The sequence below is a fragment of the Homarus americanus genome, unplaced genomic scaffold (assembly GCF_018991925.1).
Source record: "Homarus americanus isolate GMGI-L3 unplaced genomic scaffold, GMGI_Hamer_2.0 scaffold30858, whole genome shotgun sequence".
NCBI lineage: Eukaryota > Metazoa > Arthropoda > Malacostraca > Decapoda > Nephropidae > Homarus > Homarus americanus.
The window spans coordinates 3,318,721-3,390,809 of NW_024737697.1; the positions used below are offsets into that span (position 1 = coordinate 3,318,721).

Sequence of the window (72,089 nt, forward strand, 5' to 3'; positions counted from 1 at the left end):
CATTCCCGTGGCCAGTGTCAAGCAACAGCAATTCCACCATTATAAAATGTTGATATTGCAAAAAAAAAATATAATATTGATGAAAATGTTGATAATATTGCCAAAAATATTGATAAAATTTGTATTTTTTATAATATTGCCAAAAATTTTAATATTGCAAAAAAATGTTGATAATATTGATGAAAATAGTTAAGATGTTATGTGAATAATATGAAATGTTCCGGGGATTTAAAACCGAAAAATGTTGTATGTTTGCGTGACATAGTTTAGCCCCAAGAATGTTGTGGGCGAGAGTTTTATGTCGCTCAGAGCCATTAAGACTGATGACTTTAATCTTTCAACACCATAAATCTTGTTTTAAGCTTAACTCAAACTAAATAAATCTGACCAAAAAACAAACTATGTGATGGTGAACACATTATGATATTGATGTTTAAGAACTGAAGAAGACTGAAAAATTTAATTATCGTCTGTCAGAATTAATTACTGCCCGTAAACACATGCCTGGAGGACGATGGACACACACACACACACACACACACACACAGCCTTCCAATTAAAAAAGAGGTAATATTCTCATTAATTTTTACTCAACACAGTAAACAGCGGCCGCATACACCTGGCTCGCGCTGGTGACGTCAAGTGAAGGTTCGTAAAGGAAATTCAATAGAAGTGAGAAAAAAGGAGAACTGTTGATTGAAGCGGCGTGGTAGTGATTGAGAGAGAGAGAGAGAGAGATAATATTGACTTCTGGTTGTGAAGTAAGGAGCCCTAACATATATACAACATCACGCTGGTCCTCTGGTGATAGTCGAGATAGACGAGATGATCAGAATTCCCCGCAGGTAAACAAATTGCCTGAAGAAAAAATCAGGCAAGAATTTTAAGAATATTTACTGTGGTGCTGCCCAGCAGGAGGTGTCACCCAGCAGGAGATGCCGCCAGCAGGAGGAATCACCTGCAGGAGTCACCCAGCAGGAGGAGTCGCCCAGCAGGAGGTGCCGTCCAGCAGGAGTCGCCCAGCAGGAGGAGTCACCAGCAGGAGGTGTAACCCAGCAGGAGGAGTCGCCCAGCAGGAGGTCGACCAGCAGGAGATGCCGCCCAGGGAGTCGCCCAGCAGGAGGTCGCCCAGCAGGAGATGCCGCCCAGCAGGAGGAGTCACCCAGCAGGAGGTGCCGCCCAGCAGGAGATGCTGCCCAGCAGGAGGAGTCACCCAGCAGGAGGTGCCGCCCAGCAGGAAGTGCCACCCAGCAGGAGGAGTCGCCCAGCAGGAGATGCCGCCCAGCAGGAGGTCACCCAGCAGGAGGTGCCGCCCAGCAGGAAGTGCCACCCAGCAGGAGGAGTCACCCAGCAGGAGGTGCCGCCCAGCAGGAGGTGCCGCCCAGCAGGAAGTGCCACCAGCAGGAGGAGTCGCCCAGCAGGAGGTGTCCCACATAGTGTGTCTCACTCTCAGCTGCTTCACTCTCTAGGGTGTGAGTTTAATCAAATCACTGTAGGTTATTTTTATCACAACAGAGAGGGTTGCCCAAGGGAGAGTTAAAGTAACGATGGATTTATTGAACCTTCCTCCTGCTACAGAGTTAATAAAGATGTTGCGCAGAGAAATTCCATTAAACGGAAAAACTTAATTTACTATTTTGTTGTTTTATACAATTCAGCTTCACCCATCACTCTACTCAGCTCCAGCACGGTGATTCTGGCGGCACTCTCATGCCCATCGTCAACTAGTTACTTTCACGAGCTCAATAACGGCAATGAACCTCGTTAAGCAGCTTACAAACGAGCAAAGTTCTGAAACTGTGTTACAGCTCCGACGACAGGTACCGGGATGTCAGGTGTACCAACGGATCCAAATCACCCAATGTTTACTTAATGCCAGACGTTCATTGTGAAGTACCCAACACATGCTCCCCGCTGCCTTGTGCCTCTCATATAAACTACACTTAATAATAAAGATATAATATTTCCTATCCTGTAGTAACTTGCTCCACCTCGTTAGTGATATTCGTTACCATCTCAGGGTCGAGTGAGTCACAATGTAAATATTTACATGTCTTTGTTGAGAGATTTAGGCGTCGGGAAAAACACAACACGATGCAATTATGTAAATGTCAGAATTTATCTATAAACTCACACACACACACACACACACACACACACACACACACACACACACACACACACACACACACACACACACACACACACACACACACACACACACACACACACACACACATAATCACTCTTACATTCAGTAAAACACAAAAGAGAAGTGAAAAAAACTTGTTTAATCCATATCTCAAAACGGAATGAGTGTCTAGTGTACCGTAGTGTTAATACTCTAAAAGCATTTCCGGTACACTTAAAGTCCAGATGAGGAGACGGGGTGTTGCTGGGGTGGGTACACAAGTATATCCCCAACACCCAGAACACAATATTGGGAATTAAAAGTGTATATTCCCTACAGCATGAGAGTGTATTGGTACTTCCCTATACCTCTCTCAGAAACACTCCCTGGCACTATAACAAAGCTGATTGTTATGGTACAAGAGAATATTACTTTCAATCCACCCGGAACGTTAGCACACAGCCGACCACTTATATTGACAACATTCTACTTACGATTCACCCGTGTATGAAACTATTCTCTCTCTCTCTCTCTCTCTCTCTCTCTCTCTCTCTCTCTCTCTCTCGTTTTATCATCACAAAGAAAACTGGGTAAATGTGGATGTGCAAGAAAACGAAAAAAGTTCAGGATTAAATATATTGTTCGCATGAGAGAGAGAGAGAGAGAGAGAGAGAGAGAGAGAGAGAGAGAGAGAACACGATTATTCTCTTATTAAATCTCAAAATATCTGTCTCCAACCTATACACTCTCCCACAACCAATCTGTTACACACCACTAAGTTTGTTCCTCTCCCTTCCACCATGACAACATCACCAACACACTCACCAGGTCTTCACTTCCCTCACCGCCCCACCGAGTCAACACTCCTCAAAACTCGTGATATCTTGACCCCATTCCTCTGCCTCTGTAAAAATGCTTCTCAGTTATCTGGGACACTGAAACTTATTCGGTCCACAAGTTTTCAACCACGATTCCCTAAATCCCTCTCTCTCTTTCTCTTCTATCTTTCTCTCCTCTCTCTCTCTCTGTCCGTCTCTCTCTTTGTCTGTCTCTCTTCTCTCTCTTTCTCTCCTCTCTCTGAATCTGTCTCTCTTCTCTCTCTATCTGTCTCTCCTTTCTCTCTGTCTGTCTCTCCCCTCTCTCTCTGTCTCTCTCCGTCTCTGTTTCTCTTCTCTCTGTCTGTCTCTCCCCTCTCTCTTTCTCTCTCCGTCTCTGTTTCTCTTCTCTCTGTCTGTCACTCCCCTCTCTCTCTCTGTCTCTGTCTTTCACACACCTTAATGTTGCTCCTCATGCCGCTGGAGTTGATTAAGACGGGTAGTAGAAGTATCTGCGTCTAATTATACACAGAAGATGAATACAGTAGTGGAAATATTGAAGTTAAAGCTACAGTGACCATACCGAGGTAACTCCGAGGGTTAAAGGTCATATATGATGCCTTAACTCGGCACCATCAGCCATAACTCGGAATTTAGATCGAGTGCATTCTTTTGTGTACATCACTCATCCTCACCTGAGATACATCGACAGTGTTTATGATGCTTTAAGGTGTTGTGGTGATTCTCTCAACACACACACACACACACACACACACACACACACACACACACACACACACACACACACACACACATACACACACACACACACACAGTCATCTCTAACCCACATTATCTCGCCTCTATCACACTTAATATAAGTTTGCAGATCAATGAGTTATTACCCTGACAGTATTGCGTTGAAGTTGGTAAATCAGAGTAAGTCGAGGAGATAACTTTGTGGATCAAGCAGGAGTTGAGGACAACTTAGCGAAGTTACAAGTTAGACAATACTGAGAGACTTAGCAAGACTGAAGACATTTGTGAGAAACAAGGAGGTAAAACTTTTGAGCTGAACTTAGTGAACCTGAGGAAAGTTTGCCCCACCACAACACTCACGCTAGGATGTATATGTATATATATATATATATATATATATATATATATATATATATATATATATATATATATATATATATATATAATATATAAAGTGGCAGCATTATCTACACGACAGTATCAATTTCACTCTGAATAATATTTTCAGAGTTTAATCAACTTTTTAATGACATGATTAACTGATGAGTAAGTGAATATGAATGTCTTGTTTCCATTAATTAAATCTGTAATAGCAAGGAAGATAATAATAATAATAATAATAATAATAATAATAATAATAATAATAATAATAATAATAATAATACCTGGTTTATATTTCTCTCCCTCACTCTCTACTCTCCCTCCTTCCCTTTACATCCCTCCATTATAATCTTCCTCAGGGGTCTACTAAGCCAGTGTTTGATCTGGCCTTTACCACTCTACCTAGCTGAGGCCCCTCCAGGTGTGGCCCCTCCTTCCCACCTGAGTACCACGGCAGGATTTACTGTACACCAGCCTCAGTCTTATATGTATAAATACATAAATATATAAATATCTCTGGTTTTTACTTAACTTCCTATAAAAGCCGGATGTCCTCTGGCCTGTTTGAGCCTTGTAGGGGAGAGAGCCAACTGGAGGGGGAGGGGCTGTAGAGTATTGTGGTGGAGCCGGGTTAGGTGGTGTTAGTTGAGGTGGGGTTGGTTGGGGTGCGGTTGAGAGAGGTGGGGTTAAGTGAGATGAAGGTAGGGGGGAGAGGATCTCATACGAATCCTCCACTACGGTAAACCCAAGAGCCATATTTGTCAACCTATTTCAGACTTATTCAAATCATCTGCTTTAAATTCAGTGATATTTTTCTTTATTTCATCGTCGGCTTTTCGTTTCGTCAGTGTCCGTATGAACAGCTACAGTGCGTTACAGATCCCTTAACAAAGAGCCAATAGACAGTATACATTTTAGGCACCTCAACCAATCACGTTATACGGCGACCCTCCATGTTTACATAACAAGGACGTGCTTAAGTATCTACCTCATGGGGAGACTCCATGGCACTCTAAACACGTCAGTTAAGTCACCTCATCATATCACTCTGCCATCATCAGTGTTTCTTTTTTCATTTCACCTTATGGCCCACACAGTCGGGGGCATCACCTTATGGCCCACACAGTCGGGGGCATCACCTTATGGCCCACACAGTCGGGGGCATCACCTTATGGTCCACAGTCGGGGGCATCACCTTATGGCCCACAGTCGGGGGCATCACCCATGGCCCACAGCGGGGCATCACCCATGGCCCACACAGTTAGGGCATCACCCATGGCCCACAGTCGGGGGCATCACCTTATGGCCCACAGCTGGGGGGCATCTATGGCCCACACAGTCGGGGGGGGCACCTTAAGGTCTGCACAGTCGGGGGGCATCACCAATGGGCCCACACAGTCGGGGGCATCACCTTATGGCCCACACACAGTCGGGGGGGCATCACCTTATGGCCCACACAGTCGGGGGCATCACCTTATGGGCCCACAGTCGGGGGGGCACACCTGGCCCACACAGTCGGGGGGGCACACCTGGCGGCCTCACACAGTCGGGGGCATCACCTTATGGCCCACCACAGTTGGGGGTATCACCTTATGGGCCCACACAGTCGGGGGGCATCACCTTATGGCCCACACAGCGGGGGTATCACCTTATGGCCCACACAGTCGGAGGGCATCACCATGGCCCACACAGTCGGGGGGCATCACCTTATGGCCCACACAGTCGGGGGCATCACTTTATGGCCCACACAGTCGGGGGGCATCACCTTATGGCCCACATAGTCGGAGGGCATCACCTTATGGCCCCACAGTCGGAGGCATCACCATATGGCCCACACAGTCGGGGGCATCACCATATGGCCCACACAGTCACCAACACCTGGTAGTCATGTATGGCCATTACTCGCCACCTGACCACGGAAGGATCTCATCTCCTAAAATGCTTGAGTCTGGGGACTGTTGACTAAATGTTCCTCACACCACACATCGTCCCTCCGGCCAGGTGTTGTAGGAGTGGCAACAAGCTGCTGCACCATAACACCCACACTGTACGTTCATGGGGTCACTAGACACGCATTATTTTCACATAGTAACTTAAGAGTAAAGGCTGCACGTACCTAACAGGTGATGGGCGATGCTCCCTCGATGAGCTTTAAACATCACTTACCTGCAATGATAAACAAATACATTACTAACATGGAAGGTTTTCTGGCATTATTTTCACTATAATTACCAGTCACTGTTCACTATAATCACCAGTCACTATAATCACCAGTCACTGTTCACTATAATCACCAGTCACTGTTCACTATAATCACCAGTCACTATAATCACCAGTCACTGTTCACTATAATCACCAGTCACTGTTCACTATAATCACCAGTCACTATAATCACCAGTCACTGTTCACTATAATCACCAGTCACTATAATCACCAGTCACTGTTCACTATAATCACCAGTCACTGTTCACTATAATCACCAGTCACTATAATCACCAGTCACTATAACCAACAGTCACTGTTCACTATAATCACCAGTCACTGTTCACTATAATCACCAGTCACTGTTCACTATAATCACCAGTCACTATAATCACCAGTCACTGCTCACTATAATCCCTATATATAACACTTAAGGTTACAGTGTCAGTGTTATAACATATATCTGGACTGCACTCGAATAAAGTGTTACATCATACAAAGTACTGCAGTGATCTTGACCATTGATTATTTTCTGCTACAAACAACACAGTAGGGGTGAAAGAGTTAACCTGGTGATTGATGATAACAATGATCACCTTAGCTTACCCAGTTGTGTAGTGACGTTGCAGATATACAGTACATAGTGTTATAGTAAACAGTTGCATACATAGATATAGCCAACACTGACACGCCAGGTAGGGTGAGCCTGTGTGTGTGTGTGTGTGTGTGTGTGTGTGTGTGTGTGTGTGTGTGTGTGTGTGTGTGTGTGTCCTCCCCTGTCTCCTTCCCTCTGCCTTCTCTTACCATCTCTTCCCTCATCTTTCCTTCTCCCACGTTACTTCTTAGCCTTTCTCTTCCTTCCTACACATATATACCACAGTCTCTCTCTCTCTCTCTCTCAGCCATAAAACAACAATATACCAACATAAAACCTGATAAAACTTCCTCTGAAACAATAACAATAAAACTCTTCAACACTTTAGAAAATCTTAAGAGTAATTTTTCCGGGAGGTAAAGTTTAGCGGGGAAGTTTAAACTGTGAAGGATGACAAGATGAGGGGCTCCTCTGGTAGTTGTGTGAGGTCACGGGAGGTCATGAGGGCAGGTACACCTACTTCCTATTACTTTTCTGTCAACAGGTGAGGTCAGGAGGACAGACTATTACTTTTCTGTCAACTGGGTAAGGTTCAGGAGGACAGACTATTACTTTTCTGTCAACAGGTGAGGTCAGGAGGACAGACTATTACTTTTCTGTCAACTGGTGAGGTCAGGAGGACAGACTATTACTTTTCTGTCAACTGGTGAGGTCAGGAGGGCAGACTATTACTTTTCTGTCAACTGGTGAGGTCAGGAGGACAGACTATTACTTTTCTGTCAACTGGGTAAGGTCAGGACAGCACCCCATATATTATAAACAATATACTAGAACGGCCTATACAATCACTCAACCATTTCGACATAATATAAACTACACTAGCATCACGCCTTATAAGCACGATGTGTGTGTGTATAGCACCCTTATTATCGTCAAAGGCCCCCTCGGCACCTGTATCCAAGACACAATAATTCTCACGGCATTTTATTTTCTAGACACAAGGAGAGTTTACCCGGAGGACAAATAGTAAGCCTCACCACCAAATGTATCTCAGTTCTCTTCATTCAGAAATAGATCATTTGTTTTCGTGAGTTGCCTCTCCATTATAGAAACAGAATGTCTTTTTAGTCAAGTTTTTCCCATTTTGCCAGAAGTAATATGTCCATTCTCATGTCTTATAGCCGAAAACAAACTAATATCAGAAAGCTGTATGTGAGGATGTTATGTCATTCTTCATATTATCGTTCGTTCTATAGCTACAACGAGAGAGAGAGAGAGAGAGGAGAGAGAGAGAGAGAGAGAGAGACCACCCAGTCTTCCAGGAAAATAACATCTCCCTTGATCCTTCAACAGGTAATAATAGGCAGGAATTCCTTGTGATGGTGGAGGAGGACTAATCAATTTATAGCTGGTGGTGGTGGTGGTGGTGGTGGTGGTGGTGGTGATGTGATGGTGAGGTGGTGGTGGTGGTGGTGGTGGTGGTGGTGGTGGTGGTGGTGGTGGTGGTGGTGGTGGTGGTGGTGGTGGTGGTGGTGGTGGTGGTGGTGGTGCTGGTGGTGGAGATAGCAAACGCTGCCCCTAACTGTTATGATTGGTGACGACGCACTGTTATGACTGGTGACGCACTGTTATGACTGGTGACGCACTGTTGGTGACGCACTGACGGTGACGCTGTTATTACGGTGACGCACTGTTATTACTGGTGACGCCTCTTATAACTGGTGACGCACTGTTATGACTGGTGACGCACTGTTATGACTGGTGACGCACTGTTATTACTGGTGACGCACTTTATGACTGGTGACGCACTCTTATAACTGGTGACGCACTGTTATGACTGGTGACGTGTTATGACTGGTGACGCACTGGTGACTGGTGACGCACTGTTATGACTGGTGACGCACTGTTATGACTGGTGACACTGTTATGACTGGTGACGCACTCTTATGACTGGTGACGCACTGTTATGACTGGTGACGCACTTTATGACTGGTGACGCACTATGACTGGTGACGCACTCTTATGACTGGTGACGCACTCTATGACTGGTGACGCACTCTTATGACTGGTGACGCACTTATGACTGGTGACGCACTGACTAGGACTGGTGACGCACTGTTATGACTGGTGACGCACTCTTATGACTGGTGACGCACTCTTATGACTGGTGACGCACTCTTATGACTGGTGACGCACTCTTATGACTGGTGACGCACTCTTATGACTGGTGACGCACTAAAACTATTTTACTGGGTATAAGTTATGACCATCGACCTCATTAAAACTTTTAATTAAGTCTTATATTGCCGCTAATTACCCAATGACTGGCTCTCCCACCACTACCAGTACTACCACCATTACCACGACTACCACCACCACTACCAGTACTACCACCATTACCACGACTACCACCACCACTACCAGTACTACCACCATTACCACGACTACCACCACCACTACCAGTACTACCACCATTACCACGACTACCACCACCACTACCAGTACTACCACCATTACCAAAACTACCACCACCACTACCAGTAGCTTACTCCCGCCACCAGTATCGCCATCACCATCCCTCTCCGTCACAATCACCACCACTACTACCACCTTTACCACCACCTTCACTACCAGTACACTACCTCCAGCAAAACCACAACCTATACCATCATAACCACCATTAATACCACCACATCACCACCACAACACCACCACATCACCACCACAACACCACCACATCACCACCATCAGTACTATCTCCATCTCCTTTCTACACCAAGCTGAGTTAGTTGACAGATTCGGATTGAAAGAGAGAGAGAGAGAGAGACAGAGAGAGAGAGAGAGAGATTCGTTCTCGTAAATTAATAACAAAACTCTACCTTAACACTAACATCAGGGACACAGGTCATGTATCCACCGCTCATTCATCACGATATATTTTTCCCAACACAAGTTTCTCTCGCGTGTTGACACATTAATCTCTTGAGACAAATACTGGTGTCGGAGATGACGTCTTATTATTTCTTCTTCCACACACACACACACACACACACACACACACACACACACACACACACATGGATGTTACCTACAAACTTCCTCTGCAAATTGAAAATATTCCTGAGGCTGTGAAGAAAACATTGTCACTGTGTATACGTCATGTCTGGGCTGTTCTCGGCTGATATATATTAACATAAACAAATAAATGTGTGACCTGTAGCTTATGGTTGGGGAGGTGAGGGTATGGGCGGAGACAAGCGAATCTATTTTATATTATGTGTGTGTGTGTGTGTGTGTGTGTGTGTGTGTGTGTGTGTGTGTGTGTGTGTGTGTGTGTGTGTGTGTGTGTGTGTGTTTCGCCATCAAACTTGGCCGTGTGCGCTGATGCTCGCTCATGGTGGGGCTTTAATAAGAGGATTTTGTAGTCGAGGACAAAAACAAGTCAGTCGTCCGCCCATCAGTACAGGACATTGGAGGGAGGGCGTCCCCTGATAACTGTTGTGCAGCGTTAAGTGGAAGTTGTTTATGAGGGGTAAATTAAACCTGTGTACAGGAATCAGTGTTGCACATATGTGATGCAAGAGCTAGTATTATGCATGTGATGCAAGAGCTAGTATTATGCATGTGATGCAAGAGCTAGTGTTATGCAAGTGTTGTAAGAGTCCGTTTTGTTACAAGAGCAACATTGTCGTTAGCTTCATACGTGCTAAAATATCAACCCAGTTTCTTCAATGTAAAGTAATAATCATTCACATGACCGCAATCCACAATATTCTTACTGCAGAATGATAATTGGTGAGGAGGTTCCCAGGCACGCTGCAGGCGCTAAGTCGCTTACCTTACATTAAACTTGCCTGAGAAATTTAATACTCGGGATATTGTCGCCTTAAAAGTTTTCCATCTCCTGGGGATCGAGTCTAGAATATTTTTGTAAAGATGTGTGGGAGAGTCGAGGTGGTGCTGGTGACAGTGTACGTACATTTGTGGTGGTTGTCTACCACCACCATCACAGCTACCACCTACACCAACACCACCATCACCACCTACAACACCCTCTGGTACCACCAACCCGTAACCTCCACTACACCACCACCATTATCTTCTACCACCACCACCACCACCGCACCATCTGCAGCTAACATCATCCACCAACAACACCACCTCTTCCTACCACACTACCTATAGCACCTCCCCCTCTAGCACCACATCCTTTGTCTCCTATCCCCCCTAACCCCTCCCTCTGCTGTCAGTACCTCACACTATCCCTCGCTTCATCCCAACACCTCCCTCTCTACACGCTAACACAGAATAAGTCTGCACACACCAGAGTCCACCATTCATAATATTTTTACCTTGAGAGTCGGGTACGTATAGTCTGTGTACAAAATAAACCCGAGTTATGTTTTATCTAGTGTGACTCTACCAAACATCCCAAGTCTTCTATGGGTATCTCCCCCTGTACTGACACTATAACAAAGGTAATAACAAAGAACAGACCAACAACCTCGAATGGTTACTATGTTGTTAATGTGTTATATCGTAAAAAATAATCGTCATAACGCAGGTGCAGTGAGTCGCAGCGCACGATGTAAACACAATTTTGGTGGATTGGTAGGTTAGGTTAGGTTAGGTTCGATTGGATTGTGTTACGTTAAGTTACCTTTGGTGGCTTCGTATCCACTGTCATGTTAAGTGATTCACAGTCATATCCAGCATAACTAGGGTCACGATCACAGCAGATCCTGATAACAATTAAAAACAAGTACACATACACACACACACACACACACACACACACACACACACACATACACACCTGACACTTGCAACTAAACAAACAAACAAACACTCTGAGTATTGGACCCGGCCTGAAGTTACACCACCCTCACCCTCTACCATATTTCAACAGACCCCCAATACACTTTTACACCCTCTCTACACCCTGACTACACCCCACCGCGGCAATAGTGCGAGATTGCATCATTTACTGCAGGTAAATGTATTTCCCCTGACACCAGTATGTTGTTCTTAGTCATGCCACTTCCACCACTGCATCACTGACACCAATAACATCACATAAATTACTTACACCACAGATACCACTAACACTACTACCACCACAAGCAACGCTAGTACCAATGACACCACTATCTACCACTATTAGCATCATATAACACCATTACCAACACTAACACCATTATCACCACTTCCACCAATGACATAATAAAATCACTGATACCACTAACACCACTAACATAATAAAATCATTGACACCACTACCACCACTAACATATTGGTTGTATCGGTGCCATCTTAGTGTGAGCCTCAGTCGGTGAAGAGAACCACTTTATATGTAAATAAGGTTCTTATACCTACAAAACTAATGGTAAGTAAACTCCAAGTGACGTTTTGCAGCTAATATGTCTGTCTCGAGTCTCCCACCCTGAGTTACGGCGAGGGAAAAAAGGTGTTTACTGGATGACTGGTGGAATGTGTTGTTAATATGATGATGATGATGATGATGATGATGATGATGATGATGATGATGACAACAACAACAACAACAATAATAATAACAATAACAATAATAATAATAATAATAATAATAAAAACTCAAACACATGCTATACACACACCATTGTCTCAGAAAAACACCTGTATAGGAATAAATAAAAAATAAAAATATAATTGTACAGTTGACGATAATCACACTCGGTAACATTGAGATTCAGCGACACGTTACTATAAGCTCAGGTGTATATTGTACAGGGCGCCAGGAACCCAGTGGTCGAGGGTCCAGGGCGGCAGACCAAGGAGAGAGGCAATCGTAGTGACGTCCTTAACCCATTGAGTGGTAAAGGGTTTTCTCTGAGCTCAAATAGAATACCCAAGAGCAACATTACTACTAAAAGACTTAAATTTCACCTGAGTTTATGGATGAATTTAGTTTATTCTCTTCATCATTAGGTTCTGTTAAACTATTAATCTTTATATCAATATTTCTCTTTTAGGTCTATATCTCACGTTCTTGTTTATATTATTACTTTTTCTGTGTCACATTATTATTAATATCAAAGTGTAAATATGATGAACGCCTTATAGTTTAAGCTGGAATTTTGGGGGATTCTGGGGAACTCTGGAGGGAACTCTGTAGGATTCTGGGGGGACTCTCTAGGACTTTGTAGGGCTCTGTAGGACTCTGGGGTGGTAAATATCATCAACACGTGGACTGTATTATAAAACTGGATGAGAATTGTTTAATCTGGATACAGTATATATCTGGCTTTAGCTGTGTTCAATGTTTAATGGGAAAAATAAAGCAATAATAAATAATAACATGGCAGAGTAATCCAAGCCTCGCTGATTTATGTCCTGAACCCAATATTCTGTTCATTGTGTGATGACACACACACACACACACACACACACACACACACACACACACACACACACACACACACACACACACACACACACACACACATACATACATACACACACACACACACACACACACACACACACATACACATACACACACACATACATACATACATACATACACACACACACACACACACACACATACATACATACATACATACATACATATTGTAAATACATCAAGTCTGAAAAAGAAAAAAAACACTTACGTTAGGTATGGTTAGGTTAGGTTAGGATCCGGGTTGCAGTTTAGGAATTAAAGGGTTCCTAAGTAGTCATAAGCAGAGGAGGACTTACTGGTCTACTAGCTTACTTCAACGCTAACTGCCGGAGTCATTTGTTTAATGGTGAAGTCACTCAACAAGAGAGTCAGTCAGGCGTGCTGTGTGAGGTGCTTACAGGTGTGTTAATCTCTCTTTGATGTCTAGGTGGAAAACTCTCTCTCTCTCTCTCTCTCTCTCTCTCTCTCTCTCTCTCTCTCTCTCTCTGCATATCAGTATCCAGGCTGACTCTCTCTCCTTATCAGTATCCAGGCTGACTTCTTCTTCTTCTCTCTCTCTTTCTTCTCTGTATCAGTATCCAGGCTCTCTCTCTCTCTCCCCTCTTCCGGTAACATTAGATCGATAAGCAATTATATCATGAATATAGCGGCAGCCTCCTGAGAGAGAAGAAGAAGAAGAGAAAGAAAGTTCACATGACAACTTTGACCGTCGTCATCGCGCCGTTACTTCCTCTTCCTCTCCATCCTCCTCCTCCTCCCTACTCCTCTTACCCTTACCTCCTCTTCCACCTCCTTATTTTACTCTTTTTTATCCTACACCTTCTCATGCTCCTTTTCTCCATCATTCAATCTCCTCCTCCCTCCTCCTCCCTCCCCCTCTCCTCCACCTCCCTATCCCTCTTCCTCTCCTTCACCTCCTATCCATCCCCCCCTCTCCTCCCCTCCCTATCCCTCCTCCTCTCTCCTCCCCTCCTATCCCTCCCCCTCTCCTCCACCTCCTATCCTCCTCTCTCCCTCCACCTCTCCTCCTCCTCCCTCCACCTCCCTCCTCCTCCTCTCCTCCATTAAGTAAGTTCCAGTGTATAATGGTGGAGCACAAAGTTGATGTGTATTAATAAGCATAAATCTCTCTCTCTCTCTCTCTCCTCTCTCTCTCTCTCTCTTTCTTTCACACACACACATAGAAAGATAGATAGACAGATAGAAAGGTATACGAACAACACTCAGAAAATTCTATAATAAAAGTTTTAATTGAACACAACACAACACCTGTACTAATTATCACCTGACCACACCTGTATATTGACATACCAAGCTCATTAGGCTTATTCTTATTAAATGCATAAATTTACCTGAGTTTTTATATTAAGCAGACAAGATCATTAAAGTCATTGGCAGGTCATTAGGTATAAGTAGCTTATCGTTGGCTAATCACAGTAACTATACATAACTCATACTAATTATTTAATGTGATTGTGATTATACTCCTGTGATTATAGTTTGTTGTCTAGAGAAGTGATTATACTCTTGTGATTATAGTTTGTTGTCTAGAGAAGTGATTATACTCCTGTGATTATAGTTTGTTGTCTAGAGAAGTGATTATACTCTTGTGATTATAGTTTGTTGTCTAGAGAAGTGATTATACTCCTGTGATTATAGTTTGTTGTCTAGAGAAGTGATTATACTCCTGTGATTATAGTTTGTTGTCTAGAGAAGTGATTATACTCTTGTGATTATAGTTTGTTGTCTAGAGATGTGATTATACTCTTGTGATTATACCATTTATGATTATACGTCAGCCCCTGTAGTTAAAGGAGACATTCAACTCTTCCTGGTTCATCCACTCACCTCTCTAACTCCCTCTCATCCCACTCCTCCTCCCTCTCTCTCACCCCTCTCCCCCTCTTATTCCCTCTCACTTCCCCACCATGTTAACCTGCCGTACCTCCTCTCCCTCTCTCCTACAAGTATATATCACATGAGTGGGGAGGGAAGAGAGGGAGATATAAAAATACAAAAGAGAGAGATACTAGAGAGACAGAGAGAAAGATACAAAAGAGAGAGATAGAGATAAAGACAAAAACGAAAGATAGATAAGAGAGAGATAGAGATAAAGATAAAAACCCTACAGTAGAGATTAATTAAGGTAGTGTCTCAGGTCAACTTTCACACAGTCAGGTGAGATAATAATTCACTAGACCTTGATATATCCTCTTGACCTCTGACCTTCCTCTTCTCTTCTCTCTCAGTTATTATTCAACAGTAGATAAAATATATCGTAAGTTTCTGCTCACCAAAGTTTTAAGGTTTTCTGAATGATCGGTGTTGATGTTGAGATGAAAGTTGCATGTCAGTGTGTAGATTTGTATATGGTTGAAAGTATATATTTACCTGTGTGTGTGTGTGTGTGTGTGTGTGTGTGTGTGTGTGTGTGTGTGTGTTGTCAACTGTACACACTAAGGGATTAAGAGTAATGTCATAATTATTATATCAAGATTATTCCACATTTTGTATTATTGTTTAGTGAAATAAACGACGATCAGCACCCCACACACCCCACCCCACACACACCCCCCCCACCCCACACACCCCCACACCCCCACCCCCACACACACCCCACATGCTCCACCCCCCATACCCCCACCCCATACACCCCCCCCACCCCACACACCCCACATGCTCATTCCCCACACCCCACCCCATACACACCCCCCACCCCCCTGCACATGCTCACCCCCACACCCCCACCCCCATACACTTCAATTCTCTACACACACTCCCCCACCCCACACACCCCCACACTCCACACACACTCTCCCCCATCCTCAGTAAATAAGCAACAAAAGAGACGTATTGCTTATGGCCGCCAGGATATTAATTTTGTTATGTAAGAGACGAAGGTATTTATTTAGCGATATTTGACATTTCTCTTCTCCCTCCCCTCTCTCCTACGCCCCCCTTATCCAACACTTAATAACACGAGGAGGAGATGAGGCACAAGACGTGACTATGGGGAGGGAATAACGGGAAGAGATGTAAGAGAATTTTTGTAGGATTGGGCGTGGCTCTTAACTTGATTATACAGGAAATCTCTCTCTCTCTCCCTCTCTTTAGTTAAACAGTTGTTTACACGGGGATGACTGACAAGCTTTTAGCCTAATCACATGATAACAGCTTTAAAGGGCAATTTGGATAAAACTATCCTATCTGAAAAACCTTCCGCAAGATTGTTACTATAAATTCTCTCTCTCTCTGTATGTATGTATGTATGTATGTATGTATGTATGTATGTATGTATGTATGTATGTCTCACTCTCTTTCTACAGTATATGTACATATTATTCACAAATAAGTCTAACTATACGTATATTTCGGTATAATATAACACAGTACAGCACAGCAATAAGACTCTTACAGCCATTAAAGCTGAAAGCATTATAATTTATCTCAACAGTGTCAGGTTATGAAAAATAATACTGAAATAAAATCGTACAAAAACAATTAATATTTTTCGGGATAAACTTATTTTTTAGGAAAATTATTCAGAAAAATAGAAAAAAAACATGAAATAGTGCAGAGATCACCTTCAAAACATTATCATGATCTCACCATCTCACTATCGTCATCATCCAACCATCATCACCACCCAGTACCATTCACACACACACACACATACACACACACACATACACACACACACACACACACACACACACACACACCATCAATCACTCTTTGACTCAACTCATTCCCTTACCTCCTCACTCACAGTATCTCACGAATCTCTTACTCATGATATCTCACGAATCTCTCACTTATAATCTTTCTCATTTTCCCTCACTTCCTTCTCAAGACTTTTTAAAGATAGTGTCTCATAACTTCTTCAACTGTAAGTCATCCAGATATCCCATTAGTTCCTCACAGTAACTCACGTCTTCTCTCCCACTTGCTCATTTTTTCCTCTTCCTTTATCATTTCTTCTTTCTACTTCCTCCATCTGTCTATTCTCTTTTCAGTTATACCTGGCTTAGATTTATGTCCCCTCCCCCTTCTCTCTCTCTCTTTCTTCACACACTACATCATCTTTATCAAATTTCTCTCCTCTCTTTCTTTTTTCTCATCTTTTCTCTCTAATTTTCTTTCTCTTCCTCACCTTTCACCTCATTCATCGTTTTTTTAAGTCTCTCTCTCTCTCTCTCTCTCTCTCTCTCTCTCTCTCTCTCTCCTCCACTGTTCTAGATGCCTTTATATTGTGTCTAGGAGTTCTTTCCGCCTGACGTAGCTGCTGCAGAACCTGGCTGTATGGCCCCAGATGCTACTACACCTTAGGGCAGGTTATTGCCATTAAACATAACTTAAAGACTTTACCGAAGCATAATGGTCAGTGTCTAGAGAATGGATGGAAGATAAACTGAACGGATGTGGAATACAGAATGAAAAGTAAACGATCCGGAAGAGGAGACAGGCGATAAAGGGTAAACATAAAAACTAGGGGGTGGGTGAGGGGAGGCGGTAGAGGGGAGCAAATGCAGTTGAAGTTTAGTCATTTTTCAGTAAGTTTAATGGTTAAATAAACACATATTAAGTTCCCCAGAGCGTCTCATTTGTCTTAACTTGATATTGTTTACTTTCTTCAAGGAGGTAAACAATGTGTAGTGGAGAAGATATGGCTATAAGGGGAGGTTAGCAGCAGCAGCAAGAAGAAAATTATATAAGCGGTATAGCAAACACTAGCGAGGTGACGACAGTGAACGTATAGAAAAGATTTACACGAATGATGGAGAGAGAAGGAAAACGGTCACAGGTAAATGAAGATAAAGAAGGAGGCGGGGAGGAAGAAAACTGGATAATATAAGAGCGTCACTCGAGAGCTCAGGTGTTGGCGCGTGGGAACAAGAGATTAAGGTATGGATACAGGTGTAATGAACGGTGGGTGGAGAGGAGGTCAAGGGTGATGACAGGTGAGGTGGGTGAGAAATGGAAGCTTATTAGAATGGTAAAGGTGAAGCCAATGATGGTGGATGAAGGACACACACACACACACACACACACACACACACACACACACACACACGGTGAAGAAAAAATACATTATAATTTTTTCACTATTTATCTGACCCAAATGCGGTATAATGAAAATAAACGCCATGATTTTTCGTTGTTTGTAAGTTTCATATTCTTGAAATGTAATGGAAGAAGAGCTTATAGGAGGAGAATTGAGAGAGAGAGAGAGAGGATACAAAATATTAAAGAATCTGAGAAGTGTTTGTCTACCTCTTCAGCTGTGGAAGTTCCTTTGACAAGAGAAGATATAATGGACTTTAAGAGACGGGGTTGGAGGGGAACGAGTCAGAGAGGAGGAGATGGGTTTTAGTGTGTGGGGTTTGTGAAGTCAAAAGATTTTGCAATGGAATAGTTCTGAAGAAAGGGGGTGGGAGAGAGGAAAGAATTAAGTGATAGAGAATAGATTTGGGAGTAATGGTTGTGGAAGAGAAGACAAAGTTGAATGATTAAATTAAAGAAGAAAAGTTAACTGTTCGTCCACATGATGTAGCAATAGATGGAAGAGTTGAGGCAATATTATTTTATCCTATGTGACCTTTGACCCCACGAAGGGAGAAATATCTTGCTTGACCTTTGACCACATGAAAGAGAAACATATCCTGCATGAACTTTGACCCCACGAAGGGAAATATATCCTGCTTGACCTTTGACCCCATGAAAGAGAAACATATCTTGTATGACCATGAAAGAGAAACATATCCTGTATGACCTTTGACCCCATGAAATAGAAACATATCCTGCATGACCTTTGACCTAACGAAGGAAAACATATCTTGCTTGACCTTTGACCCCATGAAAGAAACATCCTACATGACCTTTGACCCCATAATCTGCATACATCTCTATCATTTAACACAAAAACAAGTTCATATTTCCTCACAGAATCTTCAGGTCTCGACGGAGCAGTAAGTCAAACCACAGTAGGAGTTACATTTAAGGTCAACGTTCAGTAACTACCACAAAGCAGCTTTTACAACCAATGAAACATACAAATTATTCCTCGTTCATCCGCTTACTGTGTCTGTGTTCCATTAATGTTTCCTGCTTCTGAGGGATCTTTGGTGCTTGACTCTCAATAACCCTGGAAGTGGGTCTCCTCCAACACACTCAATACTTACAAGTCTTTGGTACACAAGGAGGAGGGTACAACACGCTACTCCTCTCATCTCAATTCTCTATCTAAATTCTGGTAACTATTCACAGTTGGGAGGATTTGTGGGTACTTCTGAGGCCAACCACCAACCCTTGAGACACTCACTCACCCTACCTCAATCACTCTTTCCCTCACTCACTCACTCACCCTACCTCAATCACTCTTTCACTCACTCACTCACTCCCTCACCGATAAAACTACCTCCTGGCTGCCAGAGCACTAGACGAGCTACAGATAATTATTATTTTATTTTTTATTTTTTTTTATTCGTGAACTCACAGAAAAACAACAACAAAGAAAATGACAAACACGAGCGAAGGATGTCAAGACACGAGCGAAGGATGTCAAGACACGAGCGAAGGAGGTCACGGCTTGAGCCGAGAGGAAGTCAAGACACGAGCAGCGAAGGAGAGTCAAGACACGAGCAGAGGTCAAGACACGAGCGAAGGAGGTCAGGAACACGAGCGAAGGAGGTCCAAGACACGAGCGAAGGAGGTCAGAAGCTACAGCGGAGAGAGTCAAGACACAGTGAGAGGTCAAGACACGAGGGAAGGAGGGTCTCAAGACACGGGGGGAAGGAGGTCAAGACACGAGGCAGAAGGAGATGCGACACGAGGGAAGGGAGGTGTGTCACGACACGAGCGAAGGAGGTCAAGACACGAGGGAAGGAGGTCAAGACACGAGCGAAGGATGTCAAGACACGAGCGAAGGATGTCAAGACACGAGCGAAGGATGTCAAGACACGAGCGAAGGAGGTCAAGACACGAGGGAAGGAGGTCAGAGTTTGATCAGATAAATGGCCACTGACCCCCAGCTGTCCCTCTCTACCACTCACTCGTATTGAAGTTAAGTCACTTATAACTCTGAACCACCTTTGTGTTCCGATCTTTTCTGCTGTTTTCTAGTCTCCTCTGCTGTGATCTTCTGCTTTTTGGTCTCCTCTGCTGTGGTCTGCTGTTTTCTAGTCTGCTCTGATGTGGTCTGCTGTGTTCTGGTCTCCTCTGCTGTGGTCTGTTGTTTCTGGTTTCCTCTCTGCTGTGGTCTGCTGCTTTCTGGTTTCCTCTGCTGTGGTCTGCTGCTTTCTGGTTTCCTCTGCTGTGGTCTGCTGTTTTCTAGTCTGCTCTGCTGTGGTCTGCTGTGTTCTGGTCTCCTCTGCTGTGGTCTGCTGTGTTCTGGTCTGCTCTGCTGTGGTCTGCTGTGTTCTGGTCTCCTCTGCTGTGGTCTGCTGTGTTTTCTACAATAGCATTTTCAGTCGACACATGAAGCATAAGGTGGAGGTGAAGAGGGACTAGGTGACCCTCCTTCAGCCTTCCTCCCTTTCTTACTTCCCTTCACCCTTTCTTTCTCTCTCTTTTCCTCCCTTTGCATTCTCCTTCCCTCCCTTTCACCCTCTCCTTCTATCCCTTTCTTCCCTCCTATAAGGAAAAATAGAGAGAGAGAGTAATACCGTGAGTGAGTGAGTGAGGCGAGGCTCATGAGACAGAGTCAAGTGGCACTCTTAAGACCACCATGCCAAACTAGGCTGAGTGACCCTCGCTTGGTGAAGGGCCAGGCAGGGAGGACGTAAAGGGGAGAGACGAGAGGAGGAGGATGAGGGCGAGGACGAAAGAGGATTAGTGAGGAGGAGGAGGAGAAGAAGAGTGCGCAAACAGATTCAGAGTGGAGGAAGAAAAATTAAGAAATAGAATAATATGAAAGAAACAGGAAAAATACAAGTCGACTATTTGGTTTTGCATTACAAGTAAACACACACACACACACACACACACACACACACACACACATGTATCGCGTGACGCTGTGCTCTCGGTTACCTTGTGTTCATCCACCCGTCCTTCACATATCTCAGGCTGCCCACCATCAACCCAAGACCTCACAACAAACACTATTGGTTATGAACTCAACTGGAGTAGTGTAGATGTACTGTGAGTAGTATTTTATAGCTGGAGGTCTGTATGGCGTCTCTATACCAGGTTTCATCGTCCACTGTTTCATCTCAACGCTGTACAAGTTATTAGCAACATTTATTTCCCTGGTGAATCCGTGAAACACCGCGATGTGTAGTTCTCTTGTGACGTATGAATATTGAGCAGCAGAAAATCTATCAACACCATAACATTCACTGCTTTAATATGAAGGTAATTCAGCTCATGCAAAAGTTGGTGAAAAAGTTACATTAAAAAAATTTCCGTGAAGCGTTGTTGATGACTCAGTATTATGGATGTTCATATGTTGCTGTGAGTAAATGTTTTTCCCCAGAGTATAATTAATGACGATACTTCCTGTTGTTTTATGCAGTGTGGTAATAAAAATGATGAACAGACATTTGTTTCATAATAGTTACATCTACGTAATTTTGGGATGATATTTATTGGCTAATGAACTTCACTTGATTATTATACCTGGGGAAATGGACCAAGTATGTTGATCACTGGGTTATATCCGTTTGTTTGTCTGTCAGCCATTATTGTATTTTAACCCTGGAACTCTCTGAAAACTAGAGTATTTCTTGGCGTCAAAGGCCAAAAGTCGCAGCCATAGGTCAGAGGTCATTAAGCAGCTTTATGATACGACCTCTAATTTAAGATCAAATTCTAAAATTCAGTTGAACTCTTTTTTTTTTCCTGACTGAATATTTTTATTTTTTCCGTGTACCACTTAACATTCACCACTTAACACACACACACACACACACACACACACGCACACACACACACGCACACACACACACACACACACACACACACAGCCGGCGGGTTTACTGTTCATTATCAATACTACCAATTTATCCCAGACTGGCTGCCATTACTCATTATCCTCTACACGTTACATCAGCGACCAGCCAATAAAAACCAAGAGAAATATTTATCTGCAGGTTGTTATACGTTGCCAAGGAACGTAATTACCGACCTCGAAATTGAATCTGTGAGGAATTTAATGCACGTTCCTTTAGGGGTAATTAACTTGATCGGTCAGGTAAAGTGGTGTACCCAGTTAATGAGGACACCAGTGGAGGTGTAAGTTTGTAAGATTCTTTATTTTGGGATTAATCGAAAAACTAATTTGTCGTAATAATAATAATAATAATAATAATAATAATAATAATAATAATAATAATAAAGATTGTTCGTCACGATAAAATAGTTGAAAAAAATATATATATTTTGTCGTGGTAAAAATAGCTTCAGGGAGTTTGTTGTTGAGATAAAGCTCCTAAAAATGGCCGTGTGGTGACTTTAAGGTTTATTGACGTATAATACTGTATATATTATCTGTGTGCTGGAGGAGATTTCAGGTAAGACATTAACGGGTTTGGTAAAAAGGTTTAAAAGATCATATGTTGTAACACCTGGCATTATTTAGTGTGTATTATCTCATATATAACCTGTACTTATAAAGGGTATATCACTTTACAATCTAAACACATTTTTCCCTATAATATTAAACCTCACCTCTCAAAGCATCACTACCTACGCTACTGTCTGTGTATTTCTCCCATTAGGTTATAAAAATTACTATGAAAATCACACACTTAGTAAATACAGTGAAAAAAAATTCGCTTTATGACCTTTAACTTCAAGATATCAATTGAACAAAGATATAAACAACAGCTCACATCTCTCTACGAAGTCTTGCTGAAGGTCAATGATAGAGTAACATTCAGGCCAGGGAGATAGAGACCAAAGGAATGAGAGACGGAGAGAGACAGTGTTAACTCAACAGCCAGACGGAGACACAGGAAAGTCTCTCATGATGCAGTTTATAATAGAATGTGTGAGAATATTAGTGAGTGTGTCGTCTCCTGGCTCCAACCACCCCGTGTAGCTACTGTAGTGATGCCCACCACCCCGTGTAGCTACTGTAGTGATGCCCACCACCCCGTGTAGCTACTGTAGTGATGCCCACCACCCCGTGTAGCTACTGTAGTGATGCCCACCACCCCGTGTAGATACTACCACCACCCCGTGTAGCTACTGTAGTGATGCCCACCACCCCGTGTAGCTACTGTAGTGATGCCCACCACCCCGTGTAGCTACTGTAGTGATGCCCACCACCCCGTGTAGCTACTGTAGTGATGCCCACCACCCCGTGTAGCTACTGTAGTGATGCCCACCACCCCTGTGTAGCTGGCCAGTGATGCCCATCACCCTGTGTAGCCACTGTAGTGAGTTCACCTCACCCCTGTAGAAGCACGAGATGCCCACCACCCCGTGTAGCTACTGCAGTGATGCCCACCACCCCGTGTAGCTACTGTAGTGATGCCCACCACCCCTTGTAGGATACTGGGTAGTGATGCCCACCAATCTCCCGTGTAGCTACTGTAGTGATGCCCACTAACTTCGTGTGTGTGAAGCTGCCTGCAGTGATGCCCACCACCCCGTGTAGCTGCCTTCGTAGTGATGCCCACCACCCCGTGTAGCTACTGTAGTGATGCCCACCACCCCGTGTAGCTACTGTAGCGACAACCATCATCCTTATTCCACAAGTTCTGCCGTCTGTGTGCGAGTCCATTTACCAGCTAGTTCGTCGTGCACCATCTATTCCGCCCTTGTCATTAATTACACGAACCCAGGAAGAAAAATTAATTACCAGCCATTGTTTGTATTGTTGCCATTAACACGTGTGATTAATTATTACCTCCACTACCTTATAAATCACGCTGATTAATGTTTAAATTGGGAGAGAGAGAGAGAGAGAGAGAGAGAGAGAGAGAGAGAGAGAGAGAGAGAGAGAGAGAGAGAGAGAGAGAGAGGGCTGATATAAATCTCCTTCGTAAACATAAACATTATAATTATATGTTATCGTTGTTCAGTACTTCATCTCACAAGACTTAAGAAGTAAATACAAAGTCCCTGTTCATACTCTTACACTCATAATTAAACTAATACGAACATTACGAGGCATGAGCTAGACTGCATAACTCACATTAAATTTGCATGTGAAAATTAATGAATTATTCTGTGGTCGCTTCCAGGAATTTTACATTTTCTTTTTAAAACATTCTGATGACATTTTATTACGTAAGATGAATATGATTATCAGGAAACACCTTCAGCACTCTTAGCATACAGACCTAACCTAGCATGTATACGAGAAATAGTATACATGTAAGTACTTAACACACAGACCTTACCTAGCATGTATACGAGAAATAGTATACATGTAAGTACTTAACACACAGACCTTACCTAGCATGTATACGAGAAATAGTATACATGTAAGTACTTAACACACAGACTTTACCTAGCATGTATACGAGAAATAGTATACTTGTAATTACTTAACACACAGACCTTACCTAGCATGTATACGAGAAATAGTATACATGTAAGTACTTAACACACAGACCTTACCTAGCATGTATACGAGAAATAGTATACATGTAAGTACTTAACACACAGACCTTTCCTAGCATGTATACGAGAAATAGTATACATATAAATACTTAAACAACATATTCAGAGAAAATGGTGGAATAATTCTAAGAACGACCACAACTACAACTGATAATTAACTTAAAATTCTGGTTAGATTAGGTTTAGGTTAGGTTAGGTTTAGGTTAGGTTAGGTTTAGGTTAGGTTAGGTTTAGGTTAGGTTAGGTTTAGTTTAGGTTAGGGAGGCCGCGTAGTCCACAAAAGATCAACAATAACAAAAACAATAACTCGTGTATCAGTAATAGGAGCTGGATCAATATATGAGGTGTCATTTTACAGCAGTAGTTCAGAGATACATAAACAGGAAAACAGACAAACAGAGGGACATAAACAGGAAAACAGACAAACAGAGGGACATAAACAGGAAAACAGACAAACAGAGGGACATAAACAGGAAAACAGACAAACAGACGGACATAAACAGGAAAACAGACAAACAGACGGACATAAATAGGAAGACAGACAAACAGGAAAACAGACAAACAGACAAACACGGAAACAAATCATATATCCCAGTTGCCAGGAAAATATTGAATGATAAACATCATTTCATGTCAACGGGAACACCTTCACGTTAACACTACACAAACTATTAACCTCAACAATGATCCTCCGTTAACTTAATTGTACGAGCAACACCACAAAAGTATATTGGTATCATTCTCTTCAACATTCCTATTAATTAAAAGTTATTAGGTAAAGTGAGGCGAGAGGAGGAATGTTAGGGGAATGTTTGTATTAACTTAAGGTGGATCTGTGATGTGAACTGATGATTATTATTATTATTATTATTATTATTATTATTATTATTATTACTGGTACGTGGAAAATATCTCCTTTACCGGGTATTAATATTACTGACATATTTGGACCCCAGGAACTATATAATATTTCTGAAATAACTAAACCTTAATGGACGAATATTACTGTAATATTTGGACCCCAGGAACTATATAATATTTCTGAAATAACTAAACCTTAATGGACGAATATTACTGTAATATTTGGATCCCAGGAACTATATAATATTTCTGAAATAACTAAACCTTAATGGACGAATATTACTGTATTATTTAGACCCCAGGAACTATATAATATTTCTGAAATAACTAAACCTTAATGGACGAATATTACTGTAATATTTGGATCCTAGGAATTAATATTACTGTAATATCTCAGGTATATAAAGGTGTCCCCAGGAGGTTAATAATTCAGCGTTATCTGCACCTCGAGGTTACCAGCCCCTCACCCCGGGGACTGATTGTGACACGAAGGAAAGTGAAGGAATAGTGAAGAAGGAGAAGGAGAGGAGAGAGACAAAGGAGACAAAAAAGTAGACAAGACAGAGAGACAAAAGGGGCAAAAAAGAAAGTGGCAATAAGAGAGGAGAGAAGAGAGAGAGAGAGAGAGAGAGAGAGAGAGAGAGAGAGAGAGAGAGAGAGAGAGAGAGAGAGAGAGAATGAGTTATACAGTATTTATTTTCAATTAGTGTGTGTTTGTCTCCGGTCCTCGCAACTCTAAATCAATTAAAGCCTTCGGGAAAAATATAGCTAGCACGGTCACCCACTCGTGTGTCTCTCCACTCTGTATATTTTCTCCCCATCAACCAGAGTCAATCCAATGGAGAAATGATCACAAAAGGGAAATAAAATATATATACCAACACGATGAACTACAGTCGGGGGGGGGAACACACAAACAAACACTATTGATTATACTGATGATTCCCGTGGCATGTGGAGTGACCTGGAATGGCATGTATAGTGACCTGGAGTTATATTGACCACCAGGACCAAGGTTATTATTCCACGTATATCAAAGACCTTAACCCACTATAGGTATTGAGTAAACATGGAGTCTGACACAGTGTTGGTCTGTCATGACACATCGACTTCACTATTTTGTTCTCACCTGTACAACTTGGTGACGTGAAGGTTAGGTACCTCAGTTTATTTCTGACATAAACTGTACTCACTGATGAACGAAACATTTCATTCACACTAAAAATGTAAAATAAACCTTCACTACTGACGAGTAGAAGAGTTAAAACATCTGACACGTGTTTGATATACGAAAACAAAACAAAACAAAACTTACGAATGAACTTAAAGAGACTGACAAGAAATGATGGATAATACAAAGGAAAAAATAAAAAAAAGGTAAAAACGATACGAAGGAGAAATATTATAAAACGAGAAGAAATAAGAATAAAACCATGCTAAAGGTACACACACACACACACACACACACACACACACACACACACACACACACACACATAGGAGCTCGAATATCAGTCTGCATCACAACCTGAGGAGTGACTAATGCACACTGGACGTGGGAGAACATGTAGAGAAGGTGAGGAAGGCGGGGGTAGAGAAGGAGAGAGAGAGAGAGAGAGAGAGAGAGAGAGAGAGAGAGAGAAAAAGAGAGAGAGAGAGAGAGAGAGAGAGAGAGAGAGAGAGAGAGAGAGAGAGAGAGAGAGAGAGAGAACAACTGCACCACTACAGTAACCAATATTAACAGTAAACTCTTGCCAGTAAACATTTCATGATAGTGTTTACACCAAGCTGGTCTGAGTATAAGAAGCAAATACATTTTTCCCCAATAAGTTATGATAAATTTGCGTAATTATAAGGGAATATTGAAGCATCGTAGCTATTAAGAGGAATATTTAAGTATCGTAGCTATTAAGAGGAATATTTAAGTATCGTAGCCATAAATAGCAATATTTCAGTCTATCTTGTATTAATATTCCAAGTGTAGTAATGCCGTTATAGGGATATAATAGTCTGTCTAATAATCGAATACCAAGAGAGGAATTTGCTCTCCATCACAACATAAACTCCCCAGAACACTGTGTAATGGCTCCTGGGGGCAGTAAACCAGGGAGAAAGATTGTCCCGGCCACATTTTAAGAGCAGAGGAGAAGGATGAAGGCCATGGAGGATAATAATGAATCCGGGAAGAGAAGGAACACACAAGAAGAATCTGAGAGGTGAGTTGTATAAGAAGATTGCAAGAATAAATAAACGAGATGGATAAGCGTACCTTCAATAAGTGAGTCAGTATGTTATAGGAAGGAACGCCAGGCTTTCTTGGGTGCTTGTGCTGGCATTGTTTGTGTTTTATAGCCCAGGGATAATTCATATAGTGATGGAAAGTTCAAATGTTAAAATAAGAGACTTTAAGGAACTATTACCAATGTTATTTTAGTTCTCTTTTATACACCTGACGTCATTTATTCACACGGCCTCTATGACAGCTCTTCACGTCACACTGCGTCACACTCTCCACCAGACAACAGAACACATCTCTAATATCTTTTGACCGTAGCTGAAGATCAGGTTCCCGTAACAGTACAGACAAGGAGGTACACTGACGCCTCCCACCTTCACCGTCCAGGAACCAAAGGTCTTTTATTTCAACATCTGAGAGTAACTTTTAAACTAATTCTTCCCCCCCTTTTCCAACCCCTTGCCTCTACCTTGGACACTCCCTCCCCCCCCTCCACCCCATCCCCTCCTTGTTTCAACAGGTGAAATTGATTGTGTCTGAGATTTCTGTTTGTTATAATGCTCTCTCTCCAACAACACTTTTGTACCTTTATCTCACCTTTCTAACTCTTTCCTTTGTACCTCCATCTTTAGCTCTCTCTTCGTTCTTCCTCCACCTTTCACCTCACCTCACCAGAGACTGAATGCGAGCCAGTAGATCTTAATTAATTTGTCAGACACTTAAACAATGCGTCCCGACACTGTGATCTACACCAACTATTAATTTCAGCCGTCAAGTACACCAGATCCTGACGCAGTAACCTGTAGTATCTCAACGTTATAATCTAATAGTCTAACATTGTTATTTAATTCTATACGACAGGGCAGATAGAGGTGAAAATTAACCCACATCAACAAATTCACTTCAGAAAGGTAGTCAGCTTTGTGTGTGTGTCTATAGTGTATTGACTGGCGGTGTGTGTGTGTGTGTGTGTGTGTGTGTGTGTGTGTGTGTGTGTGTGTGTGTGTGTGTGTGTGTGTGTGTGTGTGTGTGTGTGTGCCTCATATGTTGCTCATGTTTCTCTCTCAATCAGTCTACCTCTCTCTTTCACCCCACCCACCCACTCCCACCCCACCACCCCACCACCTCACATCCACCTCCCCACCTCCCACCCACTCCCCACCCCCACCACCACTCCACCACTCTACCTTTCACCACCCCACCTCACTCCACCCTCCTACCTCCCACTCACTCTACCTCCCACTCACTCTACCTCCCACTCACTCTACCTCCCACTCACTCTACCTCTCACTCACTCTACCTCTCACTCACTCTACCTCCCACTCACTCTACCTCTCTCTCTCACAGCTGCAACTCTCCCACCACGGTTCATTAAGTCGTTGGGAAAAAGGAATTACGATATCCGATGAAAAATGTGTTACAGAGAAATAAGGGAGAGAATTTTTCCAAAGCTTCTGCGTGTAGCTGTAGGTATATTAGTGAAGTAATTATCTGAATACAACAATTAATTAGCGGAAATATTACAAGTTAATTATCACGCGGGAAAATTTGTGTTGTCATAACGTAACATGGTTCGTCTTCTTCGTGTATATAATGTTGGAGAGAGAGAGAGAGAGAGCGTGATAAGGAACGGTAAACAGTGAGTCGTGCGTGCGGACCAACAATGGTCAGTAAGGAGCAACAAAATTTTCAATTAAAAGTGTCTAAAATTGGCTGTGTTCCAATAATGACAATAGCGTGCGTGAGAGTAGTAAGCCTGAGCCTGTTGTGAGGAGGATGGAGGCTGCGTTTCCTTTCCAATATACAACTGCGGTGAACTTTTGATACTGTTGGCCAGTCTAATAGGTGTTAGACACCGTTAGATTCATTAAGGAGAGGATAACAGAATGAACTAGTGTTTTATTGGTGTGCCCTTAAGTTTTAAATCACCTTCATATACATTTTCTTACAAATATAGACTATCTTTACTATATAAATACGTTAGTTTATCAATTGCCCCCAAATGTCGTTTAATGTCAAAAATACGCCTGACTTAATACCTTGCGTTTCAGCACTTGGGGTCATATCATGATTTTTCCCCAAATTTCATACATATGTACTACTTTATATGCCGATTAAGGATCTGGGTTCACAACTGTACAAAGAACGTGTAATGAGTGTTGGAGAACGTACTGAAACCGTTCGAAACACGTGCCGTAGCTGTTTAAAGGACGTGTCGGAACCGTTCGAAATCCGTACTATAACTCTTCAACATAAGTTCCGGAACTGACTGAAACAAGTACAGTACCGGTGCCTTTCGGGTTATGTGCCTGAAGTGCTAGGTACCCGCACAACAGCTGTCGGAGTTGAGTGTTAAAAGCTGTTCGCAACTCTGAGGAATATTCGAAACCTGTCAAGTTGTTCGAAGTAAGAGTTCAAGAGTCTCGGGATCAAATTCAAGCCCTTGTTACGTACCCTATCAGACCTCTTGCTGGAGAGGGAGAGAGAGAGAGAGAGAGGACTCAGTGAGGAGGAGAATGGAATTTGATTAAGTTCGCATAACAAGTCACTAATAAGACCTTGAAGCTGGCAAGAGGTAGTGGAAGGTGGCCCCGCAGGCAGAGGCAGGTGGCCTCGCAGGCAGAGGCAGGTGGCCGGCAGGCAGAGGCAAGTGGCCCCACAGACAGAGGCAGATGGCCACACCGGCAGACAGAGGTTAGCGAAACCAAGTGGCTAGACTGACAAAAATAGGTAACCACACTCATAAAAGTTGATGGCCACATAGACAGAAGCAAAAGGCCATCAAGGAGCATGTCGTGGCCATGTGTGCAGCAATAAGTTGCCACTAAGGAGTGCATATCGTTGCCGCCAGCAGCAGCAGCGGGCTACAATAACTGGCGCAGAGAAACTCCTTAAGACCTGGCTCCGGTTTTAATGGTATATTAGGTTAGGTTAGATTAGGTTAGGCTAGGTTAGGCTAAGCTAGGTTAGGTTAGGTTGAGGCTTCATAGTGAGGTTTATTAGAGATGAAAAACTCTCTGGTGGGTGTTGGAAAAAATCGAAATAAGTTTCGGAATGAAAAAAAAAAAAACACTCACTATAACACTGTAATGTTGGAACGATAACGAAATTACTGTATACATTATCACTGTTTCCAGGAAGTGCAACATATTTCTTTTTTAATTTCGTTATGTTAATCTCGCATGAAACTGATTACTTCATAATTAATCTTCGATATTATGTTTTTATATTATGTATATTATTTTAATTTAACATACGTCTTATATATCTAGCTTATATTTATAGTTGTCTATAATAAGGTGTCACAGGTACAGCACACACACACACACACACACACACACACACACACACACACACACACACACACACACACACACCCAACCGTGTATACAATAACGTAAATATGTCAGGTTATATTCCCGGGTTAAGAAACTGCCTCAGAAAAGTTTGCAGAATTTACTGTGTTCTAAGCATTGTGCGGTTCTCGCCTCCTGGGACACCGTGTGGTCCATATTATAAGTCTTATATTAATTCCCGGTCAGGGTGCAGGAGGACTGACTGGTTCTATCCCCGTATATGTACAACCTCTTGAATGTTATAAGATATAAGAACATATATTTGTCCTGATAATAATAATAATAGACATAGTTCTCAAATTCTTACCATATAAAAATAATCTGATTTCCACGTAATTTTTTCATCTATTTCTTACCATATTGATTCCAAGCTTAATTTTACATCACGTACAGAGACATGCTATATTATATTCCCCTCATGCTCAACCCTGTGTCCACCCGCCTGCGCTTACCTCAGAGGGGCACACAGGTGACTCTCCCTAACATCCTCCAACATCTACATCCTTCTATTCCTCACTGGGAAAGAACTACACCTGAGCTCCATTAGTTGCCCACACACTCACCGCCTCCACAAGAAGTTGGCTCACCTAAATCTGTATTTTTTCTCTTAATTTATTTACACGCCACAAAATACACTGTTTTTTTGTTTTTAATTCCAAGAACAAAACTAATAATTCCGTGAGGTGTTCCCGTCTGCGTCATAAGGGAAGGTGTTAGCTAAGGACTTGGTCATGACAGTTACCTAGACATATACTGCCCCATTATACCAGTTTTGTCCTCAATATAGACCAAACTAAACTATTTTATTATTGGAATATTGTTTGTGGGAGAACCATTTGTTTCTGGTGTCTGGCGGGCGAGGAAAACTTATTTATATCTGGTAAAGAAGAAGAAGACGAGGATAAAAGTTTGTTATTTTGTATTACTTCCCGTAAATACTGTATTGTTTATCTATAGTGAACGAGTAGGTGAGTTTTACCTTCCTCAATACGGTGTCCTGAGAGGCTTATGTTGATGCTGGAAGGACTGTCTCGCAGGAACAAAAGGTCCTTAATATACTCCCATACAAACAACAACTAATATAAAATATTCAAGACCACAACATTATTTAATTTTGTTCACTATAAAACATAAAAACGTAAATACAAAAAAAAATATCGTAGTAGAGAATTTAAAATAAATATTGAACAAAAATATATATGGAACATTTTGTCGGGAATATAGAAGAATAAAATAATTGTTATACGAATACACAACTATAAATAAACCTTCATATATACGGGTTGCCGGGAAGGATAAAATCAGGTAGAAATAAATCACTTGAGATGGAGAGTGTATGAGAACTATTCTCTAGAGCAGAGACGTTGAGTACAGCACGAGAGAAAGACCATCGTATAACACAATACACTGTAAACATTACTTGTTGTTAATACTGGTAACCTGTTTTTGGAATATAGAGAGTTGGGAAATACAATGTACAATACTCCACTTTGTCCTGCTATTTTTTTTAACATTCCCTTTTTACGCTGTGTGGATTATATATAAAGCACACAAGTTTTAGTTTGACGATGTTACACATGTTTAATACAAAAAATTACGTGAGGGAAATGTAGCAACGTTTTTTTGTTGTTGTTTATGTGTGTGTGTGTGTGTGTATGTGTGTGTGTGTGTGTGTGTGTGTGTGTAAAGCTAACCTAACCTCATGACAATAAACAACACACAGACAACCACCAGTAGTCAATGTCTCTGCTATACTTCACGTCCATTACTCTTTATTAATCGGACACAAAAGAGCGACATCTAAAAACATTACCTTCGTCATTACTTTATCTGTCGGAAACAATTTAGACATTTTATAACTTCTCGTCTGTTGTTTTTTTTATTTGTCGGGAAAAACAGACTTAACATCCCGCTGATATATTTATGTTTCGGTATTCCTAAAAATATTTAGTTTTTTGCCACTTGAGCAGCCATTGTTACTACTTCCTCCCCCGCTACACCTTCCTATGTGCCACTGTTATTGCATAGGTTCCCCTCTTGTTCCCCCCTCCCCTCTTGCCCCCTCCCCTCTCCCCCCTCTTGTACCCCTCCCCCTCTTTTTGTTTCTCTTCACTTCTCTACCATCAGCCCCGCCACCTCTTTCTCTATCTGTTATTTCCCTTAAATCTCGTTAACTGAAGTACACTCGCTCCAAAAAGTATATTAAACGATTTTTTTGTGAAACATTATGACACAAAGGATGAATTTTTTTACAATTCTACCCAGACAACAGAAGTCACGGTGTTCATTTTGAAATTCATCGACACCTTTTTTACACATACTTTTTGGCGCGAGTGTACACATGTTATAAATAAAGTACAAAAAATACACGTATATGTTCTACAAGGGCCAGACGACCACTTAATTTTATTTTTAATTTCATGTTAATTTTATGAAACTTTTATCACGAATTTAATGGGAGTGAGAATACGAGTATTTCAATTAGAGTGGTAAAAGTCAGGATACTGTGGGAAAAGTATAGTTCTCGTTACAACTGTACGTTTTCCAGTGAGAATATTGGAGGGCTGGTGAGAGGCTTGCCAAGGTGTTAAATTGGCAGACTTTATCCTGGTGGCAGCTGTGAGGAAGATCAGCGGGTGAGCCTCCTGGTAGTGAGCGACTCTTGAGGCCAAGGGCACCCTGGCTGGCCACTACTCCACGTACCTCAAATTCCTTCACCTATAACCACAGGGATTATAGGTCTACCTGAAGCTAATAATTAACTTATACTTCGATCTGAATCAACACCTTGACTCACTAACGTTTGAATATTTGTGGATAAAACTTATGATAATATTTTTCTCCAATAATCAGTCTTTCTCTAAATGTTAAAGTGCACCGAATATTTCAGGTATTACGTAAGACAAAACAAATCCAAAATCGCTTTAAATTTTAAAGAATTTGTCAGAGGCGAGAGATCATTAATCTTTAAGAGAGAAATTAAGAGAACGTTGGTCGGTAAACTGGGCTACAGGTTTACCTTATAAAAATTAATAAATAATTTACACTAGCTTATCTATATTGAATAATTTACTCTTACAATTTTACACCCATAATTAAGCTACATATGTACAGTTTTACACAAACAATCTAGACGTTTACTATTTAACAAATGACTAATATACAGAGCCCTTATGTAAGGTTGAACAGACGGGTGAGTTTAGGAGAGCATTAAGCTAAGGTATTACAGAGGACGAAAGTGTTAGTCTTCATTAAGGTGTTTGGTCCACCACACTCACGCCGTCTCTACCACACTTATCTTACTTGGTACTACAGTTTGTTTTAATGATGGATTACGTGTGGAGTCTGTACACCTGTGCTCTCTCTCTCTCTCTGGTGAGGTAAGATATAAGACAATGAATTATAAATAAAAGATTACACTACTGAGTAAACGAGTTATGAGGTTTAGACACAAAAATGAAAACAATATGGCACCACACCTACATCACACCTGCATCACACCTACACCACACCTGCATCACACCTACACCACACTTGCATCACGTCTGAAGATGTAAACACAAAGAAAAGCATGATGGTACTATGACACAATCCTTCGTCAACTACAATAGTGTCACACACACACACACACACACACACACACACACACACATTAACATGCATATCCATATCTACATATGTATACAACATTCGAAAACAAAACCATCTGGGTGAACTATTTCTCTATACTGCCAGTACCTATTAGTTATATATATATATATATATATAATATAAACACATCACCATAAGGACATAATCATCCACTGATATCATCATCTATTGATAATCATTCTAAGGTTATGTATAATAGATATTATGGCAGAAAATTACAAGTAATTTGGCTATGAGTAAATCCCACTACAGAGGGCGCTGCCTGGAGGCGCACAATTACTGTTCACTCCACACTGTGTTCGCTCTTATGTCAACATTATATAAAACTTATGTGGCAATTTGTATGTAAATGTGTCCCGGGCCTTAGATATATTAACCAAGGCTTCGGGGGAATAGAATTATCAATCTTGATGACTATATAATTGACATTTTATATCTAACATTATTGCTCTGGTCGGTCGTGAAGGTTGTAATAACTGTAGATCAAGTATTAGGTTGTTTTTATTAACACTACCAAGGACCAGCGTACTGTACCTCACTGAGACCAACGGACTTATGTAGGATTACACACGAAATTACTCTACTACGACACACACACATAATATACCTGTATGTAATACACCTGTATATATATATATATATATATATATATATATATATATATATATATATATATATATATATATATATATATATATATATATATATATATATATATATATATCCGTGTGTGTGTTGATGTTTGTCGGCAAGTGACGGATCACAACATCATATTCCAACAAAACAATAACATCACTACACAAAGGTCTCCCTGTACCGCCTGCCTCACCATACTGAATTACAGCACCAACCACCCGCTGGGGCCACGGTAAGATATACACCTTTACCTATGCTGTATATATGGCCAGAGGGAGATTGTGGTATCTTAGGGAATATATATGAGAGGTCCAGGAAGCGTCCTTCTAACTGTCTTACCCCCCACAACACCCCCACACACCACCACTACCCCCAACACCACCACCCCCAACACCCCTCACACCTCCACTACCACCCCTCACAACACCCCCACGCCACCACTATCACCCCTAGCAACACCCCCCTCCGCCCTCACGTGTATATAAACTACGTTCCAGGTGTCAGAATCAAACGAAGGTCTGGGATTTACTGGTTTATCCTCCAATAGAATCTTTTGCATTCCCAGAGTTTTAGTTTTGGTCCCAAAATCTGGCCCACGATAAAAAGTTTATTACTTTGACTATTTTTAGCTGAGAGGAGCATCCGTGTACACAAGATGGCGGCAGTTGTGGTGTGATACTGATGACCACCTAAACCACCTAAACCACCACACCACCTAAACCACCACACCACTTAAACCACCTAAACCACCACACCATTTAAACCGCCTAAACCACCACACCACTTAAACCACCACACCACTTAAACCAACTCGCCACCTAAACCACCAAACCACTTAAACCACCTAAGCCACCATACCACTTAAACCACTTAAACGTTGGTTTTTATGTTAACGATGTTGTGCGTAGTAACAGATTAATTACCACGGCATCAACAGTACCCGGAGAGGTCCACTAGGCCTCAGTGTAGGTAATAGTTTATTGTCCTAACTACATGATGGTGTTTAGTGGCCACGTCCAGCCATATTCTGGTAATGGTCATTGTTACGTACGTGAAACTATTATTATTAGTAGTAGTAGTAGTAATACTAGTAGTATCAGTAGGAGCAGCAGAAAATAAAATAATGATAATAATGACAATGAAATAGATTTACTGAAAACAATATTAAAATAATATAATTGGATATTAAAGGGAAAATCACAAACTCTAATAGCAATTAAAAATAAAACATCATCGGCCTGATACAAGTTATGAACGTGTGGTGTTAATGACCTGAGGGTACACCACAACCACAGTGTTGTGTACTGTATAATATTTTATATAAACATTACACTACATTCTGGCTCCCTTGTGTGTACACCGCAGCATATGGACTAACAACTCCATTAACGCGATAATGGCAGTTGTCAGGTCCTCCTATAAGTAAGTTTTGATGATGATAAAATATAACAAGTCATCAGAAAGTCTTGGATAGTGACAACAGTGGATGTAAACACTAAACATCTTATATACGAAACTAATGGTGAAAGTCAATATTTTCTTCTTATGTTTTCCTAACTGTTTAATAGACAAGACTATAAGGTCGGTTTTCTTCCCCTGTAAAAGCTTCGAGGAATAAAACATTAAATAGTTAGCTACATTTCTTCTTCTTCTTCGTGCACACAGCTAAAGGATGTGTTCACAGCCGCAGTACACCAACATCTGTTATTATTTTGTGCCAGGTGTATATATGCGACTTGGTGTTATGTCACTGGCCCTTCAGGTGACAACACTGGCATGTGTGTAGAGTTCGAGTCTTGAGAACAGGTAAAGGAAAAAAAAATGATAATGTTGAACCACTTAGAATGTTGAGTTAGGATTAATGTGAAGATTAGCCAGGTGGACTGGGTGTTAATCCCTCGCACTGAAGGTGTTAAAACCATGAGGTACAAAATAAGCTAGACTCAGGAAAACATTTACTTATTTCCCTTTCGACAGATACATGTTCAGATCAACCCGGAGAAGTCAAGCAAAAATACGTTAAAAGACAGACAGACAGACAGACAGACAGACAGACAGACAGACATATAGAAAGACAGATAACTGAACAGATACACCAATGGTATCTTAATCATGACAGTATCTCTCTCTGGTTTCCTAATTACAGTTTAAATCTAACACAAAAATTTTATATATATTTCATTAACGATAAAAGTTGTAAACTTTAGAGAGAAACTCATTACTCGTTTATGAGGAATCATAAAAAAATGAGAGAATTTCTTTTACTGGCGTCAGCTTTGATACACGCTGTCTATCTGTCTGTCAAGTGTGTGTGTGTGTGTGTGTGTGTGTGTGTGTGTGTGTGTGTGTGTGTGTGTGTGTGTCTGTGTGTATGTGTGTAAGGCTGCCATGCACAAAACACTGTAATAATACTCAGTAGTAACAGTTACACTAGGCACTCTGGCGCTGTTTCATAATTCACTATGCAAATTCCGCTACTGAATATGTATCGCTCGTCTTGTTTACATACCAGTGGTGATTATGTGGATGTTACAGAGACGAAATTTTTACGGGGAACACCAATGTGAAACACCGCTGCCTTTGTTGTTAACTGACTATATTTATATTACGATGGAGACTTTGGCAGTGGTAAATAAACAAAACGCAATCAAAATATCAAGACAAGAAAACAGTTTGAAGTTCCTTGGTCTTGGCATAAGTATTCGGAAATCTGACAAAATTTAACTTATCCTCGTTAAACGTTCAACAGTGTAATAACGGTAGCCACCAAATAGCCAGGTTTAACAGTGATACGTGGTCAGTCAGAATCAATTATGTCAACAGCACTTTTAATACGATTAAACGTTGTTTCAGCCTAAAACAACAATTAACACAACAGCTGGTAATCTCAATTATTTCAGTATTCACTAATTATAATTTTTTTCTGAACATTAGCACACATGATAAGGTTATCCTGGAAAACTAACATTAAATTTACATGTGAAATTGGAAAACCTCTCTCTCAAGTCACCACCACCACCGTAACAGTAACAAAAAACCCTCTTAAAGTTTGTTAATAACACTTGCAGCTGACAGTACCATCACTAAGTAAATTTATAACTCATTACTAACACAAATTATAGCCTTTGCTTAGCTTATAATTTACCTTCGGATATTTCTATAAATCCTTTTGTTATTTCGTGTAAATCTTTAATATACTGTACAGTTTATACATACGTTTCAGGAAGTTTGGTTCAGCTCGAGGGATTCAACAGGAGCCGTGACAAGTATAAGAGCCTCACTTTAGAGACGAATATACCACCTACCTGTATACTACCTCACCTCACCTCACCTCACTTTATCTCACCTCACCTCACCTCATCTAAGCTATTTACTTATGGCTCCGAAATCTATTGTAACATTTTCTTTGCTATTCCAACAAATTATTCCATGGTGGTATTCCAGGAGGGTTAAAGACCATCTCATCTTCCCTGATTTATTGTGAAACTTGGTGTAATATATGAACAGTAAGGATTGATGGTCCTCACTCAAGCCTGTATGATATATATACTGTAGGGACGATCCTATACAGAATAATAACAAAGTGTAATGTACTTACCTAACGTAACCAAACCTAACCTAATAGCCTTACCTGGCCTAACCTAACCTAACCTAGCCTAGCCTGCTCTAACTTAATCTAATCTAACCTAACCTAATCTAACCTAACCTAATCTAACCTAACCTAATCTAAACTAACCTAACATAACCTAACCTAGCCTAGCCTAGCCTGCTCTAACTTAATCTAATCTAACCTAACCTAACCTAATCGAACCTAATCTAACCTAACCTAATCTACTCTAACTTTACATAATTTGGTAGTAAATGACAAGATGAATGGCTACGAGGACAGTTTACTATAGATGAACAACAAGTTATCCCTAATTGGCAAAAAAACCATATCAGTTGCATTTTTGTTTTGGCTTCACCGAACGAAAATCTCTGTATAACGTGACATACAGACATACAATATATTCACACATCCACAAACACATACGTAAAGGGAACAGAAGCCTCTCTATCCCCTTCGGTGGGGAAGTAAAAATAGAAAAACAGAGCAACAACCTAACATTTATCCCCTGACCCTAACTCCTGTTCATCCCAGCACAGAAATAAATGCACAAAGTTTTTAATTTAGAATCGCGGTTAATTGATTTTTATTTGACAATTTTATAATCCCACCCTAGGTCCTATCCCACACTCCTCCCCTTCACACCTTCCCCTCACTTCCTCTCCCTCACTCCCTTTACATCCCTCTCCCTCCCTCCCATGACCCATACCCCACCCCACACACTCAAACACAAACAGGTTGGACAAACAGACACACACACACACACACACACACCCAGGACAGGTGTTCTCCTGATTGGTGTCTCACCCACCGGCAGGTAACTTAACACTTTCACGAGTTAAGAGAAAAAAGACTCGCTCTCTTAACTCTCTCTAGATTAGATTAGATTAGATTAGGTTAGGTTAGGTGAGCGTTACGGTGGTTAATCTTCATACGAAATAAGCTGGGGTGTCTAGTCTTCATGTGATCCAGTATATAAGGTGTGAACAAAGGCCGTGTCCCCCTTAAAAACACTTAGTTTAGTTCATAATATCCCTTACGTAATATCTCCTCCAGAAGAGACCATTAATTTCCTGTTGTAAATCCCCAGAGGTCTTTTTAATTAGCTGTTCTCCTCCCGGCGTCCTGGAAGCCTCCACACTCACTAACATCTCCTGAAGGTGGTGAGGGACGGCATCCAGGAGGAATGAGTCCTTAACGTACATGTGACGGCGGCCCTCTTACCAACACAAAGATCTTCAACAACGGAACAAAAATCCCATAAACTGTAATACTTGAAGTGATCGGTAGTGCCAGAGTGAAGGAGGGTAAACAGTGCCTCCTCAAGCTCAGAAATACAAGTGTCGTTGTCAAAAACTGAATAAATAAAAAAGTTGTGATGGTGTTGTGGCCAGAAGATGGAGCAGTGGGGGCTGTGTTGTGGACATGGTGAAGCAGAGTAACGTGACAAATATCGCCCATCATCACACACACACACACACACACACACACACACACACACACACACACACACACTACATCATGTGTAAATTATGATACACTTAACACCGGATCGAAACTTGTCTCAACCAAACACATATTTTCCTGACCTTTGATCCGTGTGTTGACCTTTGTGGAGCTAATACACAGTGAGCCTCCCCTGACCTGCTCACTCTTGACCTATATGAGGCAGCCTTTATACGTATAACCCGAAGGTCAGACCCACTACAGACAACTTATGATAAAAGTGTAATACATCGACTAACTTAAGATAACTTGATCATCACAGCACCACGACAACAAACACTGTTATCATGAGTAATAAATCTGGGGTGTCCACTTACCGTACATCAAATACTCAACTGTAAATATATGCTAAGTGTCTTATGTGTTAGAGAACCACTTATGTTGTGATGCACTGTGCCGAGGTTTTCTATAACATTACCATACGATAACTGTGTTGGTATCTGATTACTTACTTCAATATTCAGTCATCCTAGTAAAAATAGCAATTGTATATATAACAGCTGTTGGTTATCCCACCCGACTTAGGTTTAGAAAGCGGGATTACAATACGGAATTTGTTAGGCGAGACAGTGAATACCTTTTATGTGTGGCAGGGCAAGAGGGGTGTATACCACTCTTGTTGTTAAGGGTCTCCACCAGGACTATAAGACTGATACTCTGTTTTTTATGGAATATTATCCACAAGTTAACCTAGCCTCGTGCATTTAATCATTTCCTGTTAAAGTAGTACAAAAAACCCCTGTTATTTGTCAATATAGTAATGTACCTGTTTTTCAATTACGAGGTTTTTAATTGGGGAAACACCGTAAAGTCCAAATATTTGTATTGATGAAAAAAAGTTAATTACCTCTAAAAGATACTAGTTATTCACTACATCTTTTTTTAATTACGTAGAAACATTTGTCCACAACCATGAAGTGAAAAACAAATAATCTAATCTTTATATCTGAAACACGACAGGAGGAAGTCCACTTATCTAAATGTTATTACGTGTTTCGTTAATTTTTTTTTTTGTCAACCCAATGTGGTTTTGGTGTTTCACGACAGACAGTGTTCAGGTGTTTACCATAAACCCTATATGACAGCTGATTGTTGTTGACGGCCGTACGATATGTTCTGTAACTCGGCTTAATTTACACACCCCAATTAGAACCACCTGGGAGAACAATTATATAACATGAGAGAATTCAATGATAATTTGAACAAAACCTAAACGAGAAGTACATGCACAAAGTGACGAACAGACCTAGATTCTTCCTTTCATTTCGTTTCTTCTCCTTCACTAGCCTTTCTACCTTCCCTTTCCCCATCTCTTCATGCATTTATTACCATCTCATTCTTCTCTTTCCATCTCCCTCCTCTTTATATTCATCTTCTTATTTACTCGCCAGTATTTATCGGTTTAAAGTTGCAGTACACAGCAATGGCTTCAAGTGTGGCCCAGCAGAAGGCTCCCACAACACTGAAACTCCATTGTAGGTGAGAGACTCGTGGCAAAGTTTTCTCCTCCTAAGTGTTTTAACTTTTGGGTGAGGCGGCTTGGTGATGGGGAAGGTGAGGTGGCTTGGTGAGGTGGCTTGGTGATGAGGGTGAGGTGGCTTGGTGTTGGGGAGGGTGAGGTGGCTTGGTGATGAGGGTGAGGTGGCTTGGTGTGAGGGTGAGGTGGCTTGGTGATGAGGGTGGCTTGAGTGAGGGAGGGTGGCTTGGTGTTGGGTGAGGTGGCTTGGTGTTGGGGAGGTGGTGAGTGAGGAGGGGTGATGAGAAAGAGGAGGAGAAGGGGTGACATGGTGAAGAGGGGAGGAGGAGGAGGGAGGGGTATGGTGAGGAGGAGGGAGAGTGGTTGTGGGAGGTGAGGAGAGAGGAGGAGTAAAAGAAGTTGGTGGTTGTTGAATGAAGAGAGACAGCAGGAAGAAAGGGAGGGAGGGAGGGTGGGTGAAGAAGTGACACACACACACACACACACACACACACACACACACACACACACTCTTCAAGCTATATACGAGATTCCTACCTGTGTTTTATGAAGATTTACGATCCCTCACGTTCACCACCACTGTATATATGGACTCTCTCTCTCTCTCTCTCTCTACGACTAATAAATAAACAATAAAGTACGAAACCATTACTCCATCTTCATTAATTTTTTCCCTCCTCCTCTGACCTTTCTGATGCTCTGTAACAAAACTTCCTTCCCGAGGTCTATCTGTCTTCTCTTCTCTCCCTTCCTTTCTCTCTCACTTCCTCACTTCCTCCCTCCTTGACTCCATTCCTCCGCCTCTTTCCATCTTTAAAAGTTCCGATTTCCTCAGTTCCTTCATTACTCCTGCTTCTCTTCTCTCCCTCCCTTTCTCTCTCACTTCCTCCCTCCCTCTCTCCTTTTCTCTCCCTCCCTCCCTCCATCGTTAAAGTGCTGACTCTGTCTCTCTCTCATCAGTATTCCTCCCTCCCAGTTTCCACTCTCACGGCAACTGACTCTAGTTCATTGATATGGTAACCATGACCCATTCTCCCCATGTTCACCGCCATGACGACCCATCCTCACGCATCTCCGTCAAAATTAGCATCACTGTTCACTATAATCATTACATATAACACTTAAGGTGACTGTTGGATTGTTCTAACATAAGAAAAACATGAGGTCCTTTAGTTAACACATATTCATCAAATCACTGGAGGGATGTGTAATTCATACAGGGTGCTGCACTGATACCTGACCATTGAATGATTTACCACAAGCTACAGTATGGACACTGTAGCTCCTTCACTCCTTTATTTATGTTGCGGGCACATAGTTACTTCGTAAATGGTTAGATACATAGATGCAGTACAGATAACACTGACAGACCCGCGTGGTGAGCCAGTAGTAAGATACAGTACTTCAGCCGCCAGCAGACCTTTTCACATTTGTTGAGTGTGTTACAATGTTCACACTTGCCACGTATATTCTCCAAACAACCTTTTAACTGTATTATATTGAGGTCAAAGGTCAAGGTCACATAACAATGATAAAGGCAGCACAGCCAATACCTGCCTGGAGCAAAGTTTAAGTCATCAGGTGTTGTGGGACTCACCTGGAGGAGGTGGTGGTGGGTGTTCACTTGGTCAGGTCGTGCCGCCGGGAGCTCCTGTCACCAAGGTTCTCCACTCTCATGTAACAACATCTTGCATTAATCTATGATATTCCTCACAATTCATCACAATTTTCTCTCCTTCTCTGCTATTATTACATCATTCGCTTATCCCTATTACCTCTCCTGTAATTATTCTGTTACTATTTATCATTTCTCCTCCCCTCCTATTTTTTTCAGTTACTCGCTTTTACAATTATCTCTTTTCTCTATTACTGTGTTATTCACTACTATCCATCATTATCATCTCTACGCTGCTATTACTCCATAATGGTAGATGAAGGGAAACATAAACTTCAATAAACGGAGGGAATGGGAGAGCAACAGAAAAATACATAAATAAAATACAACATTCATTAAGCAGTATTACTTATCAACTAAAATTACTATAGTCACTTTAATACTTCACTAAAATTCATTATTAGAAAATAATTATCATACAAGTAATTTTTTTTCCGAGATTTTGGGTTAATATTTTTTTGGGGCGATGCGTTAAAAAAAAAAAGACTAGAACTCAACTTACAATATCACCACAAGATGACGGACACGAGGTATTTGTTGACATGACGGGAACAACACTACGGGGGCACAGTATTTATAAGAGCACAGGACAAGAACCAACTAAACTTTATTTTACTTTCCTAACAGTAACTTGGCATCTAATCTAACCTAACCTAACCTAACCTCACTTTAAAATTGTCTTCCCTTGCCTTACATAACCAAAACAAACAGATGCTAATGGTCCTTTAAGGTTTAAATTGGGTAACAATATAAGAAAAGGTCTCTAGTAACTTTTATATTATTAGCTTTTTACTTCGAGAATTATGAAAATTTAGCATATATTTTTGTTGTTTTCTGTATCTTTACAACGTACAAGTACTGTATTCTAACAGACGCAAACCACCCATGTTGACAATGTGAAGTACCTGTGTTCCTCGCCTCTGGACTTTAAGCGTATGCCATCTTATTAAATGTAGTGTATCTGATATTAACAGGAACGACTAATTCCCAAATCTGCCAAATTAGGATATAAATCACTCAGTGGTTTCGTTCCAGCTAACATCAAACACTGGTCTTATTTTTATTCACAAGAGTCGTGTAACGTTTCTAGCAACACACTTACTTGTCGCTGTCAACATGACGAGCTTGTCTTGGTGAAAACTTCATCGTCGCGGAAAAACACCCAAAAAAACGTTGCTTTTGAGATGTCAGCACCAGATTCGTTTTGTTCTTGGGGGGAATGAAAAAAAAAAAAATAACTATTTGTACAAGTTGTAATGTTCTCGCCTCACAATACTTTAGCTCCTCAAAACCCTAATATTATCACTCAAGTATTAACTAATATCAAAAGTTCCCTCCTGGTAACAACGTCTTACCTCGTCTTTCTTCCTCAACGTGATGAAATTCGTCACAAAATAAAGTCACAATGAACGTGTCAACAACGTCACTCTCACAGGATTAAATGACCAGTGTTTACTTCTTGCCGACTCCCGTGTTCTGGCGCTCTGTTTAGTCAATTCAATTCAATTTCAATTGTTTATTCCTTGATAGAGGAAGCGGGATCCTAGTGCTGTCACTAGGTACCCCTGTACAATGACACCAGAATCATCTGGCAAGTGTGAAAAGTATATACAGTATAAATATTATAAAGGGGCTTACTAAAGCCTAAGGAAGGAAGGATGTTCCTTTAACACATAATTAATATTATTTACAAAATATCTGGCCAGTATTGGGAGGATCATCGTGTCTCCGTCAGGGGGTCGTGGAGTGGTGGTCCAGCAGGCGTCACGGAAGCGTTGTGTGTGGGGACATCTTAGGAGGTAGTGAATAAGGGTGCGGCTGTCGGGTCTTCTGCATAACGCACAAGAGCGTTGCTCAGGGGATGTGGGGATACCAATCTCCCAAGCAAAGTCATATCCAATGATGATACGGGCAGCAATCACGTCCCCCTTCCGCGACCCTTTCCCGTAGACGTATGAGAAGTCAGGAAGTTTACGGAGGACATCGTACCATGTGGGCGGGGAGTCCAGGGGGATGGCTGCTTCCCGAGCTTCTCTCTGTTTGCGGCGGATTTGGGTCCTAATCTGTAAGAGTGTTCGAGGAACAACGTAGTCAGGTGTGGCCTTGTTGCAGCCAGTCTTGGCAAGGTCATCTGCTGCCTCATTCCCCAAGATACCGACATGACTAGGTATCCATAGGAATGTCACAGGACGGCCTTCATCCTGAAGTTTGGATGTTAACCCTCGTATTCGGAGGATGAGGTCCTTATTTTCCCCAGATCCAAATGCGATCCCGTCGAGAGCAGACCTGGAATCGCAGCAGACAAGCAAGGGGCAGAAACCATCTGCTTCTTCCTCAGCGAGAAGGGCAGCAAGGAGGGCTATTAGTTCAGCCTGAGTGGAGGATGCCCCGTCAGAAACTCTGAGAGACAGTTTGATAGGCTCAGGGGCATGAGGACGGGAGATGTAGACACCAGCCCCGGCCCTACCTGTAGCGGGGTCAACAGAACCATCAGTGTAGAGGACGACCCTACCTGGGGACCAGTGAGCGATCCTGGAGAGGTGGTATTTGCAGAGAATAACAGGGTTCACCTGGGATTTCGGGAGCGGTCCACCGAGGGCAATCACTTCAGGTTGAAAATCCAGCCAGGGAGAAGGAGACGAACCAACAGCAGGGGTGACAACAATATCAGGCAGGAGGTCATGTTCCTGAAGGGCTCGGATGAGTGACCCTCGCCACTGTCTTCTAGATGGAGGTCGGTCTCGAACAGCAGTAGTCAAGTTGGTTTGGACATAGTTGCCCCTAGGATCCCGTAGAATGGAGACTCTGTTTAGTCTACGTCTTTAGTTACGAGACACACACACACACACACACACACACACACACACACACACACACACACACACACACACACACACACACACACACACACACACACACACACACACACACACACACACACCTCAAACTATATGTCAAATTTAGTTTAAGGTTTTTATTATAATTTAATATGTAAATTATGATGTACAATGCAACATTTAAAATAAGATCAGAATTCATACAATGTTTCGATTTGTAACTATCAGTGAAGCCATTCCAACAAGCGTCGTGTTATTTATCTATTTATTGAAGTAGTCATCCTAAACTTAAATAAAGTAATCTAATAATCTAATGGTGTTTGGGTGGAAAATAAGTTAGTTTCTCACTCTTGTTCGTGTTTCATTTAAAGTTAATATTTAGCAGAGCTCCATAAGTGTTTTTTCCCGTGAAGGTCATTGTTAATCATTTGTTTATTTATCTACCAGGGGTACCAACACTGACCACACCAGTCCTACCAACACTGATCATTTTATAAATTCTACCAATATTGATCATACCAGGCCTACCAATATTGACCTAGCTAGGCCTATCAACATTAACGAGCTGTACCAGGCTTACCAACACTGGCAGCTTAGTGCTGGTAGTTAGATGGAGGATAAACTTTATCTTAATTGAAGTTTGCAAATGGTCAGCGGGAGCCATTAATCCAGAAAATGGTTCACCATTTGTATCATTTAATTGAAGGCCTTTGGTACAGGGGGTCGGTCGTCGTCCTCAACAATATATTTGAGAGAGAGAGAGAGAGAGAGAGAAGTGTGACTTCCTCGGGGACAAGTGTGGAGTGTGTGTGTGTGTGTGTGTGCTTGAGAGAGAGAGAGAGAGAGTCATTACAGATAGTGAACGAGCGAACATTCGTCTGGTAAAGCTTCCATTAGGGTGTAAATGCTGGGCACAGTGGAGTGATAAGTGAGGTATTGATGCCAGGCTGTGCCCGACGGTGAGAGCCACAGTTTGGGTTGTTCACTACGGTTACCACGCCCTCGGTAACCACACCTACTACTGCTACCACACCTACTACTACTACTACCACACCTACTACTACTACCACACCTACTACTGCTACCACACCTACTACTGCTACCACAATTACTACTACTACCACACCTACTACTATTACCACACCTACTACTATTACCACACCTACTACTACTACCACACCTACTGCTATTACCACACCTACTGCTATTACCATAACTAGTGCTACTACCAGAGAGTGAGAGAAAGAGTGAGGGAGAAAGAGTGAGAGAAAGAGAGTGAGAGAAAGAGAGTGAGAGAAAGAGAGTGAGAAAGGAAAGAGACGTTCGGAATTAATTTTGCTCAACTTGTGTTTTTAATAGTTTCGTCCAGAAGTTTTAACAAGCATTATGGGGCCTCGGCGCAGTGAGTCATTGTCTCTGGAAGTCATTTACGCTACAGTCTGTGTTTTGTCCCCATAAGAGGTGACCGATCTAATGAGCCTTCAACTCTAACAGACCCCCAGCCTTAAGGGACCACACTTCTAATGGACAGGTTAAGCTAGGGGCCTGTTAGGACAGACAACTGGGGCCCATTTGACCGTGTTACCCCAAGAGTAAGAGATGCGCACACACACACACACACACACACACACACACACACACACACACACACACACACACACACACACACACACACACACACACACACCACCTCTCATCCCACAAAAAAATGAGACCGTAACAAATTGGCTTCGGGACTTTTACTAGAAAATTAACTGACGGTGAGTTTTTCTCTGTTTTTTGTTTTAACGTTTTATTATTGTGTTGAACTTAATACAACTGGTGTTTGGTTTTCCTGTCGGTATATTTGTGGTTTTATCGTCGGGTTTTTGGTGTTTTTGTTTGTTTTTGAAGGTAACTGTTGTTTTTATATTTTTTAGGCTTTTTATTTTGTGTGTGGAACCTTATATTATCGTGTGTATTTTTACTGGGTTTTTGGAGGGGGTGGGGGGGGGGATCGGGGGTTTATTGTTATTGTTTGTTAGTTGGTTTATTGTTGTTTTTCGTTTCACAGGTAATTGTTTTGTTTACTAGTTTCTTTTGTATGTGAGTTTTTCGTGGTCAAAACTCGGACACGCAAATGTCAGCCAGGACCTACTCCCCGATCCTCAGTGGCAGTCAATACAACCAGCCGCCACGACCACCCAATAAAACTTTTACCAGGAGATGCCTCACTCAGCGTCAGGAGATCTTCCTCACTCTCAGAAGATCTTCATCGTCAGGAGGTCTTTTTCACTGTCAGTAGATTTTCCTCATCGTCAGGAGATCATCTTCACTGTCAGAAGGTCTTCCTTGCTGTCAGGAAATCCGCCTCAGCTTGGTCCTGAGCACACGACGTCTGTGGCCGATGTACCACCCCCTGCTGGTGCGTTTAATGATCACTTTGTAGGTTATCAGTCCACTACATGGGTGGACCTCCCCAGTATGGTCCGCTGTAGAGCTGGATACAAAGGTGTGGGCACGCGGATATAGTACTGGTCCATCTCTCTGGCCAGACCTTTTGTAATAATAATAATAATAATAATAATAATAATAATAATAATAATACAGTAATAATAACACTAATAATAATAATAATAATAATAATAATAATAATAATAATAATAAACTCAGGTTGCCTCCCTCGCCCTGCTGTTATACAAGGACAAGTATTACGGACACGCTGAGGGAGTTTATGTGGGATAATTACAAGGTAGAAGAGGAGGGGCTGACCTGCACAACACGCCACTAACCCCCCCCCCCATAACACCATTAGTCCAGTAACACCCCCTTAACGGTGACGTAACACTGGAAGATTGTGTTATCGGTGTATTGGTAAACTCGACTTTTATTTTTAGTCTTCCATCTCTAATTCCTCTTGTGTGCCGAAGGCTTAGTGTACATTGTGCTGTACCCACACTGTCCTCAATGGGTAGTCACGCCTATGGCACCCACATTCACACATTACGAATGTTTATACTCTACGATAACTGTATTCATTACGATTGTGTTTCATGTAACGATAACTGTATTCAACACTGTTATGTAACGTTAACTGTATTCACCACTACTGTTTCATGTAACTATCCAACACTGTTTATTCTGTAACATTAACTGTATTCATCAGTAATGGTTTAAGATAAATACACCAACAGCGAGAATTAAATCAGTTTATTCCTCTCTTCCTCGAGGCATGCGGCGCGACAATCCCAACACAGGCAGTAAATATTTATCATCAGTGAGGCTCAAACGTGGATAACCCGACCAGAGGAAATTGTTTGGTCTCACTTGGAAAGATGTATTGGGGGAGGAGGAGGAAAACTAGAAGGAGGAAGAGAAAGAAGAGCAAAAAAGATTAGATAGATAGATAGATAGATAGATAGATAGATAGATAGATAGATAGATAGATAGATAGATACATAGATAGATGGATGGATGGATGGATGGATGGATGGATGGATTGATAGTACTTTCCTTGTATAACTATGAGAGGGAAGGAACAGAGCTGGGAGGGGAAGTAAGTGGACAGTAATAGCACATCGTGATAAAGGGAGGGGAATGGAAAGGGGATTAATGTGAGTGTCCTGGTGGAAGTGGAAGTTAACAATACAGTAATAATATTTTATTTGCCCGGGGGAAGGAGTCGGTAGATTTGATATATATAAACGAAGGGAGAGAGAGAGAGTAGGTTTAGGTTAGGTTAGATTAGGTTAACGTGGATAAAAAAGCCAAAATACAGTAGCACTCAAGACGTGTTGTTTATCTGGGAGAAAAATGTGTTTCCTGTAAGACTATTGGGAGAGGCGGACCAGCGGCTTAGAATGCAACACATTACCCAGGCGGTAGCTGTGTGGGAGAGGTAAGTAACAGCTACAAGGAACGATGGTGGTTATGTTAGTAGTTAGGTGGTTGTGTTAGTAGTTATGGTGATGGTGGTCGTGTTAGTAGTTGTGGTGATGGTGGTTGTGTTAGTAGTTGTGGTGATGGTGGTTGTGTTAGTAGTTGTGGTGATGGTGGTTGTGTTAGTAGTTGTGGTGATGGTGGTTGTGTTAGTAGTTGTGGTGATGGTGGTTGTGTTAGTAGTTGTGGTGATGGTGGTTGTGTTAGTAGTTGTGGTGATGGTGGTTGTGTTCGTAGTTGTGGTGATGGTGGTAGTGTTAGTAGTTGTGGTGATGGTGGTTGTAATAATATATTTCCAAGAAGCACCATACTGATATTTATAGTCTCAGCGTGTTATGTATGCGTGTTATTGTTATCACCGGACATAAATATATCTGTTGTCGTAAAGATAACAAATATAATACGATGGATCATGACAGATGGATCTATACTTCAGTCAAATACATTCATATATTTTTTTTTAATTTATACAAGAAGCGGAAATAAATGTGTTTACAAATTGAAGTTTAGAAACGTATCCTTACCCTGTCCACACACACACACACACACACACACACACACACACACACACACACACACACACACACACACAAGAATCAATAGTAATGGACCAGCCACCAACCTCCCGTAATGTGGGAAACTCTCAGGTAAAAAAAGTAATAACAATTCTCAGGAAAAAAAATAAGAGGAAAATCTCAGTTATAAAAGTAATAATAATAATAAGTTGTCGCGGGAAGGAAGTTTGAGCACAATGGGAAGGTCCATTTACCTGATGACCCAAACCCTGCCACATGTTACCTGACTCACACAGGTAAACCTTCCACTAACTGCACACCTCACAACACAACTAAATGGCTCACCTGACCTGCAGCACGAAGATAATCACAAAGGTCAATTAGGACATGGCGGAGTCTTGGGGGCAAAAATAAATAAATAAAATAAAATAAAATATTAAATCCGAAATTGTTTGGTATCTCCCTGTAACCAGATGGGTTTTCTCATCCGCAGTTAGGAGGTGAAAATGGAACTTACAACTGTTAGAGAAAACAAGAATCGTGTTTCTTGCCCAGTGTAATGTGAGGGCGAGTGACAGGGTGTGTTGTGCTGGTCTTAGGGGAGGAATTAACTAAGTCTCTCTGACGTTGATAGGATGCGTGTCACTAATAGGTGTGAGATAAAAGAGCCAGTCTCCCTGACACTGGTAGTCTACAGTGGATGAGAGAAGAGAGATAGTCTCAAGGTGGGAGAGCAGCGGGTCCTATTAGCATAGTGAAAGAAAATTCTTCTCTTAGCAGGAAAATAAACCTTTTTCAAGTTAAGACCAAAAGTTTGCTAAAAAAAGAGGACAAATTTACCCAAGTTGGCAGAACAACAAACTCATTATGCTGATGGAGGGGGGGAGGGGGCTGCTGCAAATTAGGGAGCCAAGACTTACACCTGGCAGGAAGCTAAGACTTACACCAGGCAGGAAGCTAAGACCTACACCTGGCAGGAAGCTAAGACCTACACCAGGCAGGAAGCTAAGACTTACACCAGGCAGGATGCTAAGATTTACACCTGGCAGGAAGCTAGGACTTACACCAGGCAGGAAGCTAAGACCTACACCAGGCAGGAAGCTAGGACTTACACCTGGCAGGAAGCTAAGATCTACACCTGGCAGGAAGCTAGGACTTACACCAGGCAGGAAGCTAAGACCTACACCAGGCAGGAAGCTAGGACTTACACCTGGCAGGAAGCTAAGACCTACACCTGGCAGGAAGCTAGGACTTACACCAGGCAGGAAGCTAAGACGTGATGGAAATGACTCTACAAAAAGACGTGATGGAAATAACACTACAAATGCATGATACAAATACGAGCCGGGAACAAGATCAACACTTTAGACTTTACAAACCCTTCAGGGAACACACCGTCCTGGTAAAGCCTTGAAGACCAGATTTTCCTGCCTGACTTTTCCCGGGGCAATTTGTTTTACTGCCGTTGGGAAATTTCCTAATCTTGTCTCTACTCTCACTCTCTTTTATTTATTTATTTTTTTTCTATTTCACACTTCCTCACTCCATTTCCTTCTCTCAACTCTCATTTAATCAATTTCTTGTCGCTTTATCTAATAGTTTTCATTATTTTTGTCAACCAAGTCAGGTGAAATGTCTTTATAAATCACACCTGGCGTGACTCAGTGTAATTTATTAATATTCTGGAAGTCTGTTTTTATTATTGTTTTAGTAGAATCTAATTGGGATTATTAACTCCTAATTTTTATATAATCTTTGATGAGAGAGAGAGAGAGAGAGAGAGAGAGAGAGAGAGAGAGAGAGAGAGAGAGAGAGAGAGAGAGAGAGACTTCCACCTATACTCAGGACTGATTCTACCTCATTAACTCTCCCCTTCTAACATCAAAGCTTCATACACTTTCCCTTCGTCGCAGTCGTTACTTCACTTCACTTCTTCCTTTGATATTGCTTCAGGTTGAGGTCCTAAGTATTGGTGCTTCAGTTCAGCCGCCGCCGCCGCTCGACCACAGTACAGAGCCAGCAGCCATGGTCAGGTGTACACTGTTATCAAACCTTCTTCTTGTAGTCTTAAGTTATTCAGTAAATTTCATCCTGTGTCCCTGTGTCTTCTCATCTCTGTTTACTGTTCACTGTTCTTCGCTGTTCTTCGCTGTTCTTCACTGTTCCTACAAGTTCTTCACCCATTATATTTCTAACGTGAGTCCCGTTCATAGCTTCACTCAAAGAGCTCTTCCGTAACCTGGATCACTAAGAGTACAGGGAGCTGATGAAGGTCACTATAGCCGAATAATTAAATCAATGGTACAAAGAGGAAGACAATTAGGTCGAACTAGAGGCGACCTAAGAGTACGTTTACACCACACGAGTCATGGAACAAAACGACCACTAGGCTGAACTAACTAGCAGGAAGACGATCACTGTGGCCAACTAGCAATAAGACAATCACTGTGGCCAACTAGTAGGAAGACGATCACTGTGGCCAACTAGCAAGAAGACAATCACTGTGGCCAACTAGTAATAAGACAATAACTGTGGCCAACTAGCAAGAAGACAATCACTGTGGCCAACTAGCAAGAAGACAATCACTGTGGCCAACTAACAGGAAGACTATTATTGTCCAACTAGTCGCCTGAATCTAACTTCGTCTCTCAAAAGGTTTTTTTACTCCCACAGTTGCCACGTTTGCTGTTTTCTTTCACATAATTTCCGGGAGCGTTCTGGTTACCGGCCAAGAGGAAGCGATGTGAGGCCTTAACCTTTGTTCAGGAGTGTAGTTGACGGTGGCATATTGGGTTAAAGTTGGTGGTTAATTTTACGTGTTTTTTACAATCCTTGCCTCAGCGAACTGTTACAATCCACCTGTATGAGGGCATGGCGAACGCTGATTGGTCCTTGTGCACCATCATAGAGTCATGTGTTCCTACCAAAAAACGTATTTCACATAACCTAACCTAACCTAACCTACCTTAACCTAACCTAACCAAATGTAATCCATACTGTACTCAATATGATGTTAAACTCAAAAGCTAAAATTAACCTGACTCAGTGGTACAGATGCAAGGTGACGTCATGGTGGGAGAGGACCAATCAGCTCACGCCCTGCCCTCATCAGCGTACATTTTCAGTTTGTATTATCATAACGCATGGATAAATATATTGTTATTAGGTGTATTTCATATTGATATCACAGTAATGAGTTATTTAACCACGACCTAGACAATTATGAGAGTATTATGGGCCAATAAACTCGAGGTGGCTGATAATTACAGTTATATTAGTGTTATGTTGTTGTTGTAATAAGTTTGTTTCATGTTACTGGCGTGTCATGGTGAGCTCTCGGCAGTTGTTGTGTGATGATGGTGATGTGTAATGATCAATTATTGTCCTCTAACTACAGCTGTAACTTTGTGTGTGTGTGCGTGTGTGTGTGTGTGTGTGTGTGTGTGTGTGTGTGTGTGTGTGTGTGTGTGTGTGTGTGATGGCAGACGACAACATTATACTCACAGTACAGGGAAAAATAATCAAATAATCACATCTTATTTTCAGAGGTGTTGATCTCCTTCATAACCCCAATCACAGATGTTATCCACGATCGTATACACCTGTTCTGAGTAATTACTAAATAAACAGGTGAAAGTTAAGTATTATAAAGTGTTTTAGTGTGTTACTTTTTGCTCTCTCTCAGTGGCACTACTTCAACGTTACCTCACCCTCCCACTAAGCGATGCTCTTTACCCTTTGTTAACACTTTTTACAACTAAAAACTCTTCCATAATGTGGATGTCAGAGCGTTAGTGCCATACCTTCACCATAGTCAGTTCGTCAGTCTACCCTTACCTTAGACTACCACCACCATACACTGCCATCACCACCACCACCACCACCATACACTGCCATCACCACCACCACCATACACTGCCATCACCACCACCACACCCCACACCATCTCTCTCTCTCTCTCTCTCTCTCTCTCCGTCTATCTATCCATCTCTTTCTCTCATGCACAATCTCTCTCGCTCTCCCTCTCCCAACCTGAGGGTAACATCACCAGGTGTGAGATTGCATAATTTGTCAATTTCCTAGTCTACCTGGGGACGGCCGCCTCGCTCACTCAATTTGATGGTCGCTCAGTAACATTTGTCCCGCCATAAACCCTTAAAACAACTTTATTTCTATTTCGTTTATATTCTAGAGTGAATATATTGTGAGGGGTTACAGCGTTACAGGAGAAGGCCAATGTCAGATGAAGTCAGTTGACCATTTAGTTGCGGGATTACCTCTCCACCTTCATTAACATCCCAATATGCACACATTTCTGATTCATAGTTCGCTGTGTCCAGAATTCTGAAGTCACAACTTTTTATAACATAATCCTGCTGGTCTCAACACTCTACCATCGTTAAAGCCTTTAGTTCAATTAAACTACTGTCTGTCCTGAAGGAAATCCATTTACTGTATATAAGCGAATAAGAGACCTCATGAAGTGTTGCCAAGACAAACAGCTTTACATTTGTTATTAGAAAATATTATAAACAACATTGGTTTAGGTAAAAGTTAGACTTATTATAGTTGGCTCTATATAGTTGAGGAATTCTAGTCCCATCCCCGTGTCTTGAGGGTTGGCGACCACGGCCCTCCACATCTAAATGTTTCCCGTCTTCGCTGACTCGCCTCTTCGTCTCCATAACAACGATCAAGTTAGCCAACAACACCTGCTAGTTGCTGAACTTTTAAGAATTTTACAACGACAATCTACGTGATATACAGCATCCTCCACAACAAGGTCATTTACGCCCTCCAACCTACCTGGACAGTTAGACCTAGAGTTAACATTTATATGCTCGTGTTAATCTTAAGGTGAATCTATCCTAGCATAACCAACCAACTAATACTGAGGCATTTTTTATATTCCTTTCAATCATTTCCAATATATGTATAGAGCTCATCCAGGGCCTGTAGGCGCGTGGTATAAGCAGTGTCCTCGATGAAACACACACACAAAAAATAATCAGATTATCTCAGGTTGGGAAATGTTAGGGGCGAGAGAACATCTCCTTCACGGCTGATCCATTTATCGGTGAACGATGACTCGGGTAGTGCACTCACAGCTCCTGCTAGGTATGGACGAGTATGTTATTGAGTACTACACAAACATTCACTCATTACTGTAACTATTGTTGTATTCAGGATATAAAATTGAGATATTTATTGTTAAGGAAGACTGTATTTGGTGAGAGTTCTGGAGTAAGAGGAGGAGGGAGAGGTCGCGTGATGTACAGCGGTAAAGTCGGGGGTACTGAATGACCAAATCTTTTTTATCTATCTGTAGTTAATAAGGTAATAACTTTTGGTGTGTGTGTGTGTGTGTGTGTTTCACCTCAAGGTAGAATAACAACAGCAACAACGACAACAACGACGTGATAATAATAATAATAATAATAATAATAATAATAATAATAATAATAATAATAATAATAATAGCTAATGATTTTTTATGAGTTTACCGCCAAAAGCTAAAAAAAATCCACCACAGTTGAATTATGAAACTGTTTGTGTTGTTGACAAGTATAAATTAATTGAACAAATATAAAGGTAGTTTGGTAAAGGTAATTAAAATAGTGTTATAATTAAAAAGAATGATGAGGTTTACAATAAGGTACCATTTGATGTCCCTGTTGGCGGCTACCTTGAGTCCACCTGTCTTACTGTTAATTAGTACACATACACTACCTGGATACAGGCTTAGACACAAGTATTTCCTCAGCTTTGGCCGAAGAATATTGACACCTTGGCACATGTTACAGGTGTTATTAACATTTCACGAAGACTTGCACCTGTGTTGATGTTCATTATGTGAGTGACCCACTGTATACCTAACCTAACCTAACCCTTTACTTCCTCCAGGATACACTTCAGTGACCCAGACAACCATGTACCGCTTTATAACCCTGCAGTATGATATAGTAACACAGTCTTTAAGAGGAATTTACATACAAACAGCTGCATAAACTGTCTACATTGTTTACCCTCAACAATGGACACAGTGAGTCGTGGACAAACATCTCCTCCAGGATGGTCTTCCTATAGTGAACTTAACACATTATTAAACTGTTATAGAGATTTGTGGTTAAGCTGATGCAAGTAAGTCTCGGGTCACTGGTTGTGTTATCATGGTGGTTGTGTTGTGGTGGTTATTGTGTTGTGGTGGTTATTGCGTTATGGTGGTTATTGTGTTATGGTGGTTATGGTGGTTATTGTGTTGTGGTGGTTATTGTGTTGTGGTGGTTATAGTGTAATTGAGTTAGTTTGTATTGCTGTTGTTTTAATAAGAGGCGCTGTTTATGTGATTACTTGTTATAAACTCTCTCTAGACACATTGGCCGATATCTATATGTTATCTTGTTCAACACTCACCATCTGATACAAACATCGCCTCACTGTGTAATGACCAACTCTTACCACGAGTGACTCAGATCAATGTTCAAACAGCCTCACAGTAATGTCCACTCACTACCTTACCTAACAAAAAATTATCCACCACGACAAAAAAAAAAGGAGAGATTAAAGTCGAGGCCGGAGAGTAAAGATTAACTCTCCTCTGAAACTCTGATCTGACGGAAGAAATATTGTTACACCTACACAGACTGACACACACACACAGACACACTACACTACACTACACAATGTATAAATGTGACATACACAATACATCTTGATTATAACGTGACTTGATACATTCTCACTATCTTAAAAATATAGTAATTAATGACTCACCAACAGCATTCTACTTAATGCTGATATTCAAGCATAATCCACTCCCTATATTAATCTTATTTACTGCTCAAAAACTCTGATTTATAATAACATAAAATAGACGTGTGAGCTACATAGAGTGATTCATAGGACAATAATTCTGAACATTATCATTAAATAAACAATGATTTACTTTGCTGCTTTAGCCCTGTCTCAGCGGCATTACATTATATAAACATAACTCCACCAGAACAAAACATTCAAAGGAGCAAATATTCAATACAAGGATAATATAAACAAACAAAAAGACCAATTTACGGGAGAAAAACGAACACATTAATAATATCAGAGATGAGATTCAAAATACGAAACTCTGAACCTTACTATAAATTTAGACAAAAACATCAGACAAATATTTGAGAGAAGCACTCACACACCATATACACTCACATACACGACTCCCTCAACCAACACGACCACCTCATCCAATTGGGTGAAGGGTGTCGTATTGGGTGAAGGGGTCGTGTTGGGTGAAGGGGTCGTGTTGGGTGAGGGTGTCGTATTAGGTGAAGGGGTCGAGTTGGGTGAGGGGGTCGTGTTGGGTGAAGGGGTCGTGTTGGGTGAGGGAGTCAAGGTGAAAGCCTGTGAAGGGCCGGGTTGGGTGAGGGGTCGTGTGGGTGAGTGGTTGAATTGGGGTGAGGGGGCAGGGTGCTTGAAGAGGTCAAGGTGAAGGGTCAAGCAGGGAGGGGGCCGTGCAGGGAAGGGCTGCTGGGGTGTTCGAGGAGGGGTCGTTGGGTGAAGGGGCAAGAAGGGGTCGTGTTGGGTGAAGGGGTCGTGTTGGGTGAGGGGGTCGTGTTGGGTGAAGGGGTCGTGTTGGGTGAAGGGGTCGTGTTGGCTGAGGGGGGACTTGATGGCGTTTGATCACATGTTGGTTGCCATAGTTGGGAGCCTTGGCAACAGCATCAACGGTACAGTATAGTGTTCCAGTGTGTTGCTCAGGTTTTTAACACGCGGGTGCATAATGCTGATAAGAATTTTGTAGTGTTTGCCTTACCGGAATTGAATATTGATCGTCACTTCCTGTTTGAGAGCTTCCTGGGCGGCTGTTCTAGTGATGCTACCAGTACGTGTTTAACTTTTTTTATTCATTAATACGAAGATGACTTGAACCTAACCTAACCAAACCTTCAGCTAAAAGTTGAAGGGAACGCGACTGTCTTTACACTGATATGTGAAAATGGGTCTCATAGGTTAGGTTAGGTTAAAGGCAGTGTGGATACATCATACTGTGTACTAACCCTCAGGCACGGGAGGAGGCAGGGTGGAGACCAGTGCACCTGACCTCCTTTATAAAGTTAGGTACTGTACCCATATACAGTTGGGTAGACTGGTAGTGCCCCGGGACTCTCAGGTGAGGAAGTGAACGTTGTGTTTAGGGGAAGGTATTTACTTAATGATGTTTAAGATTACATTAATTAAGTGTGACGGTGATGAGTGAAGGTAATTATGAGGACTGAGTCAGCATTAAGAGACCATCCGGGATGAAGAGCACGAGGAATGTTTCTTAATGACTCGTTCACAATTGATATTACCGTGTGTGTGTGTGTGTGTGGAGAGAGAGAGAGAGAGAGAAAGAGAGAGAGAGAGAGAGAGAGAGAGAGAGAGAGAGAGAGAGAGAGAGAGAGAGAGAGAGAGAGAGAGAGAGAGAGAGAGAGAGAGAGAGAGAGAGAGAGAGAGAGAGAGAGACCAAATTCCCTACCCCGTTCAGTTGTTATAATAAAAATGAGAGGTTATTCTTATCATTACCGAGAAGCCACCAGCGTCTCGATCCACAAGAGAGAGAGAGAGAGAGAGAGAGAGAGAGAGTTTTCTTCGCTTTGAGTTTCCTTCCGACTGTTGTTATTGTGCGTTCTTTCTCCAGCTTCCTTCAAGGCGCCATTTCGTTATAACATATTTGACGTTAACTGCACAAACGCTGGGATTATCCTGGGAGGAGAGTTGCCCAGTTCTACATAACATACACGGTTGGAATGTGAATTGAATGAATATTTTTGTTTTCATGATTTTTCGTAAATTGAGAACAAAAGACGTAAAGTAACTGGGAGACTCGAGTGAGATATTTAACATTCATGGTGGCCGGAGAGATAGTCAACAATAACGCAATAAGATTATTAGTTATGGAACATATATTGTGAGTATTTGTCATATACGATGGTGAAGGCGGGTGTTGTGTGCAGAGGGTGGTGGTTGTTGTTATTGAGTGCAGAGGGGGTGGTGGTTGTTGTTATTGTGTGCAGAGGGGGTGATGGTTGTTGTTATTGAGTGCAGAGGGGGTGATGGTTGTTGTTGCTGTATGCAGAGGTGGTGGTGGTGGTTGTTGTATGATGCAGTACTCACATATAAAATTATTTTCTATTTAAAAATGGCGGAGGGACAGGAAAAAAGTACACGACCAGCCCCCCCAGACCACCCGCACCTCCCTACCACGAATCCCCGAGAATCTCACAACTCATGATTCAGTGGGAGAGTTGAACGGACTTAGTAGTTGACTTTACTGTAAACATTTCATACAGAGTTTAATGAGATATGTAGTAAAATTTGACTACATATAGAGGATTATTTGAGGGACACAGTAAAATTTATCATGTGGACTTCGTGTTGTTAGCTGGTTAATGAGGTACCAATATTTGTTTTGACACAGCTGACTAGATTACGGGATTAACTGTGATTTTAGAGTCAATAAACCCTATGTTATATACAGTCAGTGTTGGTGGCTTACTGGAAAGTGAACAAAACAATGGTCAAATACCCTCTCCCCCCTACAAACACCTTATCTTATTTTATCTATCTATCTATCTATCTATCTATCTATCTATCTATCTATTTTTCACTATTGGTGGGTTGTCAGAATGTAGTTCAGGAATTAACTCTCTCTCTCTCTCTCTCTCTCTCTCTCTCTATGTACGCGGATGTCTGTGTCTGTGCGAGTCGCTGTCTGTCTTCGTCTGTATGTCTCCCGTTAATGGAAGGCAATTTTACGTTTATGTTTTGGTAATTGGCATTCAATTATATTGTCCCGCGAGTTAAGTAATTTATGCCGTCACCAAATTGGAACTGTGTAAGTTGTTGCCGGGCAGTTTGGGATTTTGCAAGTTAATTGTTTTTGGGGGAGAGAATTTACGATGTGGGTGACGAAGTGGAGAATGATGGAACAGGAAAGTGAGAGTGAATGAATGAAGGGAGAGGAGTAGGTAGAAAGAAGAGAGAGAGAGTAGAAGAATAAATAGGAAGGAAGGAGGAGAATAGAGAGGGGGGGGAAAGGAGACATAACTGTTAGTGTGTTAGTAAGGAGGAAGAAGAGGACTGACATAGACGTAAGAAAAAAGTCGCTGCTCTCCATCTTTCTTCCAATTTTCGTCTCTTTTCTTTCTTTTTTCATTTCTTTGTGTGTGTGTGTGTGTGTGTGTGTGTGTGTGTCATATATACGAGGACTAAGAGGCGCATTTTACGAGTCATGTACAGTCACTCACAAAATTATCTGTACTCGGGGTTATCAAAGTTCGTCCATTGTGTCATATTGTCTAAACATAATTTTATATAGATAGCTGTTAGAGTGACTGTACATAGTATATATATGTACATAAAATGCTAGACAATTTCTGGTATATATCTGATGGTGTCTGACATGTTACTGCTTGTGTTAGGTTTTTGTATTAATATTTTATGAGGTAATACGGAATGATTGCATAAATTTGTGTTCTGTTTTATACAATGGCAGTGAATACCTCAAGGATATGTGTGTTTTAAAATATTACAACACAATTACCATGTTTTTTAATAAGGTGTAAATTACTAACTGTCTTTGTGTTTGTAAATAATACTGGTTTAAAATCTCCCCTCCCCTTCAACTTCCCCCTCTCTCCTCCTCCTCCCTTTACCCTCCCCTACATATCCCTTCCTTTCCCTCCCCCTCCCCTCCTCCCCTCCCCCCCTCCAAGTTCTCCCTCCCCCATCTCCTCCCTTCCCCATCCTCCCACCCCCTCTCTCCCCCCATCCCTCCCACCTCCCTCCTCCTACTCCCACTCCTCCTCCTACTCCCACTCCCACTCCCCCTCCCACTCCCCCTCCTCCATTCCCACACATTCCCAAGAACTAACAAGGAATGAAGACAATCAGTTCCAGGAAGCAGTTGTACTTGATTAAATAATGAAAATAATTACTCTTGGAAGGCGAGGCAATGTGTTTGTTAACTTGTGTCATAAAAGTATTTAATTGTTGACTTGAGGCATGATTACCTCCATGATACACTCACCATGATACACTTGAGCCATGATTACCTCTATGATACACTTGAGCCATGATTACCTCTATGATACACTCACCATGATACACTTGAGCCATGATTACCTCCATGATACACTCACCATGATACACTTGAGCATGATGGAGTTGTCTTTGTCTGTCTGGTTGACTGTGTCTGTCTTTGTAGCTTTTGTTCATATTTACTCTTATCTCTCTATCTATCTGTACGTTAGGTTAGGTTAGCTGTCTCTGCCACTCTTTTCCTCTGTGTTTGTCTGTCAATAACCAGTGTTGGCAGCGAGGCCTCGGTGTGTGTGTGTGTGTGTGTGTGTGTGTGTGTGTGTGTGTGTGTGTGTGTGTGTGTGTGTGTGTGTGTGTGTGTGTGTGTGTGTACGAGCGCGCCTCCACCTCACCACCTCTACACACTTTTTATTTTTTTTTCGTCTCTAAACTTTACAACATTAGCAGCTGACGCAATAGATGTACAAGAATTCTTGGTTGATGTTTTTTTGTTTTTGGGGGAGGGAGGGGTCACATCACAACAATTTCTCACTACATATCCCATCCTCCCTCCTGGAACATCTCTTTTCTGTCTAGCTCTTAGTACATCTCCTCCTATTCCACCTGTTCCTTCTCTCTCTCTCTCGTCTTTGCTGTTTTTCACTACGTCGTAAAACAGGGAAGGTGTCACAAGGAGAGATTACACCTTTCTTAACGTTTTTTACGAGCCAAGACTTATCTGCTGCGCTCCTGTCGTTCTTCTATCTTCGTATCCTTCTATTCCTCTTCTAAATACAACTTGGTAACTCCCCTTAACTCTACAATTTCATATACTCATCACCACAAATCTTCACATCACTTAACCCAACCTAACCTAACCCAATCCCAATCCCAACCTAACCTAACCTAACCTAACCTAACCTAACCTTACCTAACCTAACCTAACCTAACCTAACCTAACCTAACCTAACCTAACCTAACCTAACCTAACCTTACCTAACCTAACCTAACCTAACCTAACCTAACCTAACCTAACCTAACTTTACCATGGTGTACTGTAGAGTAAGTCTGAGATCAGTAACCAGTTATAGTAACATGAGAGTAGACACCGTTAAGTATAACCTTCCTTAACCAATCATACGGCAACAAAGACAATGACCGTGTGTGTGTGTGTGTGTGTGTGTGTGTGTGTCTCGCGCTGCCTCATGCTAAATTAATTACGGTGATGAACACCATATGGTGTTGAGGTGGAGTAATTACAGGTTCTGGTCTTCTCTGTCTGTAACTTCTATTTTGTAATTTCAAATTATCAGGTAAAACAGGAAAATAGAGCAGTTGATATGTGTTTGTGTGTGTGTGTGTGTGTGTGTGTGTGTGTGTTTGTGTGTGTGTGTGTGTGTGTGTGTGTTTGTGTGTGTGTGTTTGTGTGTGTGTGTGTGTGTGTGTGTGTGTGTGTGTGTGTGTCTTAAAAATATATAAAATCCCCGACAAAGACAAGAGAAACGAACATACAGTGATTCAGGTACAGGTGTACACAATGGTTCTGAGTTACACCAGTAGTCCTTCACTCTCCTCAATATACATTACAAGTTCTACATTGGTTAAAACACAAATAACTAAATACCGGAACTTTGATTTCCAGGTAAATATACCAACTGCAATTCATAAATTAAAGAATAATTTTTATTTTACAACAAACATTATTTTCCCGTCTTCTTAATTATATTACTTCAGTCTGAGGAAGTTTTGTCTGACGTAAGTGAGTTATTTGAGCCAACAACCCGTGACGACATACCGTTCATCATGATCACTTATTGTTCTGTAGGAGCCACTATGAAATATGCAAATTACCTCATTAATATCTTGAATACTGACAAGATATTGATGTATGCGGATTCTTGGCCCAGAAAATATTACTCTAGATCTTTCTGTTCATCTTTCATCAATATTCTGAGATATCAAACTATATAAACTGGCGGAGCTAATTTGAATTATGCAAATTATCTCACTGAATCACCAAGGTAGGAAAAAGTAGCGAGAATATCTTAACTACAAGCAAAAAACTTTATAGAATCACTTAACAGCCTTTTCTAAGTTCATTGTGTTGAAAATATAAATCCTTATCTTTGAGTGTAAGTAAAAGTTTATAATGTCTCCTGTCTCGTTCTGTTTAAGTAGGGAATTACACAGGAGATGAAATGCAAATCTACCAGTGGTGAGATGAGAATAGCGAGTGGTTGGTGGTGAACAAGAGATAGTGTGTGGTGAATAGCTTTACCCCTAGTGTGGCTGGAGAGAGAGAGAGAGAGAGAGAGAGAGAGAGAGAGAGAGAGAGAGAGAGAGAGAGAGAGAGAGAGAGAGAGAGCACTTAGTTGTACAAACTACGATAAAAGAAGATAACATTGTTGGTGAATGTTGCTGCGTGTGAGGGAGGGACCAGAGTGAGGGGGGGACCAGAGTGAGGGAGGGACCAGTGTGAGGGAGGGACCAGTGTGAGTGAGGGACCAGTGTGAGGGAGGGAACAGTGTGAGGGACGGACCAGAGTGAGGGAAGGACCAGTGTGAGGGAGGGACCAGTGTGAGGGAGGGACCAGAGTGAGGGAGGGAACAGAGTGAGGGAGAATATTGCCGTAGTTTCCATAATATAAGAGAGTATCAAGGCTACCCGGGGTTGGCCGGGTTTGTTGTTGAAGAAGTACAGTTAACCAGAATGAATACAGCCATAACACCGCGACAACCGTATTATTCACCGGCAGTCGTCTCTCTCTCTCTCTCTTTCTCAACACATTACTATCATTCATCCTTCATTACCATTCATTCATATCACTAATTATTTTCCTACAATTCTCTCTATTTCCCAAACAGAAACTCTTTCATCTTAATCCCTCATCATTATCACTATTATATCTTACTTTGAAGTTTCTGGGGCATTAATTCAGGTCTTTCCAAATTTACTCTATTTCTCCTCCCTCTAGTTCTTCCGTGGTCCAAACACATACACAATAACACGTCTTTTACACCTCAATTTTAGTTTAATCTATATAAGTCTGGGAACGACACCATGTTTATACGAATCTGTGTAGTTAGTCTCCTCCTTCAGACCTTTTTCTCTTGACTTTACTCCCTTCACTTACCCCGAGCCTCTTATAATTCACTTTAGTTTTGTTTATTCACAAGATCAAGACAACAAGATTCCTTTCATTCATATCTGTGCTTCACTCTAACACTGATTACGTTCACATATATTCAACACTCTAGTATATCTTTCTTATCTTTTCTTATCTTTTAGGTGTCTACATTCAAGATACTAAGATTATTATAATTGCTCTTGAAATTATTTGTATAATTTTATGATAATATTTTTGTATAGATGCCATAATTAATGATTTGCTTGATATTACAGCTAATGATGTCAAGTAAAAAATTGACCTTCTTGTTGGTACAAAGTCTAAGTTCTCAAACATCATAATTGAGTTTACGAGGGTTTTAATGCATGTTTCATTATCTCTAATTACCTTATCCTGACTACTAAATTGATGTACCCAGATAACAATGATACAGGCGGCCATGTATGAGTATATTATGCATTGAAAAAAAAATATCCGCTATAAAAAGTTTCGTCATAGAAAAAAATCGCTTTAGGATATTTGTTGCTGAAATAATACTTGTGTTTATCGCCTTTAATCCCGTAATGACCTTAACGTATACTGATGTAACGTTCGTATTAAAATTATCTCAGTACTGGAGGAGAGTTGGCAAGGGGGCACGTAAGGAGCTCAACGGCTCTACTGCAAGCTTTAGGGCTTACACCATGTAACGCCCACCATGTGTGTGTTTTTTATCTCATACATAACCTGGATTTATTTTATTCAGATTACACATACTTAATTTTATCTATTTAAAAACCTCATGTTAGCTATATCAACATGCATATCTCTCTCTCTCTCTCTCTCTCTCTCTCTCTCTTTGACTGTTACTGAAGGATGATGTTTTAACCACCACAACAAGTTGCTAATTGGAACAAAATCAAAACTGATAATTAAACCTGAAAGACGTTGTATATTTAATTTCACCAAGATGACTATTTTAGGAAGGTGTATACAATATTTTACTGGACGTAGGAACACACGGACAGAAGTATGACTGATAGACGGGATGTGGTAACTCTTTAGTGTGAAGTACATTCAGCTTACCTAATGTGTGTGAGCATTAGTGAGTACTGTACGGTAACCTAACCTACCCTAACCTAACCATCACCACTTGTAGGTACTGAGGTGAGCCCCAGACTATGTGAGAATATTATCATTATTTAATATATGTCGGTCTCAAGGGTTTGTGTGTCAACAGTGGAGGCTCAGTTATCTCGGTCATTACTCCGACATGGCGGCCAAAAGGCGTAAATTGATAAGTCCTCGAAATTATTATGGCAGAAAATGGCCTGTGAATATGTAGTATGTTTTACCACAAGGTTAGTGTGTTGTGTCACTATGATGATTAACTCAACATGCAGTAAGTTCTAACACCGGGGTATCTCTTTACTCTCCCGTATAAACACTTCATCAGTTAATCTCTCACATCCTATAACTTGGGAAATAATCTTTAAAGTATGACGAGTAAATAATATGTGACTTTTATTTGGTTTAGTAAAGTGTAGGTTAAGATTAGGTAGTTAGTAAACTACCTTGTTTATACAGCGCAGGGAAGTGTTGACGCGTGACATCAACCTTGTGTCTAGTTATAATTATTTTTTCGTCACCTGAGTCGTTCTTAAGTGAACGGTAAAAATAACAAAAAGGAATATTATAGACGTTCTCAACCCAACCAGATCCTGTCTCCCTCACTCTCTCTCTCTCCTTTTCTCTCTTCCTCTTTCTTCCTTTGTCCCTACACCAACACCTCCTCCCCCCCTTCACAAACTTTGTTCATATATCAACAACGTCGCTTCCGTCTGATGACTCCTTATGAAAGAGCGACCAAGTGTGTAACTTTGTCTCCTTTATATTGATGTTACTTGATGTTACTTGATGTTACGGTGTAAGACAGGCCAATGTGGTTGTTAGGTTAGGTTAGCATCAGAGTGGTTAATCTTATGGTAAAATAAGCTATGGGGGGGCTAATCTTCAGGTGATCCAAAATATCAACAAACACACAAGAGGGAGGAAAGATACACTGAAATAAAGAGTTTGTTAAAGAGTTGGAGAAAAGTTTGTGGGCGCAGAGTTCATGTTGAGGGGATAACGTCCTTTTTTTTGGTAAGTGTTGTGAAAAAACAAGTAATACGACTAGAGGCTTTAGGAAGGGGAACATCCGGTGTACCCCCTCTTTCCTCCCCCCCCCTTCCCTTCTAGTGCAGTACCGGCCATACTGCCTCCTTGTGTACCGAAGCCTTAGTATACAGTGTGCTGAATCCACACTGTCCCTAACAACTGGGTGAACTACGGGTGCCTTGGCGAGAACCGGCGACCAGGGGACGGTGGTAGGTAAGATAGGACCCGGGGACGGTGGTAGGCAGGACAGGACAGGACCCGGGGACGGTGGTAGGTAAGATAGGACCCGGGACGGTGGTAGGTAAGATAGACCTGGGGACGGTGGTAGGCAGGATAGAAACCCAGCGACAGGGGTAGGCAGGACAGGATACAGACCTGGGGACGGTGGTAGGCAAGGGACAGGACCCAGGCGACAGGGGTAGGCAGGACAGGACCCGGGGACGGTGGTAGGCAGGACAGGACCCAGGCGACAGGGGTAAGCAGGATAGGACCACGGGGACGGTGGTAGGCATGACAGGACCCAGGCGACAGGGGTAGGCAGGACAGGACCCGGGGACGGTGGTAGGCAGGACAGGACCCAGGCGACAGGGGTAGGCAGGACAGGACCCGGGGACGGTGGTAGGCAGGATGTGACCCAGGCGACAGGGGTGGGCGCAGGATAGGACCACGGGGACGGTGGTAGGCAGGACAGGACCCAGGCGACAGGGGTAGGCAGGACAGGACCCGGGGACGGTGGTAGTAGACAGACCCAGGCGACAGGGGTAGGCAGGACAGGACCCGGGGATTTGTGGTAGGCAGGACAGGACCCAGGCGACAGGGGTAGGCAGGATAGGACCACGGGGACGGTGGTAGGCAGGACAGGACCCAGGCGACAGGGGTAGGCAGGACAGGACCCGGGGACGGTGGTAGGCAGGACAGGACACAGGCGACAGGGGTAAGCAGGATAGGACCACGGGGACGGGGGAGTATACATGACACTTGCCGATCTCGTTATAATGCTAAATTATTTTATTCTCTCACAGTCGCCATTAACAGATTAAGCTCAGCCTATTTACTTAAACTAATGGACATAAAAACAATTACCGGCAGTCCTTGATGTTGTGGTTATATTTACACCTGTAATTAAAGGGATCACTCACAGGAAACAAAGATCTTTTACATGATTTCGACATTGAATAAATTTGCCCATTTTTTTATCTCAGTTTATATAACAAGTCAGCAGTGTAATTGTCTCTTAGTTATCTGATTTCATTTATTACATTGGTCGATTGATGACTGTTGGTGCTTCACATTTAGTGGTTTAATAGGTGGAGTAAGTTTTAATTAGCTGGAGATGTGAGCGCTAGTGTGTGGGCTGGTGACTGTTGACAACATGTTTACCGAAAAAAAATAACAGTTTACTGGCAAATTACTTCAGTGTTGTTCCAGAAAATTATTACTAATGTTGTGTTGTTTCGTGTGTCTTGTGGTACCATTACAATGATTCCTCAGTGTTACTTAGTCATGCAGTGGTGCGTGTACAGGTCATGGAGTGGTACGTGTACAGGTCATGGAGTGGTACGTGTACAGGTCATGCAGTGGTACGTGTACAGGTCATGGAGTGGTACGTGTACAGGTCATGCAGCGGTACGTGTACAGGTCATGCAGCGGTACGTGTACAGGTCATGCAGCGGTACGTGTACAGGTCATGCAGTGGTACGACAGTTTTCTGGTTAATCTTCCCACGAGACAAATGAATAATAACCACACTAACAATATATCACAATAATGTTTTAAAATTACAAGGCTAAAGACTGAAAGAACAAAATTTATTAAGAATCTTTAATCTAAAGACTATTGATAAACTTTACCTATGCGGTGACATTGTGTATCATATAATCATTATTTATGTTTCCACTTAAAGTATAACCGAGTAATATTTCTTAATACGATAATGAGAAGATTCCCGCTAGCTGCTGGGATGAGTAAGGCCAGTTTAGTATACAGTAGTCTCTCTCTCTCTCTCTCTCTCTCTCTCTCTCTCTCTCTCTCTCTCTCTCTCACTGAGCTTAGGTGCTGGAACACATGGCTAGATACTCTGGAGTCTCTCATGGCTTCAGTGAGTCTGGAGCCTAAATCATTCTGGGTCACTAATGTCTTTGTCACCTGAGAACCCCCAAAGACTCTCACACTATTACCATAAGACAATGTACACGGGTCCTGTAGGTTGGTTATGATCAATTTATTTTTCTCTCTCACACTCGTTATCTCCTTATTTGTGTCTTCCTGATAGTATTATTGTCTGTCATACAAAAAATTTAATGCTGTAATAATGATGATGATGATCTAACAGACTCACTATAAATAATAATAATAATAATAATAATAATAATAATAATAATAATAATAATAAAAGGCCCACAAGCCACAGTCTCTTCCTCAACACAGTTCAGCTTCAGGTATAAAAATGGTCCTTCACTCACTGTCAACATCATTACCAGCTCTCACAAAGATCACAATTTTCAGAATTCTGTAAAACTCTCTACAATATTTTTCGGTCCTAAGAACTTACAGTAAAAAGAAAAGTGTGTGAGCGAATGACTTTACATTTTTCATTTTACGGTTGACAAAAATAGACATTTACGATCAGAAACTGTCAAGTCATTTTCAATTACTTTTAATGATCGTAACTTTTGTTATTGTGTTGATAATAATTTATGGTCAAACCTTACCTAAGTTAAACGAGGTAATGCACACTTTTCCCGAGACCTACTACATGCTATAACCTGTATATACGAGAGTTTATCAGGAGTTGCAGGGACACTGGCATCATACAGATATATTTCAATATTTTTCTTACTTTTTTTAATTTGTTTTGATATGTACAGAGAACATGGAAGTATGTAGATAACTAGTATTCCTAAACACGGGAAGTGAGAGAAAGACATACTGAGAGAGAAAAGAACAAGGGAGAGGTACATGGTGTTAACTGCTCCCAGGTTGACTGCCCTATGCCCCGCTGGTAGTGGAGGGGTGTATCTAGACCACCATATCCTTATTATACCCGCGAGGCAGCAAGTGTATTACCTAGGCAGTGAGGCCTGGCGGGCCAGCTGTTCATATTACCTGCTGGAGGGCTGAGCTAACATGACCTGATGTAATTTACTTGAGACAATGTTGCCGTGTGTCTGGTCCCTCGATGATGTTGTCTCTGTGATGCTCAGCTGCGAGCCAGTGTAACCTACCACCACCGCTACCTTCATCATCGCCACCACTGCAACTAACTTCACCATCACTTCCACCACCATTCCTTCAACCATCTCTTTCACCACCATCACCAACACCACCATCACCGACACCCCTATCTCCACCTCCATCTCCTGCTCCACCAACATCTCCTCCACCTCCACCAGTAATTACATTAACAACAGCGACCACAGCAGTAACAGTGGTAAGAGAAGTTGTGTGGTTCATCCTGAGTTAATTAGACATGTGTTCATTGTTGTGTATGTACTGTTGTTGGTACACACATACACAATAGAGAAGCAATCATACCCTAAACATTTACTTAGGATCTATTAAGGATACTAGTTGATGCTGTCTCTGTTTTCTCTACATAAATCATTCACCTGCCAACATATTTTCCTTTTTTTTTAATGTTATGAATCAATACATAAACAATTTTCTAAGACTTTAATACACCTACAAGATTATATGGTACACCTTCACCATTCAGGCTCACGTGTACCAAGAACCATTAGGTACACGCTCACCATTCAGGCTCACGTGTACCATGAACCATTAGGTACACCTTCACCATTCAGGCTCACGTGTACCAAGAACCATTAGGTACACACTCACCATTCAGGCTCACGTGTACCAAGAACCATTAGGACACCTTCACCATTCAGGCTCACGTGTACCAAGAACCATTAGGTACACACTCACCATTAAAGCTTGGGTTCTCATAAATCCACACGATAAATCATACCATTAGCCAGGAATGTGAGACTCATCCATCTGGCTCACTTAAACAACGTCACGGAGGCAGCGCCCAGAATAACATCCATATTACCTCGCCAACCATTGTACCTAATCATTGTTGTAGGTCACGAGACTGCCTCAATTTCAAGACCAACCTCGAGACAATTATTCCAGGTCTCCCTCTCGGATACTTAGGTCTCGAGGCAACACTTTTTGGTTAAAGATAAGTCGAGATTTTCTGGGTCATAGTCAATTTTCCTAGTTAAGGTGACTCGTGTGGCTACCATTATAACTGTGTTGGTCTCTAGTGCTCAGGTTAAACGTGTATTTAGTCATGGTGGATTATGGTGAAGCCCCATAGATGCAGAACACTAGGAGAAGTACTTATTGTGTTAATGTTTGTAAAGTGTAATGAATCTGTCTCATGTTTCAATAAATAGAAAAATAAAGTACCAGCATTGATGAACAAGCCTGATGCAACGTCACAGCCGATATTCTTCTGTTTACTATAAAACAATGGCGGCCACAATCAACAAACCGCTAATAACATATTTATAAATGTTTAAAATTACAGAGAAAATCTTCATCATGTATAATAAATGTTTCCTACAGCCGGGGAACTTATGAC

At 41.7% G+C, this 72,089-nt stretch overlaps 1 protein-coding gene across 1 annotated transcript; it reads right to left on the minus strand.

Moving 5' to 3' along the window:
* Positions 1–20,400: 20,400 nt before the first annotated feature.
* LOC121873569 (gamma-gliadin-like) lies at positions 20,401–45,053 on the minus strand. The gene is made up of 2 exons (XM_042377213.1): positions 45,010–45,053; positions 20,401–20,779 (listed from the first exon to the last, which is right to left on the minus strand). Exons 1-2 carry the CDS (start codon positions 45,051–45,053, stop codon positions 20,401–20,403), a joined length of 423 nt encoding a protein of 140 aa, XP_042233147.1.
* Between the last annotated feature and the right edge of the window lie 27,036 nt (positions 45,054–72,089).

Bases quoted from the DNA above. Each gene is read 5' to 3' on its own strand.
- LOC121873569 (XM_042377213.1), bottom strand. From the start codon at position 45,053: ATGAAGTTTTCACCAAGACAAGCTCGTCATGTTGACAGCGACAA. The intron at 20,780-45,009 runs GTAAGTGTGTTG...ATGCTATTGTAG, and splicing joins CGTCATGTTGACAGCGACAA to AAAACACAGCAGACCACAGC.